General features: G+C 32.0%; 7 protein-coding genes across 7 annotated transcripts; all 7 read left to right on the forward strand.

Annotated features, from left to right (window-relative positions):
* Positions 1–2,177: 2,177 nt before the first annotated feature.
* Positions 2,178–3,014, forward strand: TRIADDRAFT_61594 (uncharacterized protein; the record flags this gene model as incomplete). Its single annotated transcript, XM_002117498.1, has 1 exon — positions 2,178–3,014. The coding sequence occupies one exon, from the start codon at positions 2,178–2,180 to the stop codon at positions 3,012–3,014; it is 837 nt and encodes a 278-aa protein (XP_002117534.1).
* A 5,198-nt stretch (positions 3,015–8,212) lies between these two features.
* On the forward strand, positions 8,213–11,632 carry TRIADDRAFT_32638 (uncharacterized protein; the record flags this gene model as incomplete). Its single annotated transcript, XM_002117499.1, has 11 exons — positions 8,213–8,340; positions 8,684–8,753; positions 8,896–9,006; positions 10,047–10,184; positions 10,273–10,330; positions 10,423–10,554; positions 10,788–10,931; positions 11,029–11,098; positions 11,189–11,264; positions 11,347–11,444; positions 11,515–11,632. 11 exons carry the CDS (start codon positions 8,213–8,215, stop codon positions 11,630–11,632), a joined length of 1,143 nt encoding a protein of 380 aa, XP_002117535.1.
* Positions 11,633–18,572: 6,940 nt separating this feature from the next.
* TRIADDRAFT_64360 (uncharacterized protein) lies at positions 18,573–22,020 on the forward strand (the record flags this gene model as incomplete). The annotated part of the gene is made up of 5 exons (XM_002117500.1): positions 18,573–18,688; positions 19,823–20,061; positions 20,934–21,110; positions 21,634–21,665; positions 21,810–22,020. The coding sequence occupies 5 exons, from the start codon at positions 18,573–18,575 to the stop codon at positions 21,885–21,887; spliced, it is 642 nt and encodes a 213-aa protein (XP_002117536.1). The 3' UTR covers positions 21,888–22,020.
* Positions 22,021–25,692: 3,672 nt separating this feature from the next.
* Positions 25,693–28,155, forward strand: TRIADDRAFT_61597 (uncharacterized protein; the record flags this gene model as incomplete). The annotated part of the gene is made up of 6 exons (XM_002117501.1): positions 25,693–25,711; positions 25,855–26,199; positions 26,503–26,865; positions 27,037–27,393; positions 27,814–27,936; positions 28,148–28,155. The coding sequence occupies 6 exons, from the start codon at positions 25,693–25,695 to the stop codon at positions 28,153–28,155; spliced, it is 1,215 nt and encodes a 404-aa protein (XP_002117537.1).
* A 5,056-nt stretch (positions 28,156–33,211) lies between these two features.
* Positions 33,212–37,842, forward strand: TRIADDRAFT_61598 (uncharacterized protein; the record flags this gene model as incomplete). Its single annotated transcript, XM_002117502.1, has 7 exons — positions 33,212–33,260; positions 33,541–33,888; positions 34,825–35,187; positions 35,482–35,847; positions 36,659–36,778; positions 37,223–37,272; positions 37,813–37,842. The coding sequence occupies 7 exons, from the start codon at positions 33,212–33,214 to the stop codon at positions 37,840–37,842; spliced, it is 1,326 nt and encodes a 441-aa protein (XP_002117538.1).
* Positions 37,843–44,375: 6,533 nt separating this feature from the next.
* Positions 44,376–45,990, forward strand: TRIADDRAFT_61599 (uncharacterized protein; the record flags this gene model as incomplete). The annotated part of the gene is made up of 4 exons (XM_002117503.1): positions 44,376–44,436; positions 44,556–44,588; positions 44,701–44,832; positions 45,563–45,990. The coding sequence occupies 4 exons, from the start codon at positions 44,376–44,378 to the stop codon at positions 45,988–45,990; spliced, it is 654 nt and encodes a 217-aa protein (XP_002117539.1).
* Positions 45,991–49,802: 3,812 nt separating this feature from the next.
* TRIADDRAFT_32711 (uncharacterized protein) lies at positions 49,803–56,071 on the forward strand (the record flags this gene model as incomplete). Its single annotated transcript, XM_002117504.1, has 11 exons — positions 49,803–49,930; positions 50,931–51,000; positions 51,206–51,316; positions 53,936–54,073; positions 54,190–54,247; positions 54,883–55,014; positions 55,205–55,348; positions 55,461–55,536; positions 55,617–55,692; positions 55,768–55,865; positions 55,939–56,071. The coding sequence occupies 11 exons, from the start codon at positions 49,803–49,805 to the stop codon at positions 56,069–56,071; spliced, it is 1,164 nt and encodes a 387-aa protein (XP_002117540.1).
* Between the last annotated feature and the right edge of the window lie 16,018 nt (positions 56,072–72,089).

The raw sequence follows: 72,089 nt of genomic DNA on the forward strand, positions 1-72,089 counted from the left end.
TTCATCTGTGTTAATTCTACAAAGATCTAGCCTTGCTATATTGTCAAAGCCGGTATATTTATCGTAGCTGAGTGTTCAATAATATTTGGCAGATTACAGTAGAACTGGGCAGATTTACAGAAATTAATATAGTTGAGTTTACTTCAAATTCATGTCAATGATGATTCACGGTAGAATCATAGTTAATCAGCTTATTAGATTAGATTCTTAATTGGTAATCGTTACAAGTTGCCAGCTAGACTGGATGTTGTACTTAACAAAACCTAGGCATTATCTAACCAACCAGCAGTTTCTACGGTTGATTTACGAGTATTTGCAGATTCTAATACATTCTCAAGTAACCCTACTATTAAAATTGAAATTTCCATTTCTAAATTCACTTTTATACTCCAGACTTAGTTTTCCAGCACTTGTGCAGCTCATAAATACATCTAACCCAATCGGCAGTGTAGAAATATCCAAAGTTTTATGCTTACTGTATTAATTTTCAATTTACTAGTATAATTTAGGGCGTTGCGTTAGTGAGGAATCTGTAATATGCAAATATTGTAAATTTGCTGTAATATGGTAGCATGTGCTATATGTTACAAATTTGCGATATGTAGTATAAAAGTATGTGATTACTAGAAATAAAAGAGAGTTTTTTCGTGGTCAAACAAAAATTGTACTCGTTAATCTTGGTCTTACTCCAGCAATAGAAGAGCCTCGTGCCTAGTCCGCCCATATAAACTAGCAGATAACATAGTACAGTACATTAGTATTTCAGTTGTATAGAAATACAGAATAAAATTGAACTGAGTTAAATCCTATTCTGAGTAGATGTGATTAAATTAAATCACATTTGAATGGGTATGACTGGTTTATCCAGAAAGAAGAAATTTCAAATTTTATCGTAATGAAAAAATTTGAATTGGATATTAATTATTGCAATTTTATTTATCGCTCATTTATATTTTTAGAATGAAAATTTGGATACAGTACTCTACTTTTAATAACAAACGCTAATTTGATCTTGTCCACAATCAACAAAATTGGCTTTTATAATCAAATAGAGTTATTTTAGAAAAATGCTACACAAGTAAAGCAACATAAAATCCTATCTGCACCGATTATTTTTTTATAGCTTTGCAGAATTAATGGACACTTTAATATGCCTTTGGTACTGTATTACAAAGAGTGTTGGTAGGGAAAGTATGGTATCGATACAGAGTTCACTTAAGGTAAATACAGAGTAAATAAGAATTAAAAAAAACATAGCTTTTGTTGTAATTATTCACTTCAATGTTCTAACTTTAATTTACAATGCAAGAAAATATAATAACCTAACAATAATGACTGCAGATGAAATACTTTATAATCAATCATATTTAGATGGATTATGATTAAATGAAATGATTATTTACGAAATATTCCGATATAGAGCAAGGTTTTGTACTGTAAGGTCAACGCTCTTAATATCGGATTATCAATCATCATAACTCATAGTAGTAAATTGATGGTCCAGGATTAATAAACATGGTTATTCAATTTAAAATTTGACGTAATATCTTTTCAACAGTAACTCTTACTAAAGTCAGCTCTCGAGTTGAAATATTCTACTTTCTATAATTAAACCAATTCAGATTAATGCCGATAAAATAATTTAAATTAGATGCTTTCGATTATCTTTTTTGATATATTGGATAAAAACTGACTTGCTATAAGATATATTATCTTACTAGAAGACCATCAATGTTATTAATAAGGTATAAATAGAGAAGATATTTCGAGTAATATTCTGTTAATGCACTATTAAAAAGGCACGAAATCAATCTTTGTTATTATAAATCAATTCAGTATCAATATTATCATGATAATGTGATTGATCTGAATAGGAATATATAAAGTATTATTCCTGCTATTCTTGCCAGAAGTCTATTGTTTTCCTCGACAGTAAATGCTAATGACCCATTACGTCGAACAAGATGATAATAGACGCCAATTTGTGCTTAGCTCCGTAATCTCCATATGCCAACTTATCCATTTCTTGTTGATTGTATCAGCAATAAAAAATCGATAGGTAAATGCTAGAGATTTCATTAAAACAACACTTCAAAGCGATAAATCACAATAACCATTAGAATCTAAGTATAGAGAAATTTACGAATTTATGGTACTAATGCTTTAGTTTGGCCATAATGTCACAAGATTCTAACTTTGAAATTGTAACAGCTACTATCAATCAAATGAAATGGATCATTTCTATGGCTAAAGATGAAGGATGGAATCCCGGAGAAGATGATTTTGTATTTCAGTTAGCGGATCCCACTGGTTATTTTATTGGGCTATTAAATGGAGAACCAATTTGTTGTATATCTGCGACAAAATACAACATTCAAGCAGAAATGGGGTACTATGTTGTTAAAAAAGAACACCGTGGTTTAGGCTATGGTAGGGCTATCATGCAACATAGCTTGAAATACTTGAAAGGCTATAATATTTTAATTTATGCCTTACAACATAAAATTGGTACGTATGAAACTATAGGGTTTAAAAAACATGAGGCGATGATACGATATGCAGGAATTATAGCGAAAAAAGAGGTTATTAGTGATAATATTTATTCAGCTAGAGACATTCCTCTGGACAAAATTGTAGAATATGATGCACGTTATTTCGCAGAAGAAAGGAAAAAGTTCTTAAGTGCGTGGTTAATGATTGGAACAGCAAACAGTTTCGTATATAAAATAGGAGATAACATTCGAGGTTTGGGGGCAATACGAAAAGCTCAAGATGGCTATCGTATAGGACCTCTATATGCGGAAACACCGGATATCGCAATAACTTTATTTCATCGTCTTTGTCAAGACTACGAAAACTGTAAAATCACCGTTGAATGTCCTGCATCCAACGCCGATGCCAAAGAATTGGTGAAGAAGTTCAAGCTGGACAAAGTCTTTCAAGGTTCAACTATGTATTCGGGAGAGCTGCCTAAAGTTAATTTAAATCACATTTATGGCGTTATAACTCATTAAAGTCTACTAGTGTCGCTTATTTTGTTTGCAAAAATGTAAAAATATTTCTAGTTATAGCTTTCTATGCCTTCTTAATTCTAGTTAACACTGTACCCAATGGATGTAATACTTCATCTACATGATAAATAAAGGTTTCAGAATCTTTTTCGATTAGATTTGATTTCATGATATAAGTGTTTTCAAATGGTTCCAACCAGTAACGATATTGACTATGTGAATATAGTCAATACTGTTGCTATCGGATTGTGAAGCTATTTTGGATAATTTTATTACCGATAATATCTATCAGTGGGTGATTGATGATTCAGTAAATACGATTGTTTCATTCAAATTTGTTTTACACCTTCATTTTTGATATAAGGACTGAAAACTTACTTTTCAATGTATCAATTCAAATCACGGAGACTAGTCACACGTTTTTTTCTAACAACTAGATCGTGCGTAAGTATTCTTGCTATTTTTTAATGCTCATCGTCTTCCATTTTAGTGTCTATACTAAAATTCAACTGAATTGGAGCTACGTATTACTTGAGTGCAATGCAATATTTCTGTCGTTCTTAACCATTATATCTGTAGTGAGGCTGTTAGGCAAACTGTTGTTGTCAATTTGTTAAGTAGAATAACTCAGATATAGCTTAAAAACGATACTAAAATCTAAGGCTGTTGACTATAATAGGCATATATAAGTAATGTTGGTGATAAATCAAGTAGGACTTGCTATGAGATATTGTATCTTACTACAGGACGAGTCATGTGATTAAGTATAGGAAAATACAGATCAGATATATCGAGTAATATTATGTTAATGAGTTATCCAACAGAAACTCTGGATTGCTCTAAGAATTGAATCCTGGAGTAGACGATATTATAGTTTAGCTACCAGATTCTACAGGCTATTTTATTGGGCTATTAAAATAGAGAACCAGTTTATTGTATATTTTGAAAAATTACAGTTTTCAAGCAAAATGGAAGGATGCATATTCCACGTAACGAAATACATTTAAAGAAAATTCACAGTTAGATTCACTTGCTACATACGCTTCTTTGATATAATAAAGGCATATCATAAATTTTGTGAAAATTGCATATTAACGGCTAGAACTGCGATTACAATACTGAACAGAGAGTGTACATTGATCAGTAATAAAACACAATTTAGTATCAATATAATATCCTTGTAACACAACCTGTTCTACAAACTGTAATTAAAGTGTAGTTCACACAAGTAATTTTAGAATAGCAGATTTTATTACTGGTTCTCTATCGATTGAAATACTGTGTAGATAATAGTACAACAAGCTCAGACAGACAAGGAAAACTTTCTACAACAGCAGATCTTAGAAAAGAAGGACTAAGAACAACAATGACAGAAAAGTGTAGCTGCTTGTATATGTTATCTAACTTGTTTATAACATGATAATTGCGAAAAACATTAATTCAACACTTACAGAACTTAGTATAAGAATAAAATTATATGATTATGTTCTACGAAGCTGAAATCAACATACTTGCATTATCACAAACATTACTTATATATATACCTATTATTGTTAACAACCCTAGATTTTGGTATTATTTTATGTCTAATTCACTTCTACGTAACATGTTGACAACAATAGCTTGTCTAACAGCTTCTCTGCAATCCTGTGCTAGTTTTAGCCATTAATGCGAGCAAAACTGAATAATAAATTATTGTAAATGTCATCGGCAAGATGGTAGATAATGAGCTAATCTAAATTAACAAGGACCTTACGCCAAACTTCTTTTACAAGTCCATTAGTTCTCCAGCGATATGTATCAAACTACAAGATCTTTCAAGTTAACCAAATACTTTAAATATACGCTTATATGAAATCATGAATCAAATTCAATTACATCGGTTTCATTTAAACAGCGGCAATCGGTAGTATACGTATTGATAAAGTAACGTGTTGCCGCCGATGATAGCAACGGATTTAGCATTTTGTTGAGTAGGGAGAATGTTACCATGCGGCTGAGCATAGACTAGTCGGGGCAACTTGAAGAAGGCTGAACGTGTATGATCGATGCTTTTCAAAATAAGAAAACAAGTTACTCTAGTTTCTTGCAAACTTTATTACATCAATCTCACAATGTAATAAGATACATGTGGAATTATTCTCGTACATTATTGCACTCTTAATCTTAGCTACAGTATATCTGTAACATAAGTCGACAAGGCGATATTAATAACGCTAGTCGTCGTATACTGTTTCTTAAGATAAGTGGTACAATAATATACATGATAGACGTAGAATAGAGCTACAATGCGAAAAATCAAGCCATAAAATACCGCAACAAAACAAGTGAAATTTTGTAGAATCTATCCATTTTTGAGGAATTAATTGGTATTGATGGCGTCAGACAAATTTTATTTCAGTGTAATAGCCTAGTTAGGTAATATTGCACGAGATACAATTTTGGATGCATGGAGCTGTGGAAAAGTTATTTTGAGTTATGACCTTCAATGGCCGAATAACACGTAGCGTTTTATAGTACTGATTTCAAATTTTTAAAATCAGTAAAGCGATCCATCATTTGTAGCCTAGATATATCATAACCCCATTGTTGATTTTGAAAGTCCATAACAGCACCTATTCATCTCTAGTATAATCGCATAGTCATCTAAAATCGCACGAGATGTCTAATCTCGGCATTACTGTGGAATAGGCAGCTTGAGCTAGTACCAGCAATCAGCGATCGAATGAAAGAGTTGGATGACATTGACTCGAACATTCAAAATTAGCAAAGCGATTCATCATTTATGGCCTAGAGGTGTTATAATCCCTTTGCTGATTTTGAAAGCTCAATTCTATAATAGCACGTATTGATCTCTAGTGTAATCGCATAGTCATGTAATACCATATGAGCACCTATTAATTTGTAGCATAATCTCATAGTGATGTAGTATCCTACGAAATAAAATACTGTCTAATCTTGGCATTCCTTAGGAATAGGCAGCTTGAGCTAGTACCAGCAATCAATGATCGATTGAATGAGTTGGATGATATTGACTCTAACTTTCAAAATCAGCAAAGTCATTCATCATTTATAACTTAAAGATGTTCTAACCCCTTTGCTGATTTTGAAAGCTCAATTGCATAATAGCTGGTATTGGTCTCGAGTGTAATCGCATAGTCATGTCCTGTAATAGTATAGGAGATAAAATACTGTCTAATCTGTGCATTACTGTGGAATGGTTAGCTTGAGCTAGTACCAGCATTCAGCGATCAACTGAAAGAGTTGGATGATATATATTGACTCTAACGTTGAAAATCAGTAATTTATATATTATATATCAGTATATAAGGCATTACCAGCAATCAGCGATCATCTGAAAGAGTTGGATGATATTGACTGTAACTTTTAAAATCAGCATAGCCCACAGATGTTTTAACCCCTTTTACTGATTTTGGAAGCTCAATTGCTTAATAGCTCGTATTGATCTAGATCTAGTGTAATCGCATAGTTTTATACTACCATCAGAGATAAAATACTGTCTAATCTCGGCGTTACTGTGGCATAGGCAGCTTAAGCTAGTACCAGCATTGAACAATCAACTGAAAGAGTTGGATGATGTTGATTCTAGCGTTCAAAATCAGTAATTTCTATATTATATCTGCGTATATATATATATAGATATATATCATATAGAGAGAGATATAAATAGATATGTATATTACATATAATATATTATTATTATATATGAGTATATACATATACATATATATATATATATAGAGAGAGAGAGAGAGGGATAAATATTTATTATAGAACCGAACCGTTAGCAAGTCTAGTTGTAGGCATTTTGCCGATTTTGAAAGTTGCATTGCGCCAGAGGCTGCAGTCATCTGGAGTGTAATCGTCGAGCCATGAAGTACTGTATGAGATAGAATACTGTCCCATGAATAGCAAGCTGTCCAAAAGACGAGCGTTGCTTAGGTCAATCAGAAATTTCCATATTATATCTTAGCATATATATATAGATATATATCTATATAAATCGATATATATCATGTTAGCAAGTCTAGTTGTAGGCATTTTGCTGATTTTGAAAGTTGGATGACACCAGAGGCTGCAGTCATCTCCAGTGTAATCGTCGAGCCATGCAGTACTGTATGAGATAGAATACTGTCCCATGAATAGCAAGCTGTCCAAAAGACGAGCGTTGCTTAGGTCAATCAGAAATTTCTATATTATATCTTAGCATATCTATAGAGATATATATCTATATAAATCGATATATATCATATAGAGAGAGATGTAAATAGATATGTATATATATTATATATGAGTATATATACATATATATATATATAGAGAGAGAGAGAAAGAGAGGATAAATTTCTATTATAGAACCGAACCGTTAGCAAGTCTAGTTGTTGGCACTTTGCTGATTTTGAAAATTGGATGGCACCAGAGGCTGCAGTCATCTCCAGTGTAATCGTTGAGCCATGCAGAGATAGAATAGGAGATAGAATATGAGTAGCAAGCTGTCCAAAAAGACGAGCGTTGCTCAGGTCAAATCCAATCATAGCTTATTCACTGATAGGATTTGACTGGAAAATAGAGTCATGTATACTACAGTAGATAGTCATTTGGAGGAGGATCGAGCCTCGCGTAGGCCAAATCCAGTACTTTCAAGATCTGATAGTAAACACTATAGCACGTTCCATACTATACTTGAATGTCTATAGACAATCCAGTCGACACCAGTCAGTCCATTCAAATCCACACCAGCCGCTGTCGTCTAGCCAATCAGAGATCAGCTGCCAATCTGCTGTCTGACGATCGACTAGTATGTATCAAACATCGACGTGGTTGCATACACATTCCAGTTAAATTAGGCCACAAAAATAAGCTTGTATAAAAATCTCCAAATGATCCATTGATCGCACTAGACTGCTAACGAAAATCTTCTCCATTAGCGGCCTTGGCAGGCGTTCTTCTTGCTCATTTTCACTTCATTTGTGGCATTTTTGCCTTGTTTTACTTATTGTAGGAGAGCGATACAATCCGATTGGTATTAAGAAAGCATTGAGTCATCTTTTTCAACTCATTTGGACTCTATGTACCCTGTAGGATTGAGTTGATTGAGAAGTGAAGAGGAAATTAACCCTTGAAAGGCAACAACAACAACAACAACAACCTTCGACATCGGCAAGCGTTGTAGGTTGAAAATGGATCCTGAATTTAAGAATCGTCTTGAAAAGAAACGCCGTAAAGTCCAAGATACCTTTGAATTTGAAGGATGTAAAGTTGGACGGGGTACTTATGGCCATGTTTATAAGGCCAAGATGAAAAGCAGGTAAACATGAAGACGATGCAATCGTCCTATCCTATAGCCAACCAATTTTCCTTCCATGGCTACTTTCTCCGTTCATAGTCGATACATTCCGTCAATAATAAATAATAATAATAATAATAATTAAAAAAGAGCGCTTAAAAAAAGGACGGTCGATAGCATGATTTTAAAGTGTATCCATCTACCGTGCTTATTCCATCGGTATGATGCCAACAAAAGAGTCTTTTTCTTGCTGACAAGGAAGGAGTTTTTTCCAACGAGTTGCACAGTGTTGAAGATCCAATCGCTTGACATTGATAGCATGTTGTGACCAATAAATGTAATTTCTTTTTTATCGGATGGATAGTGGCAAGGAATATGCCTTGAAATTAATCGAAGGAAGTGGTATTTCCATGTCGGCCTGCCGTGAAATTGCTGTAAGTCATGACAACGTTGAATCATACTTTGAAAACCGACCGTAGTCAATTTAATTTGTATTAGTAATGCATGACTTCAAGCATGATGCTGTTAACCAAGTTGTCATCTCGACTATTTCTTCCTTTTCTATTACATCCTTAGTTATTGCGAGAAGTCCATCATCCCAACGTCATCTCATTACAAGGAGTATTTCTAACTCATACCAATCGAAAAGTTTGGTTACTATTCGATTTTGCCGAGCATGATTTATGGGTAAGACAGGATGAACTAATCGAGTAGAGCCCAGGATAGCATAGCTCTTTCTACGATCATGTAATCGTTCTAGTTTGTCAAGAGCCATCTACGAAGGCCCAACGACAGTGCCTGCATGCAAATTTCGACTCGTTCTAGTCTAAAATACCCCAGATAAATACTTAACCATAATCTAGAATTCACTAGTCGAATCCACAAGCAATTTTATGCATGACCTACATTCATCGCAAACAAATATTATGCCTGACCAAGACAGTCATGATCTTTTGCTAATTTTTCATCCTATCTTTGACGTCCTGTTGCAATCCATCTTGCCACTGTCATTTATCATCTTCCTCATGAATATTCCGTTAATGCTTGTAATAGTATTTGTTATCATTGACAGCGACCAAAGTATCCCTTTTTCGTTACATTCCTCGCTTCTAGTCATACCAAAAGTTTTCCATCGCTTTATTTGCTTCTAGGAATGCCCAGCTTTCCTTGACTAAATTGTAACAAATGAAGTAAAGAATACCAAACGTTGCTTCCCTTATTTTATAGGATTCTAAAAACTCGATCAATTGTGACTACATTCCAAACAGGAACTCATTTTATTACCATCATTAAATCAGCTGCAATAGCAATAACTGCTCACCTTGTCCTTGAATTAGTTCGGGCGCCATTTAATAACCAAGATTGTGACCACGTTACGTTCCACATAGTCAGTGATTGCATCCATCAAAGACCTACAGAGGCAATTAACGTCCTTAGTCGTATCATCCATTTCATTTGGAAATGAAATGGATGAATCTTCAAGTTCACAAACTAATCCTTGTGTCATGACATTCCATGAGTAAGCATACTTGTTAACTAGTAACTTGCACAGTTGTTGCAAAAGTATCTTAGCATAATAGATGCTGTAATCGTTGTTGATGAACGCTCTAGTAAAAATGCCTTAATTCGGTTAGACGCTAATCTCCAAAGAAATGTGTAGAAATGGATTATCTTCTCCACTGAATATTGTATTAATATTACTTGTCTTTATTTGTCATGATGTATAGCACATCATCAAATATCATCGATCGAAAGCAGGTGATAAAGCAATCTCTCTCGATTCCAAAATGGTCAAATCTTTACTAAAGCAGATTTTAGAAGGGATACACTATTTACATGCCAATTGGATTTTACATCGTGATTTGGTAAGTTTGCTATAGTACGGCATAGGAAATCAATTCGTTCACAACGATGCTCTTTCTGTAACATAATATTCGATTGCATTGAAATAAGAAACCGGCCAATATTCTCGTCATGGGCGAAGGACCAGAAAGAGGAAGAGTCAAAATTGGTAATAAAGTGGAACTTATCAAGTACTTTGTACCAGTAAATTGTCTTTCTCAGCCTTGTTTTAATAACTACTGTCCGTATTGATCATAACAGCCGACATGGGATTTGCAAGACATTACTGGTCGCCTTTGAAACCCCTTGCCGAGCTAGATCCAGTCGTAGTGACATCTTGGTATCGAGCTCCTGAATTACTCCTGGGTGCAAGGCATTATACTAAAGCAATCGGTAAATTGATATAGCAGGTTTTGAGCTCTCTAATTATAATCAGTAACTAGCTATTCATTAAAAGTTGATAATTGCATCGTAATACTGCTCACGCTACTCATCATAAATTGATTTCATAATCTGTTGTTCATTTTCTTCAACGACTGCAACCACTGTTAATGCGCTTACCTTTGAAATAGTTCTTATCGATTGCTTCCAATATCATTCACTTCCATTATCATATTCTTTTGTAGACATTTGGGCTATAGGCTGTATTTTTGCTGAATTGCTTACTTCAGAGCCGATTTTTCATTGTCGACAAGAGGATTTTAAAACGAGCAACCCTTATCATCGCGATCAATTGGAAAGAATCTTTATGGTCATGGGATATCCGCATGGTATAACTTTTAAAATTGTTCTGAATTAAAATCAAAACAAATTTGCCATGTAGCTATGTTTTTGAGTTGTGCTTATCCATGCATTAAATAACTATAGAAAAGGATTGGGAAGATATAAAAAAGACACCAAACTATGCTAAATTAGCGTCTGACTTTAGAAAAATTTCGTATGTCTAAAATCGATAGAATTCGAAATGAATAATTGTTGATATTGATTCTATGGTCCTTCTAATGCCTATTGCTATTTTCAAATTAAGGACGTACACAAATTGTAGTTTGGCAAAATACATGGATAAATTTAAGATTAAGCAAGACAGTAAAGAATTTATACTGGTTAGTTCATCCTATTCTATATTTTGTTTAGCCATATCTGGCTGATTATGAGATGTTTTGTCAACAATTTTCTCTCCCATAGCTTCAAAAATGCCTAACAATTGATCCAAATAAGAGAATATCGTCTGAACAAGCCATTGATGATGCATACTTTCGCGAAGAACCACTACCAACGGAAGAGTAAGTATAGTGACTAATTGGTAAATTTCTACTGCGTTCAAAACAGTTGATGTTGTCGAATTGGCTATAGCGTATTTGATCACAAAACAATTCCATATCCGAAAAGAGAATTCCTAAATGAGGATGACAATGAAGACAAGGGTGATAAGCATAAGGTATATTGCGATGGCGTAGATTATATATATTAAACACTTTATGACATATCAGCGGTTGGTTGTGAAATAGAAATGATTTGTTATACAAGCATAAGGATGTCTTTATTACTGTGACTTAAAGTTAATTTTATGGAAATGTAATATCCTATTCCCAGATAATCTTCATTATACGTTCCTGTTTATTCATAGAATAAAAAGATGGAAGCTACCACTACTCATAATGTTAACATGGATAACATGATCCATAACAGGTCGCATCAACAACAACGAATGAATAACGCCTATTCTGCAAAGCGTGCGCTGCCAACAAATCCAGTGGCAAATTACCAGCGGCAGCAAGCAACTCATATGGCTGTTACCGCTAATAAAGGGAATTATAGTTCAGGTAGCAGTTTACTTCAACTGTTATTAGCATCAAATTACTATAAGTTCTTAAGTGTCAATCACTTATTACTCACCTTGACCCGTGATATTATCGGACTTATTTTCATGTCTAGTTTAATTTACTTTTTCATTTTTCCTATATGGATACTTATACTAAAGATAAATATAACGTCATTGTAATTGACTTGGTAGTGAATAATATCATTTCTTATTCGAGCGTGGTATTGTGCAGTAATTAGAAATTGTAAACAATTTTTTAATTATAGCTAACAAAAATAACAAGATGTTTAATGACTGCAAAAAGATGAAGGGGTATGCGAAATAACATCCATGTCGAACTAATTTCAATCGAACGCGTAAAAGACACTTTATTCTATGACATAACTTTATTGGAGCTCTGCTTCAAGTTGTGTATACTACTATTTCGAGTAGTTGTAATTTTGATGTAAATGCAAGGCATAGTTGCTCCGGATTGCCTTTACAGTAACAAGATTAATCAGAAATTCTGCCTCGTATAGAATAAGCTATCCAATTTTTCAGGTCCTCAATAACATTGTATAAATTTACTGAATCTGCAATCCAATATGTTATAAATGGACTATAAGCTTTGTGTACAAATAGTCGTTTACCTTTTAGTATTAGCAAAACGATATTATGAATGACAAGGTAAGCGTAGTTGCGCCAAGGATAAACCTGTGAATACGGTGTAAATGGATTATGAGACCTCTTTGATAGCAAAATTAGGATCCCTCATTTATTGTATTATAAGTAATCTGTCTGGTATATATGTAATAATACTGTCTAATTGGCGCTCCTAAATATGTCATGTGTTTAAAGTATTCCAATAAGCGATACGAAATGAGTCAGTATCGTATTTCGTATTGTAAGCGAACAACTGCAATACTTTGTGCTCAATATCGACTGGTCATTGGCGGATATCCTGCAATACCTTAATCAAAATTATAATGGTAGACATGACTGACATTAGCCAACTGCACTGATCATGTTAGATTGCCTTCTCTATAATTTTAATGAAGTCAGTGTCGTTAGTTTGTAAATATTTGCTGTTAAATGATGCTTTATTGCGTTGGTACGTATCAAGCAAACGGTACATGCACAGTTTTAGGAATTCTCTACTAGAATCCTGATGGTGTTAATATTCTTCATCCTTAGCCTCATTGAAAAATATCCTATACACCTTTGACTGAAATAAAATTATAATTGCGAATTGAATTGCTATTTGCTGTAATGCAAGATGTGTGTTTAGGTCGCACATATCGGCTAAATTATCATCGTTTATTCTTTATTGGATAATTAGCTGTGCAATCTAATTTCTAAAGATAGCAAAATCTTTTTAGCAATGATAGTTGGCAGAGTAGAAAAACTTGACCTAATCAATAACTCGTTACTTATGGTTACGGTAGATATAGATCGAAAGAGTACTTTAATTTGAAGATTGATCGTTTACTTCAGTATTAATAAAAAACATCTCGATTCAAACGAAAATAACGTTACGATATATAGTTTCATTGCGAGTAACGTAATCGCAAATATGAAATAGTCTAAATTGTTAGCCAATACCATCTGCTTAGAGGCTTAAGTAAATCTATACAATGTACTTTTAAAGCAATAAGAAGAATCTTAAAATCCAACCGCAAGTTGTATATGTAATTTAATAAATGAGGTATATGAGATACTTGTACTCTAATTGTAACAAATGCTATCTAATGGATAGAGATAACGTATGCTTTGTATTTAAAGCTAAACATTATTAAACATATTCCGGGTAAAATTGCGCATTATTAATTAACTATAAATTCTAAATGGTCTACGGCTGTATCACGTTAAATTAGCAAGATGTGCGATGGCCTTACAGCGTAATATTGTTATGACGGAGTTTTAGCAGTATTCGAATTAATGGCATAGTCTTATAAATACTGTTAGCCAATACTATATGCTTAGGGGACTAAGCTCATTGGTGCAGTGCACTTTCAATGGCATTGAAAGAATCCCCAAAGTCAATGCCAAATTGTATATCTTACTAGCTATCAAATAATTATCGAATGTTTGTGAGTAAAATCTAAATGCTAATTATATGAGACACTTGTACTCCAACTATAGCAATACGATGGAAAGCAAAGTAGCGATAGCGCATGATTTTACTTAAAGCTAACGTTATGAATTTTACTCGAGGTCAAATTGTATATTAGTCATTCTAAATTCTAAAAAGCCTACAGCTGCAGTACATGAAAACCAGCACGAGATACTGTGCGGTATAATAACATTACAACTAAATATTGCCATGACGTAATTTTAAACAGAGTCCTAATTAATGACCTAAATAATTCCATATGTTTTCCTGGACAGTTTTGATATTGGACGCCTTCTATTATATATGGTAAGTCAACTCAATCCGTAGTCGGCAGTAATACAGGTTTTAAAAGTCGTTCTACAGATAGTATATATATATAGTCTTTCCACTTAGCAAGAGAGAGTCATTTTATTCCTTCATTAAGCTCCATTTTAACGAAATAATACAAGTCCACTCGTTATTATTATATTAAAATGAATTCAAAGGCAGTCAGTATGAGTATAACATTAACAATCTTTCTAACAGGAACTTTTTGTTTCCCTACAGCAATAGGTGAGAATGAGAATTCAGTAATCCTGTAGAAATACGCTATCCAAATTGGAATGCTGTTAAGAATGCCATATAAGGTTGATAATGACGACGCATTAATAATCTGCTTGGAATTTCTTTTTAGCTCAATGCGATATCGCATTAAATTTCACCAAAGGAGAATTTCACTCCATTGATTATCCTCAACATTATCCTGCTAAAAAATGTTCTTATACTATTCAAGCTCCTTCCGGTTATCATATTATATTGAATTGGCAAAGTTTTCACGTAGGATTGCCGAAGCAAAATGATCGCTGCCCCAGCGATGAAGTTGCAGTTTATAATGGCCGAATTAGTTTACACCAAGGCCGAGTAACAATGTGCGGCTATGATGGAGAAAGTGTTACATCAAGTGGAAATATTTTAACAGTGGTTTTATCTGGCTACAGCAATCGAAGGTATACAGGATTTCTGGCTAAATATTTCATAGGTAAGTTATTTTAATCCTCATAACGATATACACACTTGTAAGTATTTGGCCTTTCATTTCGTTTTGGAAGCATTGATGATTGCTTTGAAACAAAGACTGAGTATATTTAAGTTCATTTACATTTAATATTTCTAATATACGTATCAATGCAGAAGGGTGTGGGGTTTTTCGTATGGATTTTCTGTATTGTGAGCTGTACCCCTCTCGTTTTACAAGATACTGGAAATTTAACAAATCAGATATATTTTATAAAACGGCTATTCTATAAGCTACACATACTGGTATATACGACTACAGAATTTTTAGAGTTACATCACATAAATTGATGAACAATTTTGCGAAATGTAGCCATAATTAGCTAGAAACTGTGAGAATTACATTAATTCAAATTGTTCGACTTTCTAATGGTTGTTGTTATAGTCAATGAACCAAATATAAGGCCATTGAATATGTGATAGCTATCAGTACTTGATCTGAACCTTAATAGCAATGGCAATCCTTTCAGTATAACAGTCTCTATTTATCCATTTATGAATGATTTTTAAGTTACTATTTAATTATCTTCTCTGACAAATTAACAAGAGCTTCATGAACAAATTCCAGAAATGATTTCGGCCATGCTCTATAGTAAATCCGGCCTTCAGTAAAATGATATTACTAATCTTCTTAGTATGCAATTTCTAAGAAGATTCAGCTTAACTTTTCCCTTAAACATAACCACAATTGAAATAGTATTGCATAGATAGATAATAATTATTAGACTGCATTACATAGTTTAAATCGGTAACAATAAAGCGGATAATGCCGATCTGGTCTATTATGACTATCCCTTGCTTCACTGCTTTGGGTTATTTACACAGAGTAGTTTATAAATAATAATTGAGATTTACAGAGCCTCGTACATAATTGAAATATTTGTAATGAAGCGTCGGTTCGTTATATATTACAGGTACCGTAATCTCCTAATTAACAGTATTTACTATAGCAATATACGGTAGCAATTTAGGCGTAATAATTTCAGTATTTGCTAAACTGCATATCAACTTAATTCGGGTTTCAGTTAGCCTAAGCAAGATTTAGTACAAATTCGAGGATAATACAAATACTGTACTAAATTTCGAATTGTTTTTTTTAACTTTATTTCAGAACGCATTAAATGTGCTAGTATGACCATAACAACAGATATTGGAATGCTTTCTGGCCCGCTAGCTTATCCTTGGGATTGCCTATATACGATACAGCTGGCTTCAAATCGAAATGTTAACTTTGAGTTATTGCATCATAACGTTTCATTGCGATCTAGCCAGTCCGCCTGCCTATCTTACGTTGCACTATACATTAACAATTTCACACCCAAGAACGAAATCTATCAGTTTTGCTTTGATCATATGTTTCCTCCTATGTATTCTTCGAGTTCCAATATCGCATTTGTACGATTTCGTAGTAAGGAGCAGCAAAATCCATTCTACGGGCTAACGGTTTTATATCGTTCACGTAAGTTGAAAGTTCAATTGCAGCAAAAGGTGCCATATTTACTCTCTAGTATTGTACGTATATAATATGCATAATTTTGAAGTTATAACTACAGGAATTTTTCAATAATTCAATTTCATTGGCTATTAAATGAGATATAGAATAAAGTATAAAAGTAAAATTCTGATACATTTGTACAAGCAAAACCTCACAGCTATAGAAATTTAGTACAGTGTATTTTATTGAATTATTTATTTAAAGCTCAAAATGACATTTTCTTGTGCGTTGCTATTATTACTAGCTCTACACTTTGATAGCATAATCCACTAATTATTGCTATTGCTTTTGTAGATTTTGTTACTCATTCTTCTCCTACAAAAAAAACATCGGTGCCAGAACATAACATAGCTGTTAGAATTGTCTTAATCATAGCTATAGCATCAGTAGCATTGACCGCTATTTGCTGCTCTGGATATCATGGGCGAAAATACTACAACAGACGTATTGAAAATCCTGAAGAAGTAGAGCCACTACAGCAATGAGTGACAATAGCTATAGCTCTAGAGATGCGAGAAATTTTAACAATAAAGAAAGGCATATCAAAAATTTCTATCGACGAACTTATGGCAATATATCATGATTCGGAAATTGACTAATGAGTAAAAATTTTTCATATAATAATGGCATATCACTTATGATGGTTTGCCGATCGAACTGATGGAGATTATACTCTATAAAACAATACGGGTTTGCCTTCATTATCTTTATAATATCATTTTTGGTTTGGTAGTAATCATGTAAATGCTACCGTTAATTACTGACAGATTGAGTCGCTTGCTGCACTTCACGATAGGCCCATTTGGAAATATTTAAATTCTAGATTTAATAAAACTAGACTACTATATGCATACTAAATAGTAAGCTTATTAGTAATACAAGTACTAATCTTGGTACTATTTGAGCTGTATATGTAGTTTATAACAAGAATTATAGGCATGAGATTTTTCCCCAAACATAATAATTTATAAAATTATGGCTGAATTATATTATCCGAACACAATTAAGTTAAGATATCTAGTACTTATTAAAAGATATGAAAACCCTTTAGACTGTCATCAATTACTATGCCGGGTCTGAAAGTACAATAATATTGCGAATTTTTTTGTCTATCAACGGTAATTAAACTCGGCAAGTAGATGATACTAAATTTTGCTAGCATATTGTAATACTACTTACGGATAATTCTATAAATTTAAACTTATAGTACTCTTTAAAATTTTCGACGGTAATTTTTAAACATGCAGATAAAGTAATATCATATTATAGAAAATAATTAATATCTAATATTTACCAGAATGCTTATATATGCACCTTATTTATTTATCTTATAAAACTAATCGTTGATGAAACATATAATAAATTAATCTAAAGTAAAAGCACCTGGGTTATTCCAGAAGAACTAATAGACAAATTATATACTAAATTTTAAAGAAATCTTTATTATAGGATTAGAATAGTATGCCTTTAAGCATTATGTTAGATATTAATTACAGTTTTTATTCGACAATGTATAGATTAGTATAACTACGCTTTAATTTATAGCATTTATAATACTGTAGTTTCTTAATTGTGTTATTTATAAACTCACTACTATATATTCTTATAGAGGGCAGATTGATAACTTGGAACACCAAAATTTATACTAGCTCTATACAAAATACATATAAAAATTTTTAAGAGCACTCATTCTCGTTTTACTACTGTTATACCTTAACATTGATAGTGATACATAAAATTTATTCGTAATTTTTATATGTAAAAATATTGACCAAATAGAATCGAATAATTGCAATAGTAACTCATAGTGAGATAGCTCAATATTTTGCATAACCTGTTACTTCAGTGATGTCATAGAGTGAACTATTTATAACTTTACATTCGTATTGTTTGTTTGCATACCTTTATTAAATCCAATAAAAGCTTTGAAAAAATTAAAATATATCGGCATGACAACGTTGAACGTAATCTGCGTTACTTGTATCCTATTAATTCAGGTCGAAAGAATGTGTTATATATCTGCTACTTATATTCAAGGAGGCCTTTTTCCTTCCTTTACCTTAAGGTGAGTTAATTCTGTTTGGGATTACGTTACTTCTGGACGTGCATGCGCATTCATTTCCGGTTCCTAGCTATATTATAATAATGCCGTATCATACCTATAGCAGCCTATAACTAACTAAAGTTTGTAACGAAAAAACTAAAACTGCGAGCTTACTAGTAATGATATTCAACTACTTTCAATCCACTATCATTAGAGGGCTGCAGTACCTGCACATCTCCCTTTTACTATTAGCTAATCAACGAAAGTAGATTAAATACCAAGCAGTCTATTGCCACATGAATATCAATTAAGATTGCGTACGTAACGTTACAAACAGATACACTTATGTCATAAAAATATCTATTTAATACTCTAAAAATATAATAATTAACATTAAATTTCTAGTTGTCAAGTGATAATTATGTTACTGCTAGTTAGCGCAAGTTACACCTTAGGACAGAAATAAATATTATCTCACTTTGTCGACATAACTTTATGTCGCTTTTTAAAGGTTGCTTAAATTGCTTTAATTACATGTACTGCATTTAGAAAACTCTGTATCAGATTTTTTACCCTATTAGCTTAATCTTTACCTATCACCTATTCATTCACTACGGTACCCTTTTCTGCTTTTGAATTTAATTTTGAAGACATGAGAATGATTTAAAATACTAAGATCAGATGAAAGTAGCTTATAAATTTTCTGATGCTGCAATATAATTACATTTCCTAACACTAATTAGGCGATTTTATTTATGTTTTAGAAGCAGATATCGAAAATGAAGGTTGTCTTATTAACATTATTGTTCTTTATTACCATTGCCACGACCGTTCAGGGTGAGTTTTATAATTAAATAATCTCAATTAACCATTTTCTTTATTTTATTCTCAGTTACTCTAAGTTACAACTAATTAAAGACCGACAACCTTTGTATAGCGTTAGGACTAGCGTCATTTATTTATGGACTTTTCTCTCAGTCCGTTGTAGCTATGTTCTGTTTAATTTAATCATCGGTGTTTGAGTAACCTTTTATTTCAATTCTTAATAGCAAGTTGCAATATCACACTAACATCAAGGAGTGGCAGTTTTAAAAGCCCATATTATCCTCAAATGTATAATCGCACATATTGTTACTACTCCATTTTCGTTCCCAGTGGCTACATAATTCGATTACATTGGCAGACATTTGATGTTGGCACACCTCAGACTTTCAGCAAATGTCATGGCGATAAAGTAACAGTTTATAATGGATACAAAAGACCAGGTACTAAGAAAGTGGAGCTGTGTGGTCAAAAGAAAAAGTCTTTTTCTTCAACATCCAATCGTCTTACGGTTGTGTTCGATGGACGCACTAGTCGCAAATATCGAGGCTTCTATGCAGTTTATGATACAAGTAAGTCTTCCTCTCTTCATCATCAACAAAATTAATAGAAATTATACTTAACAATTTTAATTAAAACAAGGTAACACAAATTATACTATTTGTTCTGTCCTTGTAGTAACCCCTATCGTAATGAGCAGCTACTAATTAAACTTATTCCAACAATTTAACTATATAGCTGTTATTTAGAATTTGACTTTCTTTGCAAGTAAAACTTTTTGGTATGATATTCGGCTTGGATTTTAATTGTAATAGAATTAATGCGTACTTTAGATACCCCGATGGCACGGTATGATTTTAAAATGATAGATTATTTTTTAAATTAGCAGCCAACCAATTTACTATATATTGGCCAACTGCAGCAGGACAAATTCATTATTAACTACCGTACCTACGCAAAGATTTCATTGAAGCACAAATCTAACAGCACGTATTAATTTCGATGGATCTTAATCTCAAAGAGCAAATACAATTGATCGTTCTTGGACCATCTTTAGAGAACGACATTGCATCTAATACCTGATAGTAACAATTAAATTGATGCCTTACTTTCCTATTTGATAGATTAATATCAAACTATAAAATCTTCCTGCTAACGACTGAGGGTCGACATTAAAGCCGAGTATTAAATAACAGTAACTTGCAATTATGGCTAAATTTTAAGATCGATGTCTAGCTTGTACTTATGTAGTAGGATAGATAGAATAACAAGGTAGCTTCCATTAATAATAATATAGAAATGCTAAGTTGTAATAGCATTTGCTTATATTACACAAACTAGATTTATATGGCTGCAATGCATGCTGAACTTGTTGATTGAATAGACAGAAATAGCTAAACTCTTAATTATTATCCGGCTAAAGAATTTTATCGCTTATATTAAGCTTTACCATCAATCACCGGCACTCCGAAGAGACCTGTTACTCCTTCTCGTGTGAGTACCTCCTCTTATATCTCCAAGACAGTAATTTTCAAAAATTCAACTTGTACCCGCTATCAATGGTACCATAATACACCACAAGGAAAAGTCCCCTACAAAACAACGATTACTTGTACGAAAGGTAAATTTTATTCTTTGCTTCTTAACTTAGTCAATCACAAGGACGCATTCAATTGCTATTCAAAGATACAATTCTGCAGTGACTACAGGATTAAAATTGGCTAAAATTTCCTGGTACTGTTACGGTTAATTGGATTAAATTATAAATTCTAGTTTTTCAAAATCAATTTTCTCAGTATACTTATAATCAAGCTTACTCAGTTAGTAAAAACTTTTAAATGTTACGTATAGCTACAGGATAAGCAATTAGTACCTTTGATAAACTTGAATAACATTCAGACCGATGATATTTCAATCAGAATATGGACGATTTAAAGTAATAACAGTCATCGTACGATATAGTTGCACCCTTTACAACGTTTTGTTCGTCGTTTTAAGTACAAATTTGTTACCTGCGCGAGTTGCATCTTCAGCAAATTTCCATACAAAGCAAAACTATACTCAGATTCTACTGGTTGCGATATTAGTGTTAACGCTTTCTTACTATTTGTAATTATTTTTGTGCTACATGATTTCTATTATAGGTGTGAGCGTGGTTACCATTATTGCTGTATCGGTTAGTATTTTCATTTGTGCAATAATTGCAGGAATTTTTTACACTATTAAAAGACGACGAGGACCTCATTTTGTTAGGCTATAAAGCGAGTGGACCACATCAGCACATAAAATTTGCTGGAATACACAACATCCTTATATACAGTTGTTTCCAATTAGCGGTAACAATTACGAATATGATTATGTTATTAGTGCAAAAGATGCGCCGGTTTTAGTGTCGTAGGAAACTACAGCGATCGCAGCATTTCGTTCTTATTCGGAGTCTTGTTAATTAATAATAGATGTTATTCGTAATTCTCGTTTACAATCTTCGGCTTCTACAGTATACATACTAAGAATATAAGTATTGAAAGCAATGTAATAGCGATTGTCTATTAACTTGAAGTACTAGTCTGCATTTGGGTAGGTTTTAGATAATGAAAATTCAGAAATTACTGTATCCCGTAGAATTTCGTTCTAATGAGTTTACTAAGTTTAGTAAGTGGATCGATGTTATTCATAACTATTAATTGCGATCTTTGGATTTGTAAACAAAGTTAGAATACAAGTAGTTAAAACAAGACAATTCGCAACAGCAGAGATTTATGTTAACGAAAACCATGCAATAAACTATTTTATTCCAAATCGTCTGTGATTAGAATTTGTTGGAGAATTCCAAAAAAGCAGATTTATTACAACATATTTGATAAATATCGATAGCAATATGTTTTATATCTCCAAAATTAGCGTAGAACTATGCAAACCGAAGCGTACACGTAGTTAAAGTAATGCAAGAGAGGTTTTTGTGAGCGAAAAACCAATAATAAACTGCTTGCATTCAGTATCGTTAGTGATTAAAATTTGTTGAAGAATGCAAAAGAAGCAGATTTATGGCTCCTTATTTAGACAATATCAATAGCAATAGTAATCATAACCTCAAAATCAGTCTAGAACATTGTGAACTTAAGGGATACAAATAGTTAAAGCAACGCAACAGATATTATCTTCTTTGTAGTGGAGATTATAACCTGCTGTTAGTGATGTTTGTTTACGATAGACTTGAAAATACAGTAACCACAGAATTTCCGTCTTATACTTAGTCTAGTACGTGAATCGATGTTGATCATAACTTTTATATGTGATTTGCAGCTTTTAAACAAGGTAAGTAGATGACCAGTTATAGCAACGCTGCAGAAATTGTCCCCTTGCATTTGATAGTCTGCAACTGGAGAAGTTTATATTAACGAGAATCCCGTAATAAACCATTTATTTCGAATTATTTGTGATTTCAATTTGTTGGAGATTCCAAAGAAGCACATTCATAACACCTCGTTTAGGCAATATAAACAGCTATATGCTTAACATCATAATAATCAGTCTTGAACATTGTAAGTATTAAGAATTGCTCCTTGGCGAGTAATATGCATTAATACATGTACTTCTCAACTCTCATGTGAAGACAAGAAGTGATTTTACTGAAGTTGTACCCGACTTTATATAACATATCTACGCATACCATAGCCGTATGATACTCCCACATTGTACAGTAATCTATTCCATAAAGATAAATGCATCATAAACATCATAAAGTCATATTACAATTTCAACGATTGCTGGTAACATAGCTTTATTGCTTGTTACTCTACACATTTTACAACTACTGACGTAACAGCAAGTGAAAGCAAATAAGTAATTAAAGCGACAAAATAGAGATTGTCTTCTTTGTGCTTGGAATGATAGTCTGCAAATGGAAAGGTTCTTGTCAACAAGTAGGCTGTAACAAAGTGTTTTATTCTGAATTGTTTGCGATTAGAATTTGTTGAAAAATTCCGAAGAAGCAGATTTACATTGCCCCATTTGGTTAATACTAATAGTAATGTGTTTCATAGCTTTTTCTCTCCCAAATTTTGAATAATCTCAAACAAGTGTATCACTTATAGTAACGTAACCGAACAATAATAGTAGCCCATTAATTTGCTTATCTACATTAATGCCCATGCCATTCGATAAAATGAATTATACAAGCTCCAGAGTATGATTACAATTAACGCGGCTATCACAGATATACAACTTTCATCTTGCAGTAGTCAGCAATCCATCAAGAATGATATATGCACAAATGCATGCATGAATGGAATGATCGCTGCTATTTCACAGGCATGCAACTATTAAAGTATTAGTTAAACAATCCATAACCATCATCAAATAGAGCTTCCTTGGAATGATAACAATTCTATCCCCAATAATTATGACAAGCATGATGAATTGATGATGTCAGTGAGAGAATGCGCAGAATAATCTTTTCATCAAATAGAAAAAATAAATCTGTGGTTGGCATTCTAGTGGATATATGATCTTTGTTAAAGAGCTCAACAGGACTTAATTTTAGCGATTCATATGTTAATTAATGCTTGCCACATTGATCAGTAACGTCGTTATTATTACCCTATTGACAGTTATTAACGAAGGCTATACAGTAGATTCATTAAAGGAAAAGAAAAATTGCCGTCATTCTATTCAAGAAGCTCTCTATTAAGGCTAGGAAGGATAGTTAACGGAACTTTTTATCTAAGTTATCAGGAAATTTCGTGATAGACATACGATTTGGTAAGTTGAAATTCTCTTACTCGGTTTACGGATTCCTTCTCAGTTATCATGATGCAACAATGAATAGTGGAAGATATTGTCCACGGCAACGATTGTGCCTTTGCTTATCAATTCGAGCAGTATCTTTAATCATTGAGCATAACTTTTAGCGCTCTTTGGGAAAGTAAAAATTATTTTTAAGTCACAATTGAAACAATATCTTTCAAAATCTTCCTTAGCTACTTAAAGTAAGATCATGATGTAGTTTACTAACTAGTAAGGCTATCCTAGTAAAAGATAGAGTCCTTAGGATCGAACATGCTGGATGCTTGTCAACTCTAGTATCTTTAATTAGGCATTGAATATAAAACTTTAGCACTCCTTTAGGAAAGTGAAGTTTATTTTCAACTCAAGCTAAAAATATCATCTTTCAGTGTCGTTCTTAGCTACTAAAAATAAGACCATAAAGCAGTTCACTATCTCATGAAGCTATCAGATTTTAGTCTGGCAAATGATTTCTAAAATTTTAATGTATAGGTTACGGTTAATATACGTAAGTTTTTTAGGTGTAGAATATCATGGACAGAAGTCAACAGGTCGCTCGCTTTACATCATCCTTCGTCTAATTACTTGCCATATACGTCTAATAGACTGTAATTTCCACCATAAAATTAGTTTATTGCAATGAGTTAAGTCTTAATCATGACAACAAATTAACTTTCGTATCAAACTTACTGATCACTGCCAATTTCTATAGGTTTTTTATGAAAGAATCGTAGATTTAAACCAATCAAGGAGACAGCTTCGCTTATATTTCACAGCTAGTAAAATCTTATCAGGTTCCTTTACCATTAGTCATTCTACGTCAAACGATGCCTTAAATGATATATTACTTTGAAGAAGGTTTACAAAGGTTCATAAGTACACCTTTTAGGCTGTAATTTAAGACAAAGATAGATAGTGTCCTCAAATATAACCTTTACAGTTTCTATTGCAAAGGATTCTGATGGATGGCAAGTCAAATTTTGAGAAAAATATGTTCGAAATGGCATCTTATAATGCCTTTTCTCATACTCAGTAAAAGCATATATGCATATGCTTAAACATCTTATACTTAGAGGCTCAGCAAGATACAACTTAAGATAGTAAAAGTAGATATCGATAACAGTAGCGCAAATTGTATCAGAAATAGTTTGTGGCTAGTATGCCGATTTTGACTGATTATGATAGGCTTAATAAATATCCATAAACTTCTCACTATACCAGTAATAACGTAATAAGCAAAGAAAGAACTAAAAAAAGACGCTATATTTTTATTTACTCTTATTCCTTCCATACCATTTTATCGATATCGAACTTAAAATCAAATTGTTTCTCTAAGAGTTGGATTCTAACTTTTCCCTAGAATACAAAAAACCCTTTCCGCCATGAAATTAATTTCAATTGCTATCATAACTGCCATCATGATGGCCTGTGTCGACGGTAAGAAGTTAATTACAAGAAATAATGCTCTTATTACATTGCAATACTTAATTTTATTTTTAGTCTATAGGATGATAAACTGAAATTATGGCTTACAATCGTTATAATACACTATCTATTTTTTATTTGATTGATGATGGTAGCTAGTTGCAATTTCAAGTTGACATCGAACTCCGGATCCTTCCATAGCCCAAATTATCCAAATAATTATGCTAGTGGAAAGTGTGAATATAAAATTACAGTTCCTAAAGGTAAAGCGGTCCAGTTAACCTGGAAAACTTTCAATGTTGGTCCTTCCAAGGTGAATAAGAAGTGTCCTGGAGATACAGTTTCGGTCTATGATGGCACTAAGGACAAAAATAATGGCATTGACATTCTGTGTGGGCAAGAAATTCAATCAATTACATCGAGTGGCGGTAACCTGACTATCATTTTAGATAGTAAAAGCGACAAAAAATATAAAGGTTTTTCAGCTTCCTATACTACAAGTACGTGAATTCTTCTAATATTTATATATATAGATTAAAACCTACTAACAGATATAATTTAATTCTCAAGCCTTGTAAAACTTCTACATAACATGTATAATGCATACATATACCGCACATATTTATTGCAAATACAGTATATGGTACATTGCCTATAAAGTAACGTATGACATATACAGTTTATACCTAAATTTTTCTAATATTATATTGATAGAAACCTACTAATACGTATAATTTCATTAAAAACCTTATATGCAGCGTAAATCGGCGACTGAATTTCTTTTATTCTCTTTAAAATCACAGTTGACGTAGCCTGTAATGGTATGACTTTATCGACCGATTCAGGATATATTGCCTCTCCCAATTATCCTAACCCATATCCAATTAATTCAAATTGTTTGTATAAAATACAACTGCCACCTAGGAAAGTTATAGCTATTGGCTGGTTAGGCTTTGATATTCCTTTTGGCCAACCATCAAATTGTCAAGACTACGTGGAAGTTTATGATAAAGAACCCACAGAAAGCAGTAAAGTTTATCGCTATTGTGACCCTGGATATTATCCACCCCAATTTACCTCTAGCAGCAATGTAGCCTATATAAAATTTGTTAGTTCCAGTACCAAAAACAAGAATCACAAAGGTTTTATTGCTTATTATCGATCAGGTGTGTTAAGCAAACACAGTGCCTATATTCATAATAGTTAGTCTTTCGAAGTATATCAGGCGTGATTGCTCATTAAAAGCTAATGGAAAAGAAATTTAGCTGATGTATAGATAATTGCAAATATACTCGTTTTATTTAATAACCTTGTAATCTACCGTCTATTAAAATTAGGTACCAGACAAACCTGCAATATCAATTATGGTACTGCGACAGGAGTCGTTACAGTTCCTAATGTACCATCACTAGTTGGTCAAAATTTGGACTGTAAAATTAACATCAACGCGAAATTGTCTGATATAATTAATTTTAAATGGATGGAATTTGGCTCTGATTTATTCTCTAAGCCCGACTCTTGTCAAAATTTTATCGAAATTTACGGTGGTGACATGACTGCATCTAATTTAGTCTCGAAGAAATGTAATTCTAAAACAGGTTCTAGCGTCAGCATGAATGGTACAACGGCTATTGTGCATTATAAAATCAAAAATTATAACACCAAAAAAAACTTTCGCTTAGTTTATCAAGGAGGTTAGCCATATTATTTATACGTAAATAATAAATATTAATTAAATATAATTGGCCTCCAGTGTATATTTTTAAAATAATGGAAAGCACTTGATTAATATTTATTAATTTACTAAATTTATAATATATCAAGTGTTATGTCTATGATATTTTAAGATGATTCACTTAAATCTATTACTAACCAGATTGTAAATAATAAAATCTATTTCATATATGAATCGTGCGTGGAATTCTTAAACGACTCGATTCTGTAGAAACTTGCTCTGATATTGTATAATTCAGATTAATTAAATCATTTTTTTAGTGCTAGATAATACTATTAAATCCCATTCAATTGCTATACTGTCCCTTTTAGTAATACTCAGTTATTAGTATATTAGCAAATTGCTTGCTTATGATTACTTGGTTTTCTTCTTCTTTTAGTAACAACTGGAGTTTTACATAAAGAAATTATATTCAAAAATGCTACATGTGAAGCTATTGAATGGTATTACAATACACCATTTGGCAAAGTTATTTCTAGAACTTCGTTCTCTTGCAGCTCAGGTAATTTTATTAGCATTTATAGTAGCATTTCAATTAATTTAAGAATGATATTTGATCATATTTCACCTAAATCACTTATTCAAAGGATAATCGTAACTAGGCATGCTATCTAGGGTTTTAGTAATCGATTAATTAGTAATTGCAAAACTAATATAACATCCTCGATATTATAGATTTAATTAATTAAAATCAAATCTTTATTCTATTACAGCTACATAAGATAATTATTTAAAAATTTACTTTACTACTTAGATCGAAATAAATTACATCTTTATTATTTATACTAAAATAAAGAGCATACCATCGTACGGTAACAACGTTAAATATTGCTGAAACACATGGTTTATAATTTACTACTTCTTCGAGTAAACGGATATAGACCAATCTCACTATTTTATTATTGCATAGAAAGCTAATATATCCATTTGAACTTCTTATCTTATATTGATATCAATATCATTTGCAGATTAATACACTCGTACTGTTGTTATTTCGATATATCGCAATACGATTCCTTTATAAAACATACTCATGATATGGCGATCGAAATTGCAATAGCAAATTTACAATAGCTTAGAATTCATTTATATGATAGCAGCAACTGATTGTTTACGGATGGTATATTGTAAATGAATTTATGTTTAATTCAGCATGTATTTACTAACGACTTATTGTCATATTAGGGCATGGCATCAAAGGTACTCTACCACTTTGGGCCTTTGTCCTAATTATTATCGGTAGCTGTGCTGTACTGATAGGACTTTCCATTGGCGTGGGATGTTGCATCTATAAGGCTGTCAAAAGAAGACGAAGTACACCATACAGACAAATATAATTGCATAACGCCTAACTTACAAGTTAATTGGTTTGGTTTGTTCATCTGAGACACACATAAAATACTAAAATTTAACAACTAAGTACATTCTTCATACTTGCTTTAACAATCGGCAAATGGATAGAGAATAATGTTCATTTGAGTTGCACTATTTTAGTGCCTCAAACATTATTTACTTTAAAGAATTATTCAACTATTTTAAAGCAGCGTCATAGACATTGGTATCAATGTTTCAACATGATTAACTAAGATAAAGCTCAATTAATTTTACTCAAAATTTAACCATATTTTTTATACTATCTTAAAATAGTAATACCAGTAGGACATCTGTATATTTCTTGGATTTAATGAATAAATTTGAAAAATGTACACATATATGTAGTGAAGCTCCAAATAAGCTTAAGACTGAAATTAAGGAATAATGCGAAAATCGATAAATTGTACGCTAGGTTGTAAGACTACATAAGTTTCTAATTGTGGAAGATGTTTACGGAATGTATTGTAGTAATTGTGTAGAGATGTTTATATTAAGATTCCGAGATAATAATAGATAGCGCTAATTATGTTAGTACTGTGAGATTTGTATTGTAACGCTTTAATTAGAAGCGCGAATTATGAACTGATAGCGTGATGGTAAATTTAGAGGCGAACTTGTAACTCAATTGGCAAGATATGATTGTGCTTGAAAGAAAATTATTGTGTAACTAATTGTATACAAATTTTGAATATTGCTGCGATAATTTAGAAAGTCCTTGGTAGATACGAGACAAACCTAATCTTATGTAATAAAGTGAAGTTTACAAAATCTGTAGTTCGTGTTGTATTTTTGAGAAGATACTTAATCACAATGTACAATAAACTTAGTTAATCATAAGGCACGGCAATATTTGCGCAAAATTTTGTACGAACAGTGCAAATGAAGAAGATATAGTCGCTACTTCATATTAATTTATTTCACTTAATATTTTGTACGCTTATTTGTAGTTCTAGCGTTATTTGACAGATAAAACATTTTAAATTTATTTTATTGTAAGAAATTGTACTCTGTGAATTATAGTATCTTATCGAAAGAGGTAGAAGAAAGTGTGATATAGACTCCATTCACTGATATCTTATTCTTGTTTTAGAATTATTGAAGAACATATGCAATCAATATGATGTGGAATATTCAAATTTAGCAAATGAGATTAATTTTAATCTCGATTAATCATTTAAATTTTATAGCTTCATCCACAGTAATTATGACTGCAAATTATTTCATGAAAGATTCAATAGATGACTTTTGCTGATTTCATCCTATCATAACAAAATAATGTATTTAGATACGTTATTCGCAAATTAGCAAAAGCAAATAATTTTGAGCATAAATTACTTCTTTATGTGATTGATTGCTACCGGCCTATGGCAACTCTTGGAGTAGATGTTATCAATATTTATAAGATCTTATTGTGCTACAAACACGATAGTAGAATACCGTTATGTTGTAAATATAAGATATATTACATATATACGTATATAGATACTCTCATAATTGCAATTGAAATAGCATCTATCACACCCCAAACTAAAAAAAAATTTAATAGAATGCACTGTGTCTGATTTAAAGAAACAATAATTGCGATGAAGAAGCTGAAAAGAACGCCAATATCCTAAATAACGCTTAATCACTTTTCGTATGATAATTAAAATACAAGTCATGTATTCTATACCGTTTACACCATATATTATAAATTATTCTGAAATTTAACAGTATTTTATTGAAATAGTTATTTTCATTCATTTGGACAGAACTCCTGATTTAAATGTACCCTAGAAAACATTTATGTAAGCGCATACTGTATGCGAGTATTGCAGAGGTTATAATCCAAGGTGATAAATGCATAGCTATAAAACTTTAATCTGACTTATTCTTAGAGGGCCTACTTGTATTGCATACAATGTACGCTATTGTAAATTACCCTAAAAAATTTAATAGTACTTTATGGAAGGAGCCATTTCTATTCAGTTGAGCAGAGTTCTAGATTTGAAGAGTATCTTCGTCAACACCTACTCACACTATATGCAAGCATTGTAGAAGTTTCAATCCGAAATGATTATATGTATATCTGTAAACTTTAAAATCCAATTTATTTTCAGAGAGCCTTATTGTATATGTGAGCATTGCAGAAGTTAGAATCCGAGATGATTAAATGCGTAGTTACAAAACCGTAATGTTATTTATTTCTGAAAGCCTACTTCGATAATTAGAAAAATGATCAGTTTTTGACTGCTTGACTGCTATACTACAAATAATATAGAATAATTATCAAACTGAATACTGATTATAAAGCAATTTTATCAAATCAATACCGAAAAAGTTCTGATAGCAAATGAGCTCATTAGAGGTATAAGATGAGAGTTTTTTTAACTATTAATAAAATCGTTGATATTAGTTATTAGTATAAGGCAAAATTAGCAATTTCATTCAGTACCGTAACATACTTTACTTCATCATTGAAGCAATCGATTAATTAATTCCTGTATAGAATTTTTGCTATCTGGACTGATAACAAATGAAGTCAACGCCAACCTTTGATCTGGTAAGAATTTTTTAACTTAATTGCACCATCAGCAAAACAGCCTTTCAGTTTATAATCTATGAGTTTATCACCCTTTAGATCAGTAACTTAAAATTTGAGTCATTCAAATTAAAAATGAGGAAATTTCTAGCGTGAAATAATTAGGTCAAAACCGTGATTAACCGAAAAAGGATCATGTTAAGAATCACACTAGTCCTTCATACAAATAAGGCATTTCATATAGCTGCAGTAATTAATTAGTTGAAATCGCTACAATCCCCATCAAAGCATGTCTACAAGCTGTCATAAGGGTATTAATTTGATATAAATAAAAATATTGACTCTATAATCAACAAGTTATTCTTGCATTTTCATACAGAAGTGACGTTAAGTCGTGTTAAGGCTAATACTAATATGTGGGAGAGTCTTATAAATTAACTGTGTGAGATTATGGTTTTGCTCATCTTTAGCGACTGACCAAAATCGGCCGTTGAAATCTAGTTTAAGGTTTCGTATCCAGGTTAATACAGTCTATTAACATTTAGGGATAGGACAAAACTCCCATCGTGAGGACCGGCTAGTAGTATAGCACAGAACGCTATTTGGTTCCCTATCAGGATTGTGGGCAGTAATATATGTATATAATATATGCGTAAGATAGTAAATATATAATAGATTATCATATTGTCACGGTACGAACCACCATGCAGAATAAATGACTAAATTTAGTGTTAAACATTTATATATGGAGATAATTAATAATGACCTACAGTAAGAACTATGGTAGTTATTATTTTGTTACAATAAATTATACTGTATTGTAGCAAAATTTGTCATAAGGTAACTAATATTAATTGATTATAGTGCTATGTCTTGTAACGCTTGTGATGAATATGCTGAAGATATTAAATTATATATGATACGATAATACTACATTACAAAGTCAATTTGTTTTTTATTTTTAGTATGTTTTATATACATTTGAATAGTTAATTAATTCTAATTATTTTAACGCCCATTATAATTATTAACAGTTAAATTAATTGATCTATTATGAGCGTAAGAAATACAAAAATATGTATCTAGAAATGACGAGATCATTACACCCAGGGTCGGAAAATTATAACAAGTGGCATTAATAGATTTTAACTTTCTCTAAGTTTTAATTTTGAAAGCTCGTTACTATCATAACTATTAGATAAAGTAAGTAATGACTGATTGATTTGTTCCAACTCTTGAACTTTGTCTATTACTGTAATTATGATTGTTTCATTCCTACTGGAAGACATAAGCCATTTTGTTTCTCTGAATTTACACCTACGATGTAAACTCATCTTTTTCACGTCCCATACCATGTTACCAATTTAGGAATGATCAGAGTTAGGGTTACTGTAATACTTCATTCACTCGTTTTCCTCTACAGTCCTTACTGTTCCTTATATCTTTTCACTTCTCTAGTTTGCGTTTCTTCCCAAATTTTATTCTAAATTATTGATAAATTCGCTTTAGAACTTTATTGACGATCTGACTGCGATGAAAGGGTTTAAGCCGTTCCTAAATAGATAAAGTGCGCTCACTATTTCAGGATTATGACGGTTATAATATGATTATTTATGCCTTTATTCTACTTTTTTTAAAAGACATACTTGGAGAAAGTTTTACGAAAGAATTATGTTGCCAACACGTCAATAAATCCAAAAGTAAATCACTTTTAAAGTTTTTTTCAGTTCATACTAACTGATTACGCCAATTATGTCAATTTTAAGACTAGAACTGATTAAAATTGATATAAACCTCAATATAGCAGCTTATTAAGTTAGACTTTATGCATTTATATATAAAAATTGAAGTAATATTTATAAAATAGTATACCAGTAGAATCATGCTTGCCATGTTAATGGAAATTATAGCTGGCATACCTAACGTGAAAAGTAACAAATTTACAATGTTCTAATGGGCAGGCAATGCAGCTTTCGTAATCCATTTACAAACGCTTTCTAAATGACCTTACCAACAGTCTTTGATTTAGGTTAAAATATAGTCCAGAAGCCTGACCATGCAATCTACACTGCTACTGCTATTGCTTTCAGTTCTTTTAACTAACGTTAATGGTAAGAAAATTCATTGACTATGCATTAGTTTACAGTATGGAACAATTTTTTGTACATAGAAAATGCACTAATTGAAAATTTGAATTTTATATTTTAATAGCCGGATGCAATGTTAGTTTTTATGGTCCCAGTAGCATAGCAGAAAGTCCTCATTATCCTGACATGTATGATGTCGGAAATTGTTATTACTTCATTAAAGTCCCGTTAGGAAAAGCTTTAGCTCTGTTCTGGCTCCATTTCAATGTTGGAACTTCCAAAGAAGATAATCAATGTCGGGGAGATTCGGTTACAGTCTACGACGGTACCATGTTCTCACCTCTGCGCCGATGGACATTCTGTGGCAACGAAGAAGTAAGAAATCTAACATCGACATCGAACATGATGACTCTATGGTTTAAAAGCAATTCGACTCAGCAATATGATGGTTTTCAAGTGCAATATGATTCATGTAAGGATAGAAAAACAGTGATTACATGATGATAGCGTCTTGATCTACATGATCTATCGGATGATATAGTTAGCATGAAAGAGTGATTTGCATTAAACTAATTCTTGACGAAAAGATTATTTTTCCGAAACTTTCATTATCCTTTTGAATACGATTTCAGAATTTAGATGCTATAGATATAAATTACTTTCGCGGAAAAGGTTATCTACCCAATCAGAACAGCAATGAAAGATCGATACTACAACCTTTCGATGAATAGCTTAAGTAGATTATAAACAAGAATACAGACGATTTACTGCAAATAGCTATAGAAATGATCTTCTGTTCCAAAATTGATAATACAACTTTAAAATAGTAAGATCAAAACGGTTTATAAACAAGTAGCTTCACAGTTGCTACTGGTAGTTTCTTTGAATGGATGGATTTCGTTAATGCAATATCCGAAACTCTGGCAAAATTAATGAGCCACTAATACGAATCAGTTTAATGTAGTTATTTTTGGAAATTAAATTTATTTAATGCATTATCATGATCAACCGGAGTCCTCCAACATTCACCTATTAATTTACTATTGAAGTAACAGCCGTCAATCTTGCAATTTATAAGGCAATATACACTTGATACTAGTATGAGAATAACTTGATAGAAAACGACTTTTATGCTACTAGACTCAAAAGCTGTAACATCAGATAGCACTAAACAGACCAATTATCATCAAAAGTAATTGATTGATATAATTTTACCTGTGCTTAATATTATTATCTGTTAGCATGCTATCAAATATCAGTTCAACTAATAAGCCTGACGTAGATCAGTGTTTAATTAAATCAATTGACCAGGGAAAAAAGCTGTTCGCTATTTGGCTAAAGAAAAGTTATGAAATTGTAATAGGGTTATTCGGCTAATATCCTTGTACTTTTTAATTAAATATTGCAGTCGATGTTCCATGCGTAACTCAGACTTATCAAGGCAATCTTGGAATAATTAAGAGTCCCCATTTTCCCCAGCCTTTTCTAGTTCCATCCTGTAGCATTTACAGAATACAAGTTCCAGCTGGTCGCGTAATAAAATTAACCTGGAATAAATTTAGTATCAGCCCAAATGTTCCCGTTTCTTCGTGCTTGAATTACATCGAATTATATGATCAATGGCTAAAATCAGAAAATAAAATTTATAAATTTTGTTCTGGCGACAAGCTACCACCATCATTTACATCTAGTAGCAACACTGTCTACCTGACATTCACAGCGTCTACGATCAGCTCGCTAAATTCAGGATTCGAAGGTGTCTATCGCTCAAGTAAGTATTTGCATCATCAAGAAAATAGATATACATTCAGATTTTCTGTTTATCTATTACTATGTAGACTATAAGCATGAAATCTGTTTCATTTCTATGCATATGTCAAAATTAACAGATATAAGCACTCAGCAGCATTAATAAGTAAACTCATGACTTTATGAATGACACTGTAAAGTGATGGAGTTGAACTTTAAACTTTTAGTGATGAATTAAATCAGCACATATAGATTGCACATTAACTCAAAAAGACTATTTTTAACACTAATCATTCTTTCTCCAACTTTATTCTAGTTACTCGAGATGTGTGCAATATTAAGAGTGAAACTCCAACTGGAGCTATTACCGTTCCTAATAATCCATCGTATCTTCACCTAGACCTCGACTGCTTTGTAACCATCAATATTATTGATATTGACTATATTATCCTTAGATGGGTAGAATTTGGTCCCCAACTATTTGACAATCCTTCTTTATGCAAAAATTATATTGCTATTTATAATGGTCTAATCAATTCCACTGATTTGATTATGTCATTGAAAATGTGTCAAGAAGGAAACGCTACTACGTTGCCAGTAAAATCAAAGAATTTGATCAATGTACGCTATCGTGTTTGGGATTATAATCACTTTAAGAACTTTCGATTCTTTTATATAGGGGGTAAGAAGCAAATAATATGAGAGTATAGTGAAAGATCATTCAACTTTTACTTGCCGATACTTTATTCATATTGGCATCGTAATATTGCACTCGAGTGAACGAAAACTACGGTTTATTCTCGTGTTGTATAACTTATTTTAGAATCTTCATCATAGCCTTGGCATCAATTAGTGACATCGCCAAGAAATTTTCTGATGCAATAGCTTTTGTTAGTCTCAGTTTCGTAATTTATCGAACTACTTAATTCTTAAATAGCAGCTACAATCTTAAGAAAATGACATACAGTAAATTTATAGATATCTCAGCCTTAGCAATATTGATGCTCTAAAGTAAAAAATGTTGACAAAACGTTAGTGAGTTGCGATATTGCATATGATCTTAACTTCACCCATGTTATTAAAAGATAGAGTAATGTTTTACCAAATTTAACTGTAGTTAATTCGAATTAAGCATAGCTTTCTTTACCGTAGTGTGATACTGGTTTATCTTTGGCCACAATCTTCTATCATTAGGAATGAGAAATTTTTAGATTTTAGAGTAGTTATAGCGTACCTCGCAGTTCATTTATTACGTCTTTGCAGCCACCGTCTCGGCTCAATTATAAACTAGGGATCGATAATTCTCTGTAATATTACATTTAGTAAACTTTATGATACAATAATGCTCTGAACTAGTTCAATACAAGGGTTATAGATAAATATCTGTATATGTTGTAATTATGAAAATTTTCTTTGAGTCAGGCATAGTATCGTAGTAAATACATTCATGATAATAAAGCATAAGCATAACCTCGCCAATTTTTAATTTAAAGTCTCTTCCCAACAACTACAAAAGAAAATTAAATTTTCCAATGCCAGCTGTGAAGATATTGAATGGTATTATGAAGCGCCTTTTGGAAATGTAGTTGTTGAATCAACATTATCTTGTAAAGGTAAAAGATATCGTATTATTAATATCTATTCTAAGGCAATTCCTGCCATCAATTGACTACAATCTTGCTCTAGACATCTTAAATTATAAATTAAGCAAAAAATTGTCGATCATATCCCATTTCTTCATAATAAGAATATATTTACATTCATTTACTGTATACCTTATCTATATTTCAATTAGAAATAGTAAATTTGATTTACTTACTTGCAAACGATAAAGTATAATGCATGGCTGTACACTCTAGGAATATTCGTTTCTATCCAAATATACTTACAGTAACTAAATAATAAATATTAATTTGACATAATTACTTTATCGAAGAGCAACGATTTATAATTTTTATAGCTTGGTTTGTAGGTGATTATATGCCATTTATTAGTAGCTTTGATCTACGAATATGATTGCTTACCTCACGTGTCTTTCCTGTCTCCTTTTCATACAGAACCTGCTTCTAAGCTAGCCACTTGGGTCATGATTGTTATTTTTTGCGGGGTAGGCTTAGCTTCGACTGTGCTTATTATTGTTTCTGGATGTTTGCTGGCCCGTTATTTGCAAAGAAGTAGACAACGTTACCAAAACTTGTAACATGTAGCATATCTTGGTATCGAATTACAAAGTAAATCAGATGTCGTAATCTATAAACCAGAAATTTTAAAGTATAACACGATTGTAGCTTTTTTAAATACAAATATTGCAAGAAATATACTCTTATGGATTCATATTTTCTTTTCCTCTGTTGTAAATGTTATATTACTAGTATTACAAAATTATATAATTTTTTTCGTATTGCAACTGTATCACTTTGTTACAGTGTTAAATACTGTATTACAGTACAAATATCTATGTTAGGATAATTCTATTAGACTATCCTTATTTAGTTAACTTCTAATTTGGATATACTGTGTTTTAATATAGCACTGACTTTTTATCACAGTGATACTTATACACATACTGAAATTAATAGTTATAATAGGGAATGCAAATCATCTACTTACAGTTCCAATCATTGTGATTGTAATTTACTTATGGTAGATTGTAAATTATCATGGAAATGTTCCGTGATAGGACATATCGTAATCTGACTATTCTGTATTAGTCATTACATGTCTATATTCGTAAATACCGTTGTCTGCATTAAGGGAGCAGTAGCTAAACTTAATGTCTAATTCAGTAAATGATTCCGAGGTTAATTGTATTAACTATGACTCATGAACTATTGAGGAATAGTATATAAATGCAGTATATCGTGAAATAAAGAGAATTCTCCAACTTAGTGTTTAACGTAAAATACGAGGCGTTTAAGTCTTTGTGTAGTCTGCTAGTAGAGCAAAAGTGTTTGTGATAGTGCAGATATCGTTCCTTGATACGTGGTTCAAGGAATTGACTTATTGATCGTATATTGAGTTATCTTGTTGCAAAGCTGTTTTGTGACACACTTGCATAAAAGATTACGGATATGCCATTTTATATATTTGCAATATAAAAGTGCAAATATCAAATGAAACTAAACACAACAACCATCATCATAGTTAAGCAGCGTCAATACCTAGTTGTCAGTGAATTTGATAGAAAAATCATAAGACGCACTAGAAGTACTTTTATAATTCTTTCTTTTCCACTACATCTCAATTACCATGTTTTCAGGTCATAATACTTCAAAAGAGACATAGTATTCTCAGATATAGCTAACCTATTATGACTTTACGTACGAGATAATAAAGCTTGCAAGAGCTGCTGCTATCAGTTTATCATTTTATTAGACATAGAAATACTGTATGCTTTAAAATTGATACCAAATGTATTTTCTGTCAAAATGTAAATTATTTGCTTATTACCCTGGAAAATTGGATACTATGATTATAATGAAATTTTTGTAATCAATTTTCTTTTTTCTCTATTGTTAATCCTTCAGTTGTAAAAATAATTAAGAGGTGATCTACATCAAACATTAAAAATTGCTCCCGTTATAGTTTTTGCAGCTCATGTTCAATGTATTATATTAAGTATATTACATTTAGATTATTGCAACGATTTTCCGTTTAATCTACTGTCTACTCATTACCCCAATGGATATTCAAAGTATCGTAATCAGGTCCCTCTATATAAAGAATTATTGTCATAATTTTGATTTATACTATATGGCTCTCAATGTGTGCAATCCTCTATCGCTATTAAATTGTATTCTTCAATATCCATTATTTTGTTGGTTAATACTTACTCTATATAAATGATCTACTTGCATACTCAAATCTATTGGTTACTCAATTTCGATCATGCAAGTATTGGCCACATGAATTTCATGGTGGGTAGTAAACTTTGAAGTACATAAAATTTCTGATGCTCTATCTTGTACAATTTTAGTAGCAGTTTTAATATGATAACAGCCTCTAAAAATGATCTACTTGTATACTCATATCTATTGGTTACTCAATTTCGATCATGCAAGTATTGGCCACATGAATTTCATGGTGAGTAGTAGACCTTGGAGTACATGAAATTTCTGACGCTCTATCTCGTACAACTTTAGTAGTAGTTTTAATAGGATAACAGCCACCTAGGCTATTTGCTATCTTCGGATATCCGCTCTAATATAGAAAGATTACGCAGTTAAGTAGCGTTGATAAAGTATCTGTTGCAGCGCAATCAATCATCATCTCTTTGTTTACAGCTACTTTAAGAGCTTGACACTGTTGTTCTATAGTAAAGAAACTGATATCAAGTCATTTAAAGCTTAGAGATCCCCTTGAAAGACATTTAAAATTCATCAAATAATACTTGCACTAGATTAAAGCCATCAATTGTGTGTTTCTGCAATTCTGCAGTATCTGTTGCAGCGCAATCCATCAACCTTCCCATGTTTACATCAACTTTAAGAGCTTGATACTGTTGTTCTATAGTAAAGAAACCAATATCAAGTCTTATAGAGCTTAGTTCCCCTCAAAAGACATTTAAAATTCATCGAATACCAGTTGTACTAGACTAAAGCCATGAATAGGGCATTCCTGCAATTCTGCAGTAGCGCAATCCATCAACCTCCCATGTCTACATCCGCTTTAAGAGCTTGATACCGTTGTTCTATAGTATAGAAACCAATATCAAGTCATATAAAGCTTAGAGATCCCCTTAAGAAAAATAATTTTTCAGTGTCTGTCTTAGCTACTAAAATAAGACCGTGAAATAGCTTAATAACTGATAAAGCTATTAGATTTCAGTCTGGCAAATGATTTCTAAAATTTTAATGTATAGGTTACGGTTAATATACGCAAGTTTATTGAGTAGAATATCATGGACAAAATCAACAGGTCGCTATGCGTCATCCTTGGTCTAATCACATGCAAAACATGTCTAACGGACTGTAATCTCTACCGTAACACTAAATTACTGCGATAAGTTAATTCTTAATCTTGACAACAAATTAACTATCGTATCGAACTTAGTGATCACTGCCAAAATCTATAGGTATTTTATGAAAGAATCGTAGAAATTTTGAACTAAGCAAGGAGACAGCTTTACTTATATTTCTTAGCTAGTAAAATCTTATCCGGTTCCTTTACCATCAGTCATTCTACGCCAAACGATCCCTTAAATGATACAATACTTTGAAGAAAGTTTATAAAGGTTCATAAATATACCTTCTAGGCTGCAATTTAAGACAAAGATAGATAGTGTCCTCAAATATAACCTTTACAGTTTCTATTGCAAAGGATTCTCACAGATGGCTACGTCAAATTTTACTGAAATACGTTCAAAATGGCGTCTTCTAACGCCTTTTTCATGCTCATTAAGGCATATATATATATATGTCAACGGCAATTTGCGAAATCCGGCATTTTGCAAAATAACTGAAATCCTTTAGGCATTTTGCAAAATGCCTAATCCCAATTCAACCATGTATTTCAAACGATCCTAAAATGGTAATAACAATAAGACATCTGTACATTTCTTGGATTTAATAGATAAATTTTAAAATGCGTATATATGCAGTGAACTCAGCTAATCATAAGACGTGGTAATATTGTTGCAGTAGATAGAAACTACTTAAGTCAATTGCAAATGCTATCTGATAGTGGTATCCTTATCTTTAGTAGGTTATGCCATATTTAAATAAATAAGCAAATAGTGATATCTAAGAAAAAAAGTATGCTTACCGCTAATAAGCTGCGACGATGATATATTCACGAATGGCCAGACTATAGTTATAAAATGTATTATAATGCTGCACTAGTATCAATCAAGTTCATGATCCAGAATTTATCACGAGATCATAGGCACTAATATTTACGCATTTAGTCCTCTGGTTTATAATGCATACTTCAGTTTCCCATTAGAATCTACTGTAGTTTAATCCTTTAATCTTTTCGACTTAAATTTCAGTAATTAATATATAGGCTAATTAGCTAATAGGTTTATAGTTAATTTTTGTACTTTTAGGGTAATATTAATTTTAGATAAATTGCCTAATACAATTTAGCAATACATTTTTAGAAACGATGACTATAGACTGACTTAATTAACAATTTTAAAATATGTACTTCGGAAAAGGATCTGTCTTAACTAAGACTTGCAATAGTAGTTAAATATTGCAGCTTAGCTTTACTTAAAACGTTAATTCAAATTTGCAGGAAGGGTTAATTTACTTCATGTGGGTTTAATAGCGGCCAAAAATAATGTAGTTATGAAAGTAAATGACCATTTCCACCCTAAATGATTATATGACATGCGCATAATGGCAAAATGTGCTATGTCATTTAAATTCAATTCTGCAAGGATAAAAAAGACGAAAACTTAAATTTAGAGCTAGGATTAAAATAAATAAAGACTAAACTATTGCATAGCAACCAGATATATAAGCTATATTTAATTAATTATATTGATATTTGCATACCAAAAGCTGATATTTTGTTTATCGGTGCTATGCAACTAATCTGGGTGAGGTTAATTCTATTTCTAGCCATCAATAGAAGAAATATAGCTATGGTCAGCATTAATCAGTTTGGTACTCTTTGTTTGCAAATTCAGAGGACTTTATTTCATCTGTTGATATATTAATTTATGCTTGCCACATTTGTCCGCTATAGCTCTCGTTGTTATTCTATTCAATGTTGTTAACAAAGGTTTATACGTTAGATTAAGTAAAAAAGAAAAGTCATTTACTTTCTATTCAGAAGCTTTCTACGTCTAGCAGAAATAGCTAACGAAACTTGTTATTCCAGTCGTCAGAAAATTTCGTGAAAGAAATACGATTTAGTAAGTTAAAATTCTTTTATTTGGTTGAAGGATTCCTTTTAGGTTATCATGATACAACAGTCTATAGTAAAAGATAGGGTTCACGGCATCGATTGTATCTCGTACTTATTAACTCGAGCAATATCATCGTGCTTTGACGGTTAAATTTTAGCACTTTTAGGGAGATTAAAGGCTATCATTAAGTCATAATTGAAATAATATCTTTCAATATCTCCTTTAGTCACTAAAAATGAAGCCATAAAGTAGTATACAAGCTGGTGAAGCTATATTAGTAGAAGATAGAGCCCTTAGAATCGATTATGCCTGGTGCTTATTAACTCTAGTATCTGTAAGCATTAAACGTAAAATTTTCACATTCGTTTGGGTAAAATGGAGTTTATTTTGAAGTCGTGGCTGAAAGAATGTCTTCCAAAGATTCTTTTAGTCACTGAAAATTAAGACCCTGAAGTAGTTCACTTACTGGTAAAGCTATTTAATCCCAGTTTTGCAAATGATTATTAAATTTTAATGCATAGGTAGCTTACGGTTAACATATAAGAGTTTTGTTAATAGAAGATAATGGATACAAATCATTCGTTTGCTATGCATTAGCCATGGATAAATCACTTACTAGGCACTTGTAAGAAACTGCAGTGGTTTCTATTAAAAAATAAACCTATTGCATTGAATTGATTCTTAATTTCCATAAGGAATCAACTATTGTATCGATTTTAAAAATCGCTACCAATTTCAACAAGTAATTTATAAAGAAATCGCAGATTTAAATTACGTATAGGCTATACCATTCTTTAAGATAGGCATGATAGTATCTAGACATAGAACCTTGTACAGTTTCTATTGCAAAGGACTTCTTATAAATGCCTATGTCAAATTGTACAGAACAGCGTTTAAAATGATGAGTTCTAACGCCAATGCTCACTGACAGTATATACGCATATTCCTAAACATCTAATGCATTATAGCCCAGTAAATGTGTAATGTCATATAACAGAACCATTTATCGATAATAATAATTGTGCAAACCGCAACAGAATAATTTGTATGTCAACTTTGACTACTGATTTATATAACTGTTATGAAATGAATTTGAGGTTAAAGTGAATTTACCGTTTAGATAAACTTCTTGTAATCAATCGCTGCGAGATACCTTGGCGATCAGGTTCTACTTTTTAATAATCATCGATACTAACATTTTTATGGTAATCGTCATCGATTTTTAAATATGACATACTATAATGCGATCCTCTTATATAACGACATGAAAGCGTTTAGATTGCTATATTTTTTTTTGGGGGGGGGCAATAAACTAAACGAAATCATACCAAAATTGAAATCAAGTAGAGTACTAGCGTTATATCAACAGTAATAATTATTCCAGTATTATTTTTAATTTACGATAATATAGTTACCACATCGTAAAGATTATTAAAATCTCTTAATAAATGTCGAGATAAAATTATTGTATAATAAATATCATGATAGCGACTAGATACAGTACTATGTTTAATGTAGATACTATTTTCGTTCACAACATCCAATAATAAATTTTATTTCAGGAAGTAAATATCAAAATTTCATAAATAGGGAACCTTTAGTACCATGCTAGGATAACTTCTAGCAAAATATTAGAAATTTTCTTTTTCTCAATTCGGGTCCATATCTTTCCATTATGAGTTTCTACCATTTTATGATCCGTAGTTCGTTAAGTGATCAAAAGATAATGAAAATTATTTAACTAAGTAAAAATCAGCTAATATTGTTTATTTGAGCATAACGTTTAGATTTGAAAGGCGCTGAAGCATACGTTTATGCTTACTTGCATGGGCATCGTAGAAATTACATAAAGGGATTAATAAATGTGTATAATATTAACTAAATTTTTATCAAATTTAGCCTTAGAGGGCCATCTTCAAAATTAAGACTGTCATTCGACTTTGGCTAGTCTGCTAATATTCTTCGAGGGGTGCAGCACAATTATTAAATAGAACAAGGATTGTTTAGCAATTTTATCAAATTAATTACGGTACGATATATCATACTCATTGCACAAGGAATTTATTCGTCCATGGAATGTTATCGGCAGTGATCACATTTTGATTAATTAATCTGAATTTGATCGGTTGTTTCCCAAAAATTCAAGAATAAAGTACAGTTGATAAAAACCACGACACGGAAGTATATCTTACCAGCTATTGTTTATTTAGCAATTGTTTAGTCAGCGTTATTCAACTTGCCATAGAAATAAGACATAATACTTTTTAATTGATACATATGCTCAATGATGACGATATATTTATTTCTGTGACATTAATCGAATTTTTGACGGTCGCGTATTCAGGCTAATCAACATGGCAATGAATTTACTCTTCTTCATTTTAATACTGTCAGCTTTACTTTGGACATCATGTAGTAAGTTTAAAGATTGGCTTAGCCAATGCAATGTTTTTGTTAATTTCTAATAATATAAATATTCAGTCTTACTAGCTTAATAGATCTTACGATGAATCTAACTTCTTTTGCCCAATCAGATTCAGTAACACTTACAACTATGCCTCCAGGCGGTAAGTAAATTGTGAATTTTGGGATTATTACTTGTATAGCAAAACACTAATTCTTTCAATTACAGTATTTATTCTTAGTTCTTCGTGCTAACATGAATTATTCCTTACGTAGCCTTATCTACAAATTCAAGTAATTTGCATGCGCGCTTGGTAGATACTAACGCCACGTGTGCATCCTATGAATGGTATCGTAACACATCAAATGGCCAGGTTGTAGCTCAGCAAACCTCTCACTGTTATTCAAGTAAGCAAAAATTTCATCAAGATGCAGCCAATACTTCAATTAATAAATAGTTGTAGCTGAAATCGACATCAGTTGATATGATGAAACATAAGTCGACGCTTAGCTATTAAGGTCCATGACAAGGCTTAAATTATGAAAATGAAATGTAATACTCGTACTTTTTCGTGATACTTATTACAACTATTATACAAGTAGATGATTAATATATTGCAACAAAGATATAGTAAAAATCAAAATTTGTTAGGTATAGAGATTAAGATTCATTATACCAGTTGATTGATATGAGGATATATAAACGGGAGTAAGAATAGCTTTAAGATATTGCGTTTTATAGTATCTAGCCTGCCTGTTCTATAGTAGGATCGTATAATGATATTTTTAGCAGCATCTAATATATCTATTCTACCTTAAATCTGTGAACTACATTCGCTCTGTGAGTGTTACATAGTTTCATAGATTTTGGAAAATAGAGCTATTTCAGTTAAAATTAAAAATCTTATTTAATTTATTTTCATACTTATTTCATTTGATAACTGTTGATGTTAACAATTAAAGAATAGGATACACTTTATGAAATTATGAAACTGTATGCAGATAATTGAGCTAGCTATGATAGAACATTCTTATTTTTAGAAAATATCATTGATAGCTATTGCTAAATCGAAAATTTTAATATGCAACATGTAGAAATTTTCCACTATTAAATGTTTAATACATTGACGTATTTCAGATCGCTGTAATGTCACATTCCACCAGTCATCGGGCACCTTTACTAGTCCTTACTATCCACTTAGATATATGCCAGCTTTCTGCACCTATACTATCAACGCACAAAGTGGCAACACTATCACCATTAACTGGCAAAAATTTAATGTTGGAGTAGCGGCATTATTTGGAAGCTGCTTACCTGATAGTGTTACGGTTTATGACCAATCAACTGTGTCTCCATTAAGTAAAAGTGTACTATGCGGTAACATGAGTCAAACCAGTTCATTCACGTCTAAATCAAATAAAATTATTATTGTTTTCAAAAGCATATCAAATCGCCATTTTAATGGCTTTATGGCCAACTTTAAGACCAATGGTCTGGCTTCACATCAAAATCATCACTCGCTAGCTACTGTTATCCCAAGTAAGAATTGCATGGCGATACTTTAATTGCAAATATCGACTTTTATTCTACAATTCAAAGATATCAATGAATACTGAAATGAATTAAGTTGATACTATAAATTCATTCTATTTTGATTTATATCCTGATAATAAGCAACTGGTGGTCAAATCTATACTCAGGTTAAAAGTATCAATAAAACCTGTAAATCTATTCAATGGTATTTTAATACCCCCCATGGAAAGCATATAGTTCGGATTTTACTGGAATGTGTTAAATGTAAGAAAATCAGGCTTAAAATATTGATTTTATATAATATAAAAATACGTAGCTTGATAATATATTTTTCAGCTATTGCTGTTGTTTCTTTGCTAATGTTGGATGAATAATTTTCCTTTACTTGCTCTAGTTACCGTTACCTTGCCAACATGGGCCATAGTAATGATTGGCATTGGCATTGGTTTTGTGGCAATAACAATATTTTGCTGCTTCTGTGCCAACTGCAGTATGATTATCAAAGGAAAGTGTCTAGGTTATAGAAAGATGTAGTGCTTGGGTTTTACAACCCCTTACTACTCTAATTAGCTGAAACTACTATAAAGAATAAGGAGAAAAGATCCAGAATAGGCGAAATAGTTATGTATAAAATAATACATGCTAATCTTGGAATCTTTACATTCTCTAAAATGGTAGCAGAATGCTTTACGACTTCAAAAATTGCCATTTAATCAACTAAACTTACCCAATCTTTAGATACCGTAAACCTTTATTTCTTAGTGAAATACGTAGAAAATTTAGCAGATACTGTAGATTGAAATTTTTCCTATCATTATAAAACGGTTGCTAGCTATACTCTATTTTTATTTTTTAGATAAACTACATCGATACCTTAATGTTATAGATATAGTGATCGTTAAATGCTATAATAAGAACGACATGTACTCATATTGTTTCTATCACTTTTAATTAAGACCTGTTTCTTTATCGTTTGACTAACTTATCCGATTTTTTTACAATATATCCCGATAAATTGCAACTGTTTAAGTAGATAATAGCGATATTTTGCATCATTGTTTGTATAATTATTATATGTCCGTATGTTAAGTAACATGTTGGTTTTACTTGAGCGATAAAAACAATCGTTTCGTAAGCTTTGATTTTAATAAAAAATATTTTCGCCTTTATACATTTCACAATAGACCATCTATTTTAACCTACTTCTATGGCTCGCATATAACATAACATAAATAATTCCTGGTGCAAGTAAGAATTTATGGTCGTTATATTGTTATACATTTAGCTTTCAGTATAGATAAGTTTTAGCTCTTGTTGGCTTGAGATTCTAGCTAAGGTGTCGGTTAATGTAATCAACTTAAGCGTAACTAATCATCATGGCCATTCTAACTACCTCAATAAGCCTTTACATTTGATGGAAATGTCATTTTGCAAATCATCGCTTGATGGCAGACGAAGAGTATCTGCCGAACGACTTCTGGAAATTTATTTGCGTTGCAGAAACTTGATGCTAGAGCCAATAAGAAGATTAGTGGGAAAGAGCACTTTGTAATCCAGATTGAATCACATTGTACTTAGCCATAACGACTTGAAATTATGTAATTGATAGATCTTTGATCTAAATGTAAGTGAGGTCAGATTATATAGCTGCCATTCGCAGATCTGAGACATTAGCAATCACTAGATAGGAATAAACTCGAGTACTCGAACATAAAGCATTAATATGTTTGGCTATATTTCACGGCTTCTTAAAGTTGTAATTATCTCAATTCCTTCATTCCCGTAATGCATTTTAAAGCAATAATAAAAAGCATTTATTATTTATTCAAATACATCCTTAGCAGTCCTATTAAAAGCTTGATCCTGTTATTCTATAGCATAGAAACTGATATCAAGTTATATAAAGTTTAGAGATCTCCTTGAAAGACATTTAAATTTCATCGAATAACACTTGCACTAAATTAAAGTCATGAATTGTACATTTCTGTAGTATCTGTTACAGCGCAATCTATCAACCTCCCATAATTACATCCACTTTAAGAGCTTGATACTGCTGTTCTGTAGTAAAGAAACCAATATCAAGTCCTATAGAGCTTAGAGATCCCCTTAAAAGACATATAAAATTCATCGAACAGTTGTACTAGATCAACGCCATAAACTGTGCATTTCTGTAGTATCTGTTGCAGCGCAATCCATCAACCTCCCCATGTTTACATCCACTTTAAGAGCTTGATACTGCTGTTCTATAGTAAAGAAACTAATATCAAGTCCTATAGAGCTTAGAGATCCCCTTAAAAGACATATAAAATTCTTCGAACAGTTGTACTAGATCAACGCCATAAATTGTGCATATTGCAATTCTGCAGTATCTGTTGCAGCGCAATCCATCCACCTCCCCATGTTTACATCCACTTCAAGAGCTTGATACTGTTGTTCTATAGTATAGAAACCAATATCAAGTCATATGGAGCTTAGAGGTCTCCATAAAAGACATTTAAAATTCATCGATTCACAGTTGTACTAGATTAAAATCTTGAATTGTGCATTTCGTCAGTATCTATTGCAGCGCAATCCATCAACCTCCCTATGTTTACATCCACTTTAAGAGCTTGATACTGTTGTTCTATGGTACAGAAACCAATATTAATTCACATAAAGCTTAGAGATCCCCTTAATCTAGTACAACTGTTAATCGATGGATTATAAATGTCTTTTAATCTTTTAAAGCCATGAATTGTGCATTTCGGCAGTATCTGTTGCAGTGCAATCCATCCACCTCCCCATGTTTACATCCACTTAAAGAGCTGGATACTGTTGCTCTATGGTGTAGAAACCAATATCAAGTCCTATAGAGCTTAGAGATCCCCTTAAAAGATTAAAAAACGTTTATAATCCATCGATTAACAGTTGTACTAGATTAAAGCCATAAATTGTGCATTTCTGCAATTCTGCACTATCTGTTGCAGCGCAATCCATCCACCTCCCCATGTTTACATCAACTTTAAGAGCTTGATACTGCTGTTCTATAGTAAAGAAACCAATATCAAGTCGCATGGAGCTTAGAAATCCCCTTAAAAGGCACTTAAAATTCATCGATCAACAGTTGTACTAAGTTAAAGCCTTAAATTGTGCTTTTCTTCAGCTTGAAGATTGCTAGACCTTCAATTGGGTTCGAAAATATTCCATACAACTCATGCGCCAATCACTCACCTGTGGTGAAAAAGCAGTCCATTCTTGACTTGATTGAGTATCGACCCTTGACGATAAGGTTGTATCCCTATTTCTCATACCAGCAACCCTATCCCCATGGTCAGATGTTTGACTGGAGAATTGAGTGTATTTTGCGTCACTAGACTCATGAAGGTTAGCTTGTAGAATAGGTCCGGTAAAGACCCGTCAACCCATACTGAAGACTAGAAGAGGAGAAAAAATGGCCATAGAGTTTATTCATTGATGGCGCCCCGGCCTGAACACCGCAATTCCAACGGCCTGGTCATTTCTAGTCTAGCCTATAAGCTCTACAGTCATGAATGCGTAGTATTACTCACTATGTATGGAGGATTTATCAAGGTTGTATAAGGCAACCGCGGGCCTAAAGCCTTGGCGATATTCTTCCTATCATTTCCTATCCTATTAGTCCTTGAAAATCAGCCATTAAAAGCATTAAAACATCATTTATCCTTTATCCTTTAGGTTTATATTGATCCATTATTCAAATTGGCTGTTACTAGATAGCCAGATTGAGTAGTTAGACCAGTAAGAAAGAAATCACTTGGCGTATGCAGATTTGTTGTTGTGTGTTGGCGAAAGGATGGAGAACGAATGAGCAAGCGAAAGACGACGTATGGATCCTCAATTTAAGAAAATTTTGCAACAGAAACGCCAAAATGTAGAAGATTTATTCGATTTTGAAGGATGCAAAGTTGGTCGAGGTACTTATGGTCATGTTTATAAAGCAAAAATGAAAACAAGGTAATGAATTGTACGATACAAGTGAAATCTCCATAACCAACTTTGATTCGTCTTGTCCAGTCTTGCAAGCTCCGAATAAGTGTCGAATAAACACGATAGTTAGCATTTAATAAATCCTAATGCTGACTTGCAATAGCATCGAGTGGTCATAATAGGTCTAGCCTACAAGTTCTTTTAAGCAATAATTATATTTAATCCGTGAATTGTCTGAGTAAAACATTCAATGGCTTCATCGTAGCCATGGCCTTCCGTAGTCCATTCAGTATCCAACCGCAACAGTCTTCCATTTTTGGAAAGTAATTTTATCCGAAACAAGTTTTGCATTGCATCCTCTTGTTTCTTCTTCCTTTTTTTACTTCATAGTATCGCTTTTTCTACCAAGTTCATCATTCGTAAAATCAGTTCTTCTATCGTAATCGAAAAGCTTTGTATAGTATAAAAGCTACATGCTATCGTTTTCAACCTAGAAAGACTTACAGTAGGTTACAGTAAATCCTTGCCGGTTAAAAAAAAACACTAAATCCATAACAAATTAACAAGGCTTACATTATTTGGGCACAACCAATTCATTGTAATCTCCTTATTTCGTTAAAATGGCAACTAGGAAATACGACGATACTCTTCGTCTTTTTTCCACAACTTACTGACAGGTGTAGTTTACTTCTGAAAAAGTTGACCAAGCCACATAACAAAGCTGAGTAGAAAGAGAACTATGTCAAGGCTGTTCTAAATGGAACTAAAATACGATACGAGTTGACGGAAATATACGTTGCATACCTTAAAATCAACATGTCTCTAGGATAGATCCAATTGCATCTAGGGTAGTTTACACTGAATCCTTTTCCATAGCTTATTAAAGATTGGGCTTCATTTCTGATGAAGCCGAGAACCTAAGAAATGATGCTATAGCACACAAATGTAAAACAAACTGCAATGTTATACTAATTCACTGAAACTATAAATTGTACAAACGTCATCTTGATTTTAATCTATTTCTTAGCGGCAAGGAATATGCCTTGAAATTAATCGAAGGAACGGGAATTTCCATGTCAGCTTGTCGTGAGATTGCTGTAAGTTCAACCTGAAGTAGTATGATTCAATTTCTCAATTTTCCTTACTCTTGAACCACATCCAAAATCAAATTTTTGATGAATAATGTTTCAACACAAAATCAGTTAAGGATACCTTATCTAATGTGAAAGTAATATATGGATTAGATAGAATTGTTGAATTCCCTTTTCTAATTGTATTTACTCTATCTGGACTGCATTTTAGATTTTACGCGAAATTAGTCATACTCATGTCATCTCCTTACAAGGTGTATTCCTGACTCATGCTAGTCGAAAAGTGTGGTTATTGCTGGATTTTGCTGAACATGATTTATGGGTAATTGAAAACATGGATCACAATAGATTTGATTTTATTAATCTTAGCGTTATGCTTATTAGCCAAGGAGTGATTGCTTCTGGTTGCACTTTTTCTACCACTGCCAATCTATTGGCTAAAGTTCAATGCTTTGCTATCATATATCGAACAAGTAATTGCATCAGTTTAATGAATGAATTGCTTGCTCACATTAGAAATGCATGACTATTAAACTATCTACTACCCTATGACTCCATTTTTTAAAGTACAGTACTACTAAGTTATACTAAGTAATTGCTTAAGTTTTAATTCACGCATCGTCGGTTCACATTGCTAGTACGTTAGTATCCTACCTTCTGAACGTTTTTGACTGTAATTACTAATATTAAAATATTACCGTTGTATTGTTATACTCCTAGTATTATATTATGCATGAGCTACTGAGGTCGAAAGCTCGGTAGTATCCTACCTTTCCAATGCTCACAACTTGATTTACTAAAGTTTCAATACTACTATAGTATTATCATAGCATTAATTAATTTTTGAATGGGTTGTATACATAGTAAGTCCAATAGGACCTTACTTTCTTTATGCTTATGACATGATTGGATCCTTTCCATTAGACTGATCTACTAGATTCTTGAATGTTAAAATACTACTATAGTATTACGATAGCATTAATTTATTGATGGGCTACTTAAGTCCGGTAGTATCCTACCTTTCCAATGCTGAGGACTTGATTTACTGAAGTTTCAATACTAATATAGTATTATGGTAGCATTAATAAATTAATTTTTGGATAGCCTACTTACATCGTAAGTTCAATACGACCCTACTTTCTCTATGTTTATGATTTGATTGGATCCGTTCCATTAGGCTTATCTACTTGATTTATGAAAGTTAAAATACTACCGCAATATCGTTCTAGCAGTAATTTATAGATGGGTCAATTCAGTCCGGTAATATCCTACGTTAGTATGATTATAGCATTAATTAATTTTTAGATAAGTTACTTACATCGTAAGTCCAATAGGACCCTACTTTCTATATGCTCATGACTTGATTGGATCAATTCCATTAGACTGATCTACTTGATTCATTAATGTTAAAAATATTACCATAGTATCGTTATAGCATTAATTTATAGATGGGCTAATTAAGTCTGATAGTATTCTACCTTTTGAATGCATAGGACTTGATTTACTTCAGTTTCAATATTACCATGGTGTTATTATAGCATTAATTACTTTTCTGATGGGCTGCTTACGTCGTATGTCCAATTTTAAATGCTTATGACTTGATTTACTTTAAGTTTCAATTCTACCGTAGCATTATTATAGCATTAATTAATTAATTAACTTTTTGGATAGGCTACTTACATCGTAAGTCCCATAGGACCCTACTTTTTGTATGCTTATGACTTGATTGGATCAATTCCATTAGACTGATCTACTTGATGCATTAACATTAAAAATATTATCGTAGTATCGTTATAGCATTAATTTATAGATGGGCTAATTAAGTCCGATAGTATTCGACTTTTGAATGCTTAGGACTTGATTTACTTAAGTTTCAATTCAACTATGGTGTTATTATAACACCACGCTTCAATAGTTTCTTAAGTTTCAATGCTACCGTTGTATTATTATAGTATTAATTAATTTTGGATAAGCTACTTACATCGTAAGTCTAATAAGACCTTACTTTCTGTATGCCTTAGGACTTGATTAGGTCAATTCCGTTAGAATGATCTACTGGATTTATTAACGTTAAAATACTACCGTGATATTGTTATAGCATGCTTTAATTTATTGATGGGCTACTTAAGTGTGGTAGTAACGTACCTTTTGCATGCTTATGACTTGATTTACTAACGTTTATTAACGTTAACATACTACCGTAGTATTGCTATAGCATTTAATTATAATTATTGATAGGCTATGGACGTTGTAAGTCCGGTATTATCCTACATTTTGCATGCTTATAACTTGATTTGCTAATAACTAAATACTATAGTAGTATTATTATAGCATCAATTATTTAATGCCTTGCTTACATCGTATCAAGTCCAATAGAATGGGCAATCTGTTTATGACTTGATTTATAATTGTTAAATTACTACCGTATTATTGTTACAGCATTACTTTATTGATGGGCTACTTACAAGTATGTCGTAAGTGCAGTAGTATCCTAGTAGGACCCTACCTACTGGACGCTATTAACCTGACTTACGATCGTTGTAATATTACCTTAGTATTTGATTCCGAGTGCTCGTCTGCCTTTAAAATTCATTTATGGCCTACGTACATTATAAATGGTATAGAATTCCGTCACTTAAAGTTAAATTAGGGTCTATTATTTGTCATACATTAATTAGTATCGTATCTGACTAAGCTAGAAGTAGTATTCTCCTTTTATGCTAGACTACTACATTACTTTAATAACATTAATGAATGGAAGGCCTCCTTACATTATAAGTAGCATTCTACTTACTGTACGAATATAGGTCACTAAGACACAGCTAACTAAACTTACATTTTTGACAATTCATAGCCAATGGTTGTAAAAGTTATCTACTATCTCTACCTAATGTAGAGTATCCAATACTACTAATAGATATACGTTTCTCTTCAAACACAGCATATTATTAAATTTCATCGTCCAAAAGGTGGTAAAAAATCCGTACCCATTGATACCAAAATAGTAAAATCCTTACTGCGACAAATTTTAGATGGTATCCAGTATTTACATTCAAATTGGATTCTCCATCGTGATTTGGTAAATATAGCAATCTAGTCTAAATTTTTTATGTGATAATGGCCATAATGTCGTTAACGATAAATGGCACGTACAGGATTATTTATTTTTCTTTACTGATGAACCGTTTACGACAGAAACCTGCTAATATTTTGGTCATGGGTGACGGACTCGAGCGAGGACGTGTAAAGATCGGTATGGTCATATTATTGATTCTGGTTAACTGTATCATCTGTTAAGTGTATATTTGAAATTTTTTACTTCTTGTCGTTATTTTATCCTCATACCCTCCATTTGCTGACGCCTCTTAAATTCAAACCGGAAAAAAAAAATATGACATTGCATCGCCTGCATTAATTCCATGCTAGATTGCTAGAAATGTATGGTAGCTGATTTAAAGCTAGCTAATTTGACTTCAATGTACTCGTAAATACGTCGACTTTAGCTGGATGTACATTAATATTATCGTCGAAATTTTATAGTTCATTTTTCGTAGTTTCATCCTTATTCCTCGATTACTTTACGTTACTTAAGCCATACCATTCATTCTCATCACCGTCATTATTTGTATAGCATACCCATAAAATGAATTGCAGCAAATCTATAGTGGCTAGTAGCTAACTTAACATTGGCAAACTTGACTTCAATATAAATGCCAAGAGTTTAGCTGGATATGCGTCGATATGATGGACACCCATAAAGGATACAAATTGAGAACAAATAATTTGTGATTCAAGTGTGCAATAAATTGATATAATTCATCAAGCCGTTTATGATAGTAGCGTCTAGTAATACCGTTGTAATCTTTGAATTTTATTTTCTATTTACAGCGGATATGGGCTTTGCAAGACATTTTTGGGCCCCACTGAAGCCTCTAGCTGACTTAGATCCTGTCGTGGTTACATTTTGGTATCGAGCACCTGAATTATTGTTAGGGGCAAGGCATTACACCAAAGCTATCGGTAAGAAACTACAATGTACAGTATAATAAGCTTGTGCTACTGCATTATTCGGTAGTAACTTCTCAATGGTTATCGTTGCATCTTAAACATGGATGGAATATCCTCAATATCTGCAAATATGAGATGCAGTGATAACATTTGTTTTTCATAAACAATCAGAATTTTTACTGTGTGTTTCTTTTTAAAACAGATATTTGGGCTATTGGTTGCATCTTTGCGGAACTACTTACTTCCGAGCCTATTTTTCATTGTCGTCAGGAAGATCTTAAGGCAACAACCCCTTACCATCATGACCAACTCGATAGAATATTCACCGTAATGGGTTTTCCTCATGGTATCTGGAATTTCATTTGTTTAAATTCAACTTCAGGCGATTTCTCTATTATGCTCCAGCAACCCTTTCTATATGAAATAACTTTTCTCTACCTTTTAATATTGAAAAATAGAAAGGGACTGGGAAGATATAAAAATTATGCCAGAATACAAAAGACTTCAGGAAGACTTCAAGAAACCATCGTACGTGTTACCATTAATGATGAAAACTATCGCCAAGTCGATTCTAATCGACTTCAGCATGAATTAACATGAATTGCGTATTTCAGAAATTTTGCAAGTTGCAGCTTGGCAAAGTATATGGATAAATTTAAAATCAGACATGACAGCAGGGAATTTAGTCTGGTAATATTATATTTATAGGTAGTTAATGACTTCTGAATTTTAAGAATTAAACAAATCAATATGCTTGCCTTGAAGCTACAAAAATTTCTTATTGCGGACCCTAATAAAAGAATTTCGGCTGAATTAGCCATGGATGATGCTTATTTTCGTGAAGAACCTTATCCAACTGATGAGTTCGTATGCCCTTTATCGTTACTTGACATTATAATTTCGAAAGTATAACTTATTTCAATATATTCCAAACAGCGTATTTGACGGGAAGCCTATACCTTATCCGAAGAGAGAATTTTTGCATGATGATGAACATGAAGAGAAACACGATAAAAATAAGGTTCGACACTGCGTCTTCATTTTTTCACCTGAAATAATTCAGATTTAATATGCGTTTCAAGGTGCATAATTGAAATAATTTTAATATATAACTGCCTACGCAATATAAATGGCTGAGCATGATGCAAATTATTTTCTTCCATCAGGGTAAAAAGATGCATGCTGCCCATCAACATAACATTGGAGTAAATAATATCATGGCGAATCGACAACACCAGCAAAGTAGAATAGCCAACAATTATAACGCAAACGCACGTTATCCAGTGATTCAGTAAAATCTTTGAACTATGAGTATATTGATATATCATTATCAATGTTGCTGATTCAAAAATTATCAGACTATATCGCAATCCCAATATGATATTCTAACTTGATGTTACTTGGATAATTTTTTTCAACGGAGCACCACTGGTGCGAACGTTCAGTATATGATATTACAACTAGTATCATAATTCCAACTGTTTTATATTCGCACACTAAGGTTCATCTTTTATAATTTCTTTTTGTATAATATTAAGCGAGAAATTGTTGTTTCATAGGCTATTTTTATTATTTTTGTTAAGGATATGGTTAGGTATTGCAATATCTCAATTTCAGTGCGTATAGGAACCGGTTATCCAATCTATAGGATAAAATTTACTAGCTATGTATTTCTGATGTGTTACTAGATATATCGTATCAAATTATTTTATTCCAATATCAGAACTAAGAAATAAAATTAAGAAATATCACTCATTTTATTATTCCTGTTTAGCTAAATATTCTTTCCAAGTAACTAATTATCACCCATGCATTGCTAGAAAAACCGCAACCAAGATATGACCCATTATGCAGATAATATCGAGTTACTGCATAGTAAGTTGAGTACACGCTAATAACTATTTGAAACTGTACTTCCGTATTAAGAAGATAATTACTGCATGAAAAAGTAACAAGTGTAAACAATTCGTTAACGACGAAATAATGTCATTGAAAAAAAAACGAGTGATCTAATTCAGAATGCAGCTTGCATATCAAAATAATCCTTTTAAGTAGAATATGATATGCACAAATACTAATTTTAACATAATACAATATGTTATATATGTTATAATTACCAGACGTACATCAACCATTAAATACCTCGGGTCATAACTTCAATGCAGTGAAGTGTCTCAAAATCAGCACCACGAGAACTACGATTTCTTGTTATCTTCACTTCAATCACATGCATTATTTTGTATTAAGGAATATCTGCACCTGTATCTCTGCAGCAACGAAAGAAGCTACCGTTTGCATAATAGAGTGTATAAGAACTAGCTCATAGGTTAAAGGAAATAAAGTAATAATATTATGAAGCTGTTCGTTAGTAGTATTTGACTGAAAAATCGCGATCACGGTAACAGTTCCATGTCATGCTAGAAAGTTATTTATATGCACAGTAGTGTGATAATCTAGCTGTGAATTTTGTTTTACTGGAATATTTTGTGTAAAGCACATTCCTATTAATTTGAGCAGGTATTCAACTAGCGTAAATTTGTAAAAGCATGAGTGAATGCAGTGCGGAAATTATAACGAGTTTGAGTATTTCATAATTATACCTCATGAACAAGCTTTCTATCCATAAGCCACAAGCACGATCTACTTATTTTGGGGTACAAGTAATCATCTATTAACCTTTGAACATAATATTTCAATAGATTGTTATAATACATACTGCTATCGTCTTTTGCAAATTGCATTTAATTAGATACTTATTATAATTTCGCAATCCGAATACAAGTTAAACTATTCTCGTGCATTCTTACTATTTTAATCTTAGCTATATATGGACCATATCACACCTACAAATATGATCCTATTTAGAATTGTACTACAGTAATCATCGATTTATTAATTGATACCAATAATCAGATAAGGTAGAAAGGCAAACCTAGGCTCTGTTACAAATCTATTTTTGTAAGGAGTGAAAATAAATATTAATACTACTACAGCGAATCAACACCACAAATCTGCTGTCATTTTTGTCTTCCGATATTTACTTACTTATAGTAGCACTCTAAACGCAGACAATCTGCTATCATCAGGAGGAAGAGATGCACTAGTAGTCTTTCTTAGACAAAACTGAACGTAAACTTTACAGAAAGTCTGATTAGTTAGTTTATACTAAAGCCGCATAAATATTAGTTATCAGTACGTAGATAATATTATTATTATATTCACTTATCGACTGAAAAACATAAAAAATATCTTAGGTAAATTAATATTGGTACATTTCTAGATAAGTAATATTAAGGAAAGAATGCTGCGGCAGCTATGTAAAAGTTGCTTTGAAACAGGTTCTAGCAATTATGCTGATGCTATTAGGTTTTTCAGCATCTATTCTTTAACGTTATTCTAAGCTTCAGCTAACGCCAAAATTTTATCTATCCGCGCTGCATTGATTGGAATTGCCTAAATAATTCTTCCCTCTCCAACTTTGCACGCTGTTATGGCTGCGTCAGTACCTTCATTTTTATCTAATACACAAGACAAATATCAACAAAATTAACTGAATTAATAATATAATCAATGGGTAATTAAAAGCTAAGTAATAGTATTCGTATTTAAATATTGTTACGTTGTGCATGATGAAGATTACCGTATAGAGTTTGCACTTTGACAGATAGAAATAGTCATTCCTGTGCTTATTCTAGGCAGTCTTTAATTAATTCTAATTCTCAACTAACCTTCTTTGCTTTAGAGTCTACACGAGAAAGTAGTAAAGTATCCCAGGCTTTGGAATATTCTCCGGTAAGAGGGCTACCGCCATCCAAAGGAACTTTTTCGCCTTCATTCCAAAATTTTTGACGTAGCCTGTCCGGCATTAATTCATCAACATCGAGTGCAAGATCAACCTAAAAAGCATTACAAATTATTCAAACAGTCTCTTCATCTATTATTACAAAGTTCATAACGTTATTGCTTGCACCTGCATCTTTAAATGCTTAAATGTAGCTTGATTTCGAATTTTTTTTATATCATCAACTGCCAAACCGGTCTATTTTATGAAATAAACCAGAAAATACTCTTATTTACACAGATCAATTAATTTCGAGCTCAATTATGTGCAAAATCAACATGTGCTTAATGAAGTATGGGTATTTGGCTTCAATAGAAAATATAGCCGATAAATTCCTTACCAACAGATTGACCAGCAAGATACGTATGAAAATGATAAAAATGGCATAAAGAATACTCGTTGCTGCTTTATGGAGAATTGGAACGTTATCATTAAAAAATATATTTCTGAAGTCTACTGAATCAATAGTCATGATAGCTGTCGAACTCCAGGCTGCTTCAGCAGAGCTGAACTGTTTCTAAGGAAAATATTCAATGTTACATATTTTTGTATTACCAAATCTATGTTTAAAGGGATATTATTATGCCTCTATTCTGTCGTTAGATATTTCAAAATTATTCACGAACAAACTACTCACATGATTTTGTAATAATAAGAAAAATGAAATTCCAAACCCAGTCATAATCAGCAAAAAAATGATAATTGATTCAGCGAAGGTTATGCATAGATCTATAAACATGAGAACATAAATTCCAAATCTGGGAAATATTCTAGCGAATAATGCTAGATTAAACCATGACAAAAAAACGGAGACTGCTCCAATTTGTGATAGCGAATTACTGTTGAAGTAATTAACAGGCAGAGTAAATATAAGAGTCATAATATAACAAATAATTTCCAACAGATTTTCCACAGTGACGTAGTCGCGTCTTTGATACAAGAATTGAAAGAGCTGTAATAAAACAGGTAAAAGCAACGGTAAATGGATATTGCGGTTCTTATGTACGCTTGTAATGATTATTATAACATGGTTACATGGAATGTGACCATTTATACTTTCCAGAAAAATTATCTAAGAAGTATTTTTACCTCAAATGCTAGGCGAACAGCGGCAAGTATCGAAACGATTACCGAACTAGCACAAATGAAATAAATTTTAGAATAATCTATTTGATTTGTTGTATTGCTCGAAAGAAGATTAGCTGCATTATTTTCATTCGTCGAATTAACTTGCATTGTCAGAAAGCATAAATGACGGGTACCACGCGGATTCTCAATAGCGAATGCGGTTAAAAAAATCAAATAAAATACATATAGGATTAAATTGGTGTAGTAGATATATCGTCCAGATTGCTTCCATTTAAAGCTTAAGAAGTTCTTAACCAAAGGATGAGCTAGTAAGGATTCCCGTTTACTCTTAACCTATTCATGTACCATATCAAATTAAGTAATGTTAATTCTGCGCACTAATACAGATATATAGCACTCACTGATGTAGTAAAATTATAATATTATACATTTATCATTTCTATTTTACTAGTGCATTCCGTATTTTTTATCGTATTGCAAGAGTATAGCTTGCTAAAGTTTGAAATTCTAATTTTTCTGCTCTTAATTAGAATTTTAGTTGGCCTTACTCATAATAATCGAGATCGGATTTAACCCGATCAAATACTCGTATAGTTGATGCAAGTAATCTTTATGTTTTAACTATGCTCAAAAAAAATGATGCAAAATTAAGCATGAGCGCTGTAATTCAGCTTAAAGTAAACGAAATACTATTCTATACCATAATCATTTAAGGATAATTTGCTGTAGACCATCTCTGTCTGCTATTTGGTCGTTTCATACAGTGAATGAAAATATCATTAGCGTTATTGTAACACGGATCCTCAGTACTTTCGGCCTGAAAAGACTTAAACCAATTGGTAAGGGTGTCGTCTAAGAATTCATATCGAAAGCTAATTGCGTAGTTTGAATCTCCAGTAGACTCCTTAGTTATGCATTTATTGAATGCTATTTCAGCCACATCTAATGCATGATAATTGACGGCAATTTAGAATGCAAAATTACTTTACATTTAACATAAATATTTTATCTTGCATATAACTGACGAAAATTGCAAAAATTTGGCAAAGTTTTAAATTATGTATTGCAAACTATGCTCTACTTTAAAGAAAATTTCGACCGCAAATCACGTAATATTTGACCGAAATATTCTATCTAGCTTATAATTAAAATAATTGAAAAATTGAGTATAATTTAAAATTACTTAAGCTTTCTAAACTATGCTCTAAAGATCGTAGAGGTCATTACTACGAAACTGTTTGAGAAATATCAAGTAATATGACGAAAAATTCTTACCTGGTAACTTACGTATTAATTTACGTAGCGGAGTATCAATATTGCCTGTAGCAGATACGGTAGGATTTCTAAGAAGCTCTTTCCACTTTTCATGGTTAATTATAGCCATACTCGTTTCACTATCATTAAGACGAAAATGGAAGTGTAACTTCTACTTCAAAAATTGATCTTATCATTGTAGACTAGTATTAAGCAAGATCAGACGAAATTGTTAAGTAGATTTACCGATGGCCTTCATCTATAGCCATATCCAAGCAATTCCTCCCAGTCGTATCAGTTAAAGTGGCATCAGCTCCCTTCTGAAGTAACAGCTGCACACAACTTGTATGGCCATTCTGAGCTGCTAAATGCAACGGAGTGGTCTACAACATTATATAGGGAAATAAAAAATTATTTTAAATTTTATAGATATTTGAACAATGTACAATAGCAATTAACCTTTCCGTATTTAAATGTTTCAAATAAGGCTAATACATAACAGAAATAATTCAATTGGAAATGACTAGATATAGCTGAAAGTCTTTCTATCAAATCAATAATTCGACGTATTACTGAAAGTATCAGGATCTATATTACCTAACCGTATTTGAACGATTAAAATTTAATTAATGTACAACGAGGAATTAATGGACTGATATTCATAGTTGCTAAAAACAACAGAAAATCTTTTGTAAATATATTAGTTTATGTATTAATTGAATAGATAAAGACCAATAATCTCATCGTGTTTAATTATACGTCAATTTTAATTAATAGAATCCGAAAAATTAATTGCTTATACTTGATACAAAGCAAAATTCTCTGTAATATTGCAGTAGATTTAACGTTACTATTTATTGCGATAGTCAACTGAAGTAGCGCGTAATTACTCATTGATAAAGGATATAATGTATATTGACAAATTGCTGTTGACTGTTTTCTGAAAACAACGCCAAGTAATATTATACCTTGCACGATATGGCGAGCTTGGTAAATTAAACAAACGATATAATGTTCATTGTAAGAAATATTAGTTATTATAAGTATCAAGTGATACATAGACATTATTGACTAAATGTATAATAATCGGTAGCCTATTTATAGATGTTATTTTAAATTCAACCTGTAATTATTAAGAAATTGTCTTACTTTGATATTTACTTTATGATCATGGTTTGGATCTATAGGGGAATCCGCAGCAAGCAATAATTCTATCGCTTTAGACCTGCCATTTGCGGCTGCGCAAGCTAAAGGTGTCTTTCCATCAATATTTCTAGGATTATAAATTTTTATTTAATTCGAGTACTTTTGGAATTTATTATGTCTATGATACATTATTATTATCTGAGTTAGCTAGTATTAAGTGAGATTTCTGATTCACTCAATTAGAGAAGTATAACAGAAGGCATTCGCTTAAGCACATAGTTACTGCCTACCTAACATCAACGGCAGCGCCATTTCGCAACAATACTGAAAGAACTTCAGTATGGCCCGCAATTGCCGCTAAATGTAAAGGAGTATTAGATCGACCATCTCTATCATAGAGGATGGAACGCTTGTGATTCACTAAGATTCTAACAGTTCTTTGAATAAGAAAAGATGGGCATATTGTGTAAGTTTTACCACTTTCTACTCCCTTTCTGTTCTATTTTATATTAGTACTTCCATTTACAATAAAATATGAACATGCCTCAGCCGTAATATATGCCTTGATAAATAATGTAATCGAATTATTCGTAACATGTGACCAAAAGATCGCATAAAACTTAAAAAGAATATTAAAAAATTCTGTAGCTTTGCTAACTTTGTTCTTCCTTTGCTTGCGGCTAAATGAAGAGGTGTCATCTCATTTCCATTTCTGGCATTAATTTGAGCATCATAAGATAATAAAACCTATAATAAATTTTGTTTTTTGAATATTATTCTTGTCAGCGTCATTTTCATCATGATATTACGTTTAAAATTATTATTAATTGAACAATATATCAATACAAAAGGCATATAAAACAAGCAATGTATGGTATAACCTACCTTAACACATTCAGCGTAACCTTCTTGACATGCAATATGCAAAGGGTAGTTATTATTGTCATCAGATGTGTCAAGTAACGCTCTAGCCGTTTCAGTATCTTCTTTAAGTAGATGCTAAATTTGCAAAATTAATAGATTATCTCAGCTCTTTGCGTTATAGATTCATACACTTTAGTATTGAAATTGGAGATTTTTGAAATGGTTATAAATTAAAAAGATATAATAAAATCATAATCGAGCTTACTTTCAAGATATTTGATCGATTTTTTTGGGTAGCCCAATAAACTGAATTTCTTTCACGATAATCTGTTGCTAAAATATTAGCCCTATTATTTAACAGTGCTTTGATGGCTTCAACGTGACTACGAACAGTCGCGCATAGAAGAGGCGTACAATACTGTTGATCTGTGGCCTCGATATTAGCTTGTCTATTGAATAAAAAAAATTAAATTTACTCGTTCAGTAGTAACCTCAACTGCAGCTGCAGGCATAATACGAAATGCCATAGAAAATTTTATAATTCATAAAGTAGACAAAGAAAATCAATATTACTTTTGGATTAAATATTTAATAATTTCAAGTTTATTGTAGCTAGCAGCACGATGAAGAGGTGTTTGCAGTTTTATAGTCTTGGCGTTAACTTTTGCACCATTATTTATTAGTAGCATTACAATCTCTTTATTTCTAGCGGCTGCTAAATGTAACGGTGTTACACCATTAGATGCCTCTGCATTGACATTCGCGCCTAATAAAAAGATACATAAGAATGTAAAATATTATAAATAGGCAAAAATTTATATAAAATGAAAGCAGGCTTCATGCTAACTGTAAAGATAGTATTGTAATTAGTTTCTTTCACCCTTTTCAAGTAAGAACTTTACCACATAAGTGTGTCTGTTGTCGGCAGCATAATGTAAAGGTGTATACATTTTATTATCCGTGGCATTGAGGATTTCCAATAAAGTATGGCCACAACTCTGGCTAGTTCTTATGAACTTAGCTAACTCTTCTACAGTCTGAAAATATGGTAAGTAATGCAAAATGTGTTTATTAAATTTTATCATTTCATAAGAGTTAGTATTGCATACTATTGGCTAGACTGTCAAACATTTGAAGGCGTCAGTTTGTTAGGAAACTAATTGTGACAGGTATTACTTATTGTTGCTGCTTACATTTAGATGGCCTTCTATGCAAGCAATATGCATTGGTGTAAGTTGATCGTCGTCTCTACACAGAATATCTCCTAACCGCTTGAGCAACATTTCTGTAACTTCCAGGTGTGCTTTACTTATAGCCAGATGCAATGACTTTATAAGTTGACTACGTTCGAACTAGACAAAGTTGATAGTACAAGACTTATCAATTAATTTGCATAAAGATTCAATTAAAAAATTTTATAATTTTTATAAATAATTTTAGACCTAGACAAGTGTATGATTGCGGGTTTTATAAAATAAGGTGAGAAAGTTACAATCAGAAAAAGGAATCAACTTTATGCGAAACTATTCTCAAAATGTACAGTATAAATGCACATAAACTTAATGATCTATCTAAAGCTAACAAACAGATAGACTAAGATATATACAGTAACTCATCACACCTTATTTCGGTGATCTTCTTGAGATAATAAATAATTACAGACATGTTGATTGCCTCTTTCTGCCGCATAATTCATCGGCGTAAAGCCGTACTTATCGCACATGTTGATATCTTCCCACTTTTTAAAGATACATAGAATATCGGCGCTACATGCTGTAGGATCATTAACTTTATCATCAGATGATTTCTCTAAAAGTACAACATATTTGCTATCGTATGAAGTTGACTTCCGATATTTAACAAGCATAAGCATTAAGACAAGATGGATAATCATATTATAGTAGTTAAACCTTTATAAAGCAATAACTGGGAAAAAGTAACAATAACTTCTACTTAATCACGTCCGGCAGTTTTTTATTTGAGATTTTAGCATTCATCACCTTCTTTTTGAATCGATTGGTCTTCGGTCCTTGTAGGCCTATAAAATTTGGCGGCATAATGTAATGGCGTTGCCTCATCTTTATCTTTGACGAATACGTCTGTAAAACATTGCATACAAATAATGCAGTTAGGATTTTAAGATATACGTATACTAACATTATGGTATTGCGCAGCATTAAAACTAAATTAAATACTAGATCAAATAAAGTAATTTAGTTAATGTATGAGATTATACTGTAGTAAAGTACTAAATTTAAGGTACAGAGCAGCGATGAGCACAGTTGGAACTGAACGACCTACTCGAACGAACAAAGAGTACTCTAGTTAATATATGAAAATATAGCGTTGTGAAGTACTAACATTACGATACTAAGCAGCTACTCGTCGAATTGGAACTAAATTACCTATACGATCGAATAAGTGCTCTAGTTAATGTATCAGAATATACCATAGTACAATACCACTAACTGCACGGTACTGAACAGTCGTGAGCAGAATTTAAACTAATTTACCTACTCGGTCAAAAAAAATGTTCTAGTTAATATATGAAAAATATACAGTACAAACAGTTAAATGAGATAAATATACTTTTTATGATATTCTAATGCGTTTTAAACTTTATAATAATTCAATTTTGACCTATAAATAATCATGCAAAATTGAATTATTTTCTATATGTCTGGATAATGATAAATAATTGTAGGTAGCTTTCATTCTGCTCACCGTAAACTTACTTGCTCCATTATCAACCAAGATTTTAAAGCATTCCTTTTTATTATATTGCATCGCGTAGTGAATAGGGCAAACTCCCTTCTTATCTCGTTGATTAATATAATCATTTTTCTTCATTTCATCCAAGCCTCTAGTTTCCGTGGTGATTAAGTATTCGATATCTTGTTTCAATCCTTTCCGTGCAGCCTATTAATATGTACGTATAAAGCTCAATGGAAGTTGACTTGTTAATAGTAAAAGCTCTATTTTAGCTTCATGGCCACTATTACGAAGTCGAAAGTTTATAATTAATGTAGTATATTGAATTTGGTGCTATAATTTGTAAAGTCACTATGCTTATTTAATGATAAAGTGTAGATATATATTTTCAGTGTGAAACTATAATATTTAAGATTACTTAGGCTTAGTTATTACAGCCAACGAAGTCCGTTCTTGTCTTATCATATTCAATATAAGCAGGGGTTATCGCTTTTAGTGGTGTGATAAATTACCCGTTATCAATGCTCATGGTATGCTATTTTAAAATGTTCTTACTAACATTCTCTATTTATAACGGTACTGGTATCTATAATAAAGTTCAGTTCAGCACTCAACTATAACGAACTCTTGTAACGTAAAAGATAGTATTACCAAAGTAAAGTCGTAATAGCCACCTTCTCTGATACTGTGCAAATTTTAACAATCATAAATAACACCAAGATGAAATAGAGCTAAATAGTGCTAACCATAACAAAATCGGTACCTCATTACTTCATTGAGTTAAGAAGGAAATGATACAATTAATCTTTTAAAACTGTGACTGAAAATTACAACAAATACTTAGTGATTGCTGTTCAAATCTCGTTATTTTTCTAAGTATGCTTCTACTATTCCGTAACGTAAAATGAGATAAAGATTAGAGTTACGATAAAGTTCTTAGCATCTTGGTTAATACTAGCGTTTTGATACAAACACTACAATGGAAGAACAACAAGATATTCACTACAGAAATGTAAATTGCTGTACTAAATTACCTTAAAAATTTATACTGAAGTCTTATATTCAGATTTAAACATACACTAGCGGTTATCATATCAAACTAGTAAATTACCCGTTACAATGAACGGGAACGTATTTTAACATTCGGTACAGTATTTTATATAAGATATACTTTTTTTACAACATTTTCTACCAGATGTATTATTGAGCTTCGAATTGAAAGTACATTATATAGTTCACTAAATTAAGTAATACCCCTAGAATGTTTTCACTGATAAAAGAAATGATTAACTCGGATTGATGATATACTGTATTCGTATCATCCGAAATTATTGATATCACAATCGCATTATGTCAGCTACAATATAGAATCTATTCAATTAAATTCGTAATATCATTTCGTTAGCTTACTTCATGTAATGTTTTGGATGCACAATATGTATTCTCTGTCGATGAAGGCATGCTTGTTTCAGTATAAGCTGTTACGTCAACTTGCACTTGGGATTCTTCTGTCGGAGACGAATTCATGTTGTTTGACTGGGTAGAAGGATTACTTTCAGGACTGAGATTGTAGAAAGAATAATTTTTAGGGTCAAATGGAAATAGCAACACAATTATGTGGCAGACCGAATTCGAAATTTTGTTACTATCCTTAATCATGAGGCATTCACTATAATAGCATCGATCCTAAGCGTAATAGGAAGTGGCTATAACTTCTGCATTATTATTATTATTATACTATATTTCAAGTATTTCGGTCATTGACATTATTGTGTACACCCAAGTCAGTTTAAGATGTGACATATATTCACTTGAATAGTAGTTTATCGTAGTGTTAATAATTTGCATCATAAGATGCAAATTATTCATAACTTACATTAAATTAAGTAAATTGACGTACGTATTAGTCAAATTGATTTATAACGAGTTACTGATCATACTGTCCTCTTATAATACCAGCGCATTAATAAGGAACTCTATTTATACTTTAGAACTGAAGTTTGACATTATTTTATCCTAGTAAAGATCGATTCATCTCTAAAAATGGCAAAAGAACACATCATATAAAGTTGGAAACTATGCAATGCTCACAGAATAGGCTATCAAGCTATTACGTACTTTTAATAATAAAGCTTGTAGTCAAAATGCTGAAATAGCTTTCTAGTGGGCATAGAACAAGTATAGATCTATAACGTACAAATATATCATTAACTTAAATAAACTTGCATTCTTCCTCACAATTACACTACAGCTAAGCTTTGCCTGTTATATTCTGGGAAATTAAATGCTGTCGTTGAGGTTCGGAATCGATAGGAAAGATTGGACGAATTAAATGACTATCAAAAAACCTTAATTAATAGTAGTGGAACATCCTTTAAAAAGTAATACCGTCTTCCTTTCATAACTATAACTAAGATCTTTGAATTTAATGAAGAGGACATAATTAGCATAATTCATTTTAGGCCATAATTTGTAGCCAAATGCGATTAAGATGAGCGTAACATAGTCAAACGCATTTATTAAAAACTTAATTTAGTAAAGACTTTGTTAGTCCTAGATCCAACTAGATGTCTCAGAGATCCTCCGTACTCAATATATAGTAATTTTATGCTTTCCAAATGTCATTTTCTTCTTTGACACGAAACCTAGCTAGCATACTTTCCAAGTTGCATTCCTTCTCATTATATTTTATCTGTTATTATCATTAAAATTAAGGCCATCAGCCTTATAATTATAAGTATCTGAGCGCAACATAGTCAAACATATTTATTAAAATCTTATTTTAGTAAGGACTTTACTAGTTCTAGATCCAACAAGATCTCCCAGAGATCCTTAGACTACATTGCAAACAATGCGCTGTTTGTTGGTATATTCACGTGGTTATGTGGATAATATATACAATTTTGTTGCAAGCAGTTGAAAAGTGCTTTAACTGTCACATGATAAAGGTCCAACTTCTATAAATAAATCACGGCATAGAGCATCTGCTAATTCTCAAAATTCTATCAAACCAATCTTTTTATATGTTTACTCTCCATTCCCTATTCAGTACTCAATATATAGCAATTCTACGCTTTCCAATTGTTATTTTCTTCTTTAGAACGAAACTTAGCTGGCATACTTTCCAAGTTGCATTCCTTCTCCTTATATTTTATCTGTTATTATCATTAGAATTAACCAACTGGTGCAATGATAGTCAGATTTACTAACTTAAATAACTGTTGACATTGGTAAATGAAATCTTGTATTAGAAGAATACGGTAACTGATCTACTTTGATGATCCCAATCACGCCATCAATTAAAAATATTCGTGTATGATTAGATGTTACCTATGCCTCATATAGAAAATTAAATGATGATTTACTGTGTATAAGCGTTCGTAGAAGTCAAAACTGAACTAATTAGAAGTACTAGTAGCTTATTAAGTAGTTGAAAATAGTTTTATCAATCTTATATAGAGTAAAATCTTTCCGTTACGGTTACCTCTTATCCTTGATTAACGTTTGACTCGCGATAAATTGTAATAAAATGTCATTACTATCCGCTGAAGTTTGACTAAAGTTGATTATTATTACCGCTGTATTTTCTTAAGATTGATTTTACACTGTCATGCATTTGCCCTCTATTCCAATACTTAATGCTTCCCGATTAATGCCGACATTGACCTCTCATAAACTTGTTTACGTCTTTCACCTGAAGATTGCCTAATCTATAGATTAGACAAGTAGGTAATAATAATACGTTATTATGGAAAGTGTCCACATTTTCCACCTTTACTATAACTTTTGTTTACAAAGGAAAGACAGCGCTACATCCGTCCCTTTATTAGACTAGCAGCAATACAATTTATCGTACTATATTATTGAAAGCTATTGTGTTTACCTTCTTCCAGACGTAACCTTGATATCAATCAAATTGAGTCATTAGCGCCATCTAGCACTAACCCTAACCCCAACATCCTTTGTATGAAATTAATTGCCTGGAGGCATGCGAACACACCCTTTAGTTTAAGTAACTGTACTTTACTCTGTCTACTTTGTATACTGTAAGGTCTAAACCGAAAGAGCGTAAATACTTCTTAATTGATCTGCCCGTTAGCACAAAGTCACTATTCTTAAGCAAGTTCTTATCTAATTTTTGATCGATAATAGTACGATTATCAATTTAGTTTTCCATATTTGTATTAGTAATCACATTTTTTAATAATATCATCTAAGTAAAGATGTTAATGTGTTAAATTTTCTATTAATTTTGATTCTATATAAATGCTTGCCGAGCAAGACAAGTCAAACACTCGACGAATTCGATGGGTTATCAGGCGAAAAGAAATTATCGTAACAACCGCGGTTACTAGACTCATTGTTGTTTACATTAGGTTTTTCATTGCAACTTCCGGGTTACACCGCCGACATGGTGACTTCCTAATTAACAGTCTCGACTTTGTACTGAACACAGTTAATACCTTTATATAGTACTGTGTGTACTGTAGAAATATTTTCTTTACTCCAAAAATAATCCTACTAATAAACTGAGCAATTTTAAGGCGCTAAGATAAACAATGTCAATAAAATCGATGGAATTTTGGAAAGCGTTATCGTTTGTTCTAGCAAAGTGAACCTTTCAAATTCCCCTCTAGAAAAATCGCTCTGCTCGGTATCTATCGTATTTATTCTTAGAAGATAGAAGATATTGCTATAATGATTAATTAAATAGATTGAATAAAGCTTAAGTAGTAAAACCATCAGAAAGTATCTGGCAATTCATAGTATATCTAGTACCAGTACTTAAATAGGAGAATATTCTAAGGAATATTACTTATCTCCTTATTCTACAAATTGAAACTTAAGGTTCTGACAAACTGTAAAACACTACCTCAGTATTTCGTATGAAACGCGTTACTAAAGCTGTCGTGCAAAGCCAACGGTGTCGAGGTGTTATCATGAGAATTTTAATCAACTATAAGTTTATAAAATTGTGCAGTGGATATTTGTAAGTTAAGCATGAAAATTTCTGATGCCAATAATATTACTATAGTGAGCGAATCTTTCGTCACTAATTCCTATCCGATAGTTTAAACATCGTAATACACCATTAAACCCTCAATTCTTACAAGTATTTACGTCCAAGCAATAAATCAAATCATAATACAAGATGAATTGTATCATTTAAGATAATAATTACGGTAATATCAGAGCGATAATTAACAATTACATTTAAGCTACAAAGAAATATAATATTGCAATTGCGTGCAATATGCTAAAACACTTTAAAGAACGCTGTTATCCAAATTGTACAATTACTTACATTGTGTTATCTCTCGAATACCGCCGAAATCTGGAACCCGTTAAAAAATTTTCGTTGGGAGCTTGTGCCACGATATCTTCAAATTTTTCAGAAACGGATTCTCACTGTAATTTTTTACTAAAAGAATAACCAACGAATATCTTATTCAGTTTGCATCCGCAGTAATTGGTGATTGAACTATATTCTAATAGGTAATAGAAGGTCGGTATGCTCGTATTTATACATGGCCTTTCTATTTCGGGATAAGCGGGAGGCCTAGTTATGTACGACTGTAAATTGAATTCTATTTTTATTAGCATAATTAGCTAAAAGTAATTATTATTATAGTACATAAGTTATTGTCATCGCCGATGTGTATTATTTAAACGTTCTGTATTAGTTTGTTAGGACATTCAAAGCAATTGTTTTTGACTATAACGATGGAAAGTAAATGTCGTACGTCATTCAAGTAAGATTGCATCAGATTAATTTTTGTATTATCTTAAATACTTATGCTAGGAAAGACAAATTTTATAAACTCTCGATAACTTCTCCGTTATCTAAGCGGAAAAACTCAAAGTCGTTGGCTAGCCTAAGTTACCGCTATTTTAAATCTGAGCTGTATTTAAACTATATTTCGATATAATGTTCTCTAATACAAACTAACTACTTATTGTTAGTGATTTTTACTCTTTGAATTTGCCCGGAGCTTTTCAATTTTCGACTCCAAAAAACCAAACGAGCCATTTTAGGCTTGTGTCGTTCATAAATGTCTTATTTAAACAACTGAATTTACTTTAGATATACATATAAAAATATTATTCTACTGAGAATACGACATACAACCGGACTTTAAATAGTTATAATACAAACTTATTCAAATATGGAAAATGAATT

This window comes from Trichoplax adhaerens, genomic scaffold (assembly GCF_000150275.1).
Source record: "Trichoplax adhaerens TRIADscaffold_25 genomic scaffold, whole genome shotgun sequence".
Taxonomy (NCBI): Eukaryota; Metazoa; Placozoa; class Uniplacotomia; order Trichoplacea; family Trichoplacidae; genus Trichoplax; species Trichoplax adhaerens.